The sequence below is a fragment of the Aphelocoma coerulescens genome, chromosome 1 (genome assembly GCF_041296385.1).
Source record: "Aphelocoma coerulescens isolate FSJ_1873_10779 chromosome 1, UR_Acoe_1.0, whole genome shotgun sequence".
NCBI classification, from domain to species: Eukaryota; Metazoa; Chordata; class Aves; order Passeriformes; family Corvidae; genus Aphelocoma; species Aphelocoma coerulescens.
The window spans coordinates 77,330,294-77,402,382 of NC_091013.1; the positions used below are offsets into that span (position 1 = coordinate 77,330,294).

The 72,089-nt window shown below is 41.9% G+C and overlaps 1 long non-coding RNA gene across 1 annotated transcript; it reads right to left on the reverse strand.

Annotated features, from left to right (window-relative positions):
• Positions 1-19,114: 19,114 nt before the first annotated feature.
• Positions 19,115-28,366, reverse strand: LOC138119103 (uncharacterized). Its single transcript, XR_011155389.1, has 3 exons — positions 28,248-28,366; positions 20,441-20,567; positions 19,115-19,192 (listed from the first exon to the last, which is right to left on the reverse strand). It is a non-coding gene; the product is annotated as an uncharacterized lncRNA (long non-coding RNA).
• Positions 28,367-72,089: the final 43,723 nt, after the last annotated feature.

Genomic DNA, 72,089 nt, shown 5'->3' on the forward strand with positions numbered 1-72,089 from the left:
AGATCACTGTGAAAGGTGAAGATTTCTCAGATTTTTCAGTTATTGTACTAAACATAAATAAAACTCTAGCTGCCTATACAACTGAGGCATTGATATTTGTTGGAGTATTAATTAATTCATACTGTATTAAATTTAGAACTTATTTATTTCTATTTTGTATGTAGGTGTTTAATCTGCAGGAAATTATGACAGGCACTGGATTGATCTGACCTTTACCAGTGGGAGTGTGTTCCTGCAGCTGTTCACACTGGGAGGAGCTCCAGCAATGTCACTGATTTTGCTCTCTTTGTAACAACACCCCACTTGCTCTCTTAGACCAAACACCTGCCCCACTAATGTGGAATCGCTTGTGTCTCAGCTGCTTCATTAATCACACGGATGTTTGGGTATTTTGCATTTCTAATCAAACTTCTACCTGCCATATCAATACCCAATTGATTGATTGTGTTTACAGACCTAGTGAATGCTTTGCAAGAATACTGATAAACTTTTAACTTAAAAAGTAAGACTACATCATCTGTATTTAACAAAAAGATAAAATCCAGAGTCTCAGTATTAGAAATAAACAGAACATCAACCACTTAATTTCACTGAGTTATCTCTGTGCTGAGTCTCATCATTTCTATTTGACTTAGGCAAACTTCAGAAAGGCGTTTGTACACATGGGGAGATGCAGAACAAACCATTTTCTTCCGTATTTTGCTTCAATAGTTTATAACCTCCCTCAAATATATTTGCGCCTAATTTCTCATGTAAATTTGTCTAGCCTTGCTTTGAACCATTTTTTCTTCTTATGCCATTGCCCATAATTATAAAGTGAATTAAAGAACACTTCTATTCCTAGTTAATAGTCCTCTTGAGGTCACCTTAAACTTTTCTTTCCTGAGCTAAAGTGATGGTGCTCTTTACATCTCCCATGGAATTGTATTTCCTCTACTCTCCACAATTTTTTAGAGTATTTTTGCGCTCTCAGCAGCATTTCATTGTTCTTTTAATATAAGTATGCCAGAACATAACATTATCCCAGACCTATTCTAGCCAATTTTGTACATAAAGGTAAAAGCCATCTTTCCACCCTTAATCATTATTTCCCTCTTTACAATGTCAAGAATGTTTTTAACCCTTTCTATCACAAAATGCTGCAGCAGCTTATGCATTCTGACTTCCCCAAACGCTTTCTAGAATTACTTCCCAGAACTTTCCACCCCCATCTGGGTGCTAAAACCAATTCTCTTTTGGCCAAAGCAAATACTACAGGCTTGTCTTGAGATACACAAGACACAAATGCCACCTGCACGCTTGTCAGGTCTTCCAGGTAAATATAAATTTAGTCATGTCAGTTCACAGCCAGCACAGGAATGGACAGATATGAGCATTGCAATGACTATCTTGTTCATATGGAGATAACTCTTCTTGGTTTCAAAAAAGCCTAAGAACTTGTATAGACTCTACCATCTAGAAACCTGAGTCCCTTGCAAGGTTTTCTGTATTTATTCAAAAATCACACCTGGGTACATTCAGGTGTTCATATTGGTGTCTAAAGAAGAAAAAGAAGTCACTGATGCATAAATAAAAGCTCTTATGTGAAAGACTTTGCAACTTTCCCCATCCTTGGCATGGAGAGCACCCAAGTCCCTGCCAACCTCCAGTCCTTCAGCTGAACTTACTCTGTGCTTTGCAAAGGAACGAGGCATTTGCTAATCCAATATCTAATGTTTTATCTGAGAATTATGCACTTGCTTGTACAGGGAGAGACCCTGCTTGGAGGGCAATACACACATTAGACTGGGAGGGATTTGTTAAAGTGCTAAACTGCTTCTTAGTTCAGGAACAGAAGCTCTAACAAGCAAAAAGTTTACTCCAAACTGATCCCTGGACTGTGCTTAGATTAATTTGTGACACCAAAGTTTCTGCTCTGGGCAGTATTCACTCAATTCAAATGAGTAACAATCAAAATGTTTTGAAATGTAGCTTTATCTAGGGTGGAATTATTTACCATAAACTTTGATTAAGTTTTCATAAGATCTTATTGATTTTGGCATATACATTTCATTGTCTGTCTACAGGACTATGTCAAGTAAGCTGTTATATGAGCTATAGAACTATTTTTCTGGGAATAATTTGGTTACACACCGTATCACTTTTCTCCACTGCAGTCCTACTCTTCCCAAATGTTTTATCTCCAGCAGCAGCCTCAAAGACTTTTTTGTCTGTGCACTGGGTGGTAGTTAATTATGACCTCTAACGAGCCTGCTGAATTACACCAATCAAGAAATACATTTACTGGGGCTTTCCACAGATGCAGCTATATTGGTGTACTGAATATACACCCCCAAAAAATGCCACAGGCTTCCTAACTGCTCTGTGCTAGTGATTAGACGAGATTAACATTTCATGGGAACTGTGTCAGCACGAATGTGAATGGGGTAAAATTGAGCACAGTGATAATACTTTGTGGTGAAGTTTTCCATCAATGATTCAAAATTATAGCATGTTATCTTCCCTCAGCTAAAATTGCAAAGGCTGCAGAGAAAATGTTGACTTTATTTTCCATATTTGACTGGAGATTATGTATTTTCCTGTACTGACAGCTCAGAATTATCATTAAAGATTAGTCTTATTCACATCACTTCCATAGCAAACACTGAGAAAAGTATAAAAAAAGTATATTCCAAGTCCATTTTTTTTTATCTCCAGCCATGGGCAAAGGACATAGCTTGCCACTTTGCCCATTGCTACTGTTTTGGGATGGTGATGGGATGAGCAGCACAGAGGAGTGGTCATGGTTATCAGCGGACAACATGCCTGCCTGTGCCTGGCTGTGAAATGGATGGTAGAATTCTGTCCCCAGCCTTTCCCTCCATAAACCAGTCATGTCCACACTTCTTCCCTCAAATCTTGGTCTCAATGCCACCATGCTCCTAAACATTCCCAACTTTTTGTGATCCTCTCTCCAAAAAATAATGCCCTTAGCACTGTGAAGCACAGGACACCAGATGGATGAGGTTGCCTCATTCACAGGGAAGATGACATGGGGGAAGTGATGAGGCCTCTGCAACCCTGCCCTTTGTCTAGGGGATCCCTGCCAGGCAACAGGGAGAAAACATGGGTCATGGAAAACAGGGGTCCTGACAGCAACAATGGCCAATGGCCAAATGAACAGGAACAGAGACAGAGATCAGGGGGAGTTTTCAGTTTCCTACTTGGCACTTATTAGACCATACCTAGACATTGCAGTTTTGTCCCCTCCCACTAGAAAAAGGACACTGATAAACTGGAGTGAACTCAGGGCAGATGATGGGGCTGGAGCATGTGTCCTGTGAGGAGATATTGGAGAACTCCCCCAAGGGAAGTGGACTTGTTTAACCCAGAACAAAGATGGCTTTAGGTGGCCTAGCAGCAGCTCAAAGTGCCTGTAGGAAAGTCACTGAGGATACCTTCAAAGTGGGGCTGGGCAGGAAGAAAGACACAAAAGGCATAAAAGTTGAGATGTAAGAGTTTCAACCTGAGCATAAGGAGACACCCTTTGTCCATGAGAACAATTGGTCAGAGGACAAAGAGGTTTTGCAGTCTCTGGCTTTTGAGGCTTTCAAGACTGAACTGTATGAAGCCTCAACAGCTCCTGAACTCAGAGCTGACCTACTGTGAGCAGAAGATTGGACCAGAGACATATGAGGTCCCTCCCAGCCTGAGTTATTCTGTGATTTTATTAGCAAACTATCCCCTCCCCATCACTGGATAACACTGCCCTACTCTTACTAGATATGGCCACCAGTGATGGCAATTTAACTAATCAATAAAAGTAGTCCCAAATAAATACAAAGGAATTAGAAGAGAGGTGAAGCAAATGAGACTCCTGTGTAAAGACAACCTTTCATCCCTACATTGAACCTGTAGATATGAAAGGAGAGGTGCAACAAAAAGCCTGATATATATACTTATGATTTATGGTAGTGTAACACCAATAACACTGCATATTAATGGTAAAAATTCTTCAGCAGGCTGGTCAAACACTGGAACACACTTCTCAGAGAAACTGCGGTCTTCACTCTTGAAGATACAACTTGGCTATATGCGCTCTGATCTAACTTTGAAAGTGCATCTCATTTCAAAGTTGGCCTTTTTTTGGATGGGGTGTTAGAGAAAATGGCCTCCTGAAACCCTGTACAACATAAAACACAAGACCAGAAACCTCTCAAGAGAGCTGAGATCTAGGCAGGGGAGGTGGTAGGAGAGCACTGAGGACATCCAGCTCATAAGCATGGTTCTTCTTAATGGAAAGAAGAACCTTCTCTATTGGCTCTTCTCCCGTCAAGAGAGCAGTGCTCACCTCGCCTAGAGAAGAGATGGAATGGGGGGCTGAGAACATTAGCAACCTTTTCACTTAAAAGTCCAGCATGTGAAGATCTTAGTATGAGAAAATTAGATCTTTGGTCATAACACATAGGGTGAAAACATGCAGTTTCTTCCTTAAGAACCACCCCTTCTGGAGACATTTGATATCATTTGATACGATTTGTTTTGTCTCTGGTGGCAAGGCATCAGCTGAAAACATGATTTCTATGACACAGACAGGAGAACCTCACCTAAATCAGATGTGGCTCAGCTTTTCCAGCTGATGTGGCTGAATACAACCCACAGGAATTCAGCAGTACATCCATCTTCCATCTGCCTGCAAAAAGGCCTGATAACCTGGGATCTCCCTCCTTGCTTTTGCTGGAAACACCTTGCTCAAATGATTTTAGATCACCGCCAGAGAGTGCAGCTGAAAAAAGCTTGATGCTCATTTTGTGTGAATAGAGATGACTGAAATACTATCAAGAGTAGCACAGGCTGCTGTTTCTGAAGTGAGCACTGAGGATCGTTCAGGTCACCTAAGCGAAGTGATGCTGCTGGAGGATATGAGGATGGAGGTGTCACATGTGCCCAGCTCCCCTTTTGCAAGCAGTGATTTCTGCCACTCACAGCTGCAGCATCTGCTACTGGAAAGGCTGGAAGCACCTACAAACTCTTAAGGCCCTTTCACGATGGAATTTTATGGGAAATACCCCCTGGCACTCATCTCAGCCAGCTCCAGCTGACACCAAGCAAAGCGAGGCACTGCTCTGCAGCTCTGTGTGCAGGTAAGGGAAACTGCTGTCCTCAGCGTCCCCACCACCCTCAGGTATGTTTTTAACCAGGCAGCTTCAGGAAGCAGGTCATGACCACAATCTGGAGCCCTGCTGTGCCTTCACTAATGTCACAAAGGTGTCTGATACAGCTATAAAGCATAAATAAAACCCATAAATAAACAATCTGTGACAGAAATGAAGCATTTTAACTGATGTGTGGGGATCTAAATTTTGTTTCTTAAGATTATCTGCCCTTGAATATTGGCTACAGTTCTGCTTTTCATCCCACTCGAGCAGGAATATTTATAAAAATTGAAAGATACCTCACTTTCATTTTTGGAATCTAGTCATAAGTTCAGATAAAACATCCCTGCTACAGGATGTGGTGCCCTGTGTCCTGGCAGACGATTGCTATGAAAGAGCAAAGTGAAACATAACTTCTGATAATGCAATGCATTGGACTCAGGAGTTGATAGAATTGCTACTAGAAATAAATTAAGCTTTTGGCACATGAGAAGGGCTGGGTTCTTGTCTCTGAGGCTCAGGATGTTTCCTCCCTGTTGGGACAGACTCCATTTCTCTGTGATGCTTGTTCTGCAATGTGCTGATTACAGTGACCTTCTTCAGGATTTATTACAGCTCTAGATGGCACAAGGAAAGCTAAATAATAATGACAGATTCATGCCCCCAGGGAGCATCCAGTGCAAGAAAGGCACACTAAAAGAGATGGTAAGACACAAAAGATGTAGGAAGAAGAACAAGATATCCAGAGAAGAAGATGCTTCCATCCAGCTTTATACTTGCTGTCTCTGTCCCTTGTTGCTGTCAGAACCAGGGACAGCATCTCTGACGATGAGTCAGTAGAAGCCAAAATGATGTAGCCCTAAGCCAGAGGTCTGAGCTCCTGCTCCCAGGGCACATGGCAACATGCAGACATGTCAGTGTTCCTGATGGAAAAGCAGGCAGAGTATTGTCACAGATGGACGAGTGTCTGTTGCTGGTGTGACAGATAAGCAATGGATCTAATTATATAACTGGAAGAGGAGAGCCATCTTGCACTCTCCTGTTATCTAGGGAAGTCATTGCAAAGCTGCTGTGTAGTACAAGGAGCAGTGTAACATTAGCTGCTCTACAGCACCGCAATACATCACACACGTACCCATTTCATGGCCACCCTAATAAATGTCACTGCCTTTGCTTGCCAGTCCATCACTTGAAAAGAGACAGGAGGCGTAAAAAGCCTCAGTCACATAACTGCACTGAGGGTGTAAGTTTCACACAACTCATGCAGAGAGCAATGAACTGTAGCAAGGACTTATATTCACTTTCTGTTGACTACTCAGCTGTTACTCATAAAGGAGAATGGAAAAACAATTCCAGCTGACTGCATGTCCTAATGCATTTATGTTCCTGTAGTAATTCTGTTTTATCTCGATTCTAACCAGAACACGTAGTGCAACGAGAGAGGGAGAAAGGCAGCAGAAAAGAAGATGTATAGCTATACAATAGTTACCTACATCATGGATACTGAGGCACACAGAAAATGACATGATTGGTGACAGTCAACATGATTTCGTTAAAGGCAGGTTGTGCATGACAGATTCGGTGACCTTCTACAATGGGATTACAGCATTGGTGGATGAGGGAAAAGCACCAGACATAATCTAGTGCAAGGTATTTGACAATGTTCTGCACAACATTCTTGTTTCTAATCTGCAGAGACATGGATTGGACAGATGGACCAGTTGGTGTATAGGAATTGACTGGAGATTGAAGTAGCTGCAGTCAGCAGCTCAATGTCCAAGTGTTGAGCAGCGCGAATGGCATTCCTCAGGGGCTGGTATTCTCACTGGTGCTATTTAACAACTTTGTCAGTGACGTGGACAGTGGCATTGAGTGCACCCTGAGCAAGTTTGCCAGTTACACCAAGCTGTGTAGTGAGACTGACGTGCTGGAGGGAGGGGATGTCATCCAGAGAGACCTTGACAGGCTTGAGAGGTGACAATTCACAAAACACAATACACAGTGGAGTGATGGGCATGCAGAAGTATGCACTCTCCTAGTTTTCACTGTGGATGAAAAAGCTGCTAATGAAAGTGAATTATCCAATACAGTCAGCTAACTGTGTTACCCTTGGGCTGCAGAGGCATTGGAGGTTTTGCAAACCTACAGTTTTTTCTTGTCATCTACAAAATTAATATATGGAACAGGCAGAAAAATTATATTTGTAATCCTCATAAAAAGTGTTTTAAAAAAATCTATCTAAAGAAATTAAAAGAGAGAATTTTTACTGATGCCTTCTCTAGCTTAGCTAACGGGTTCCCTGCAACTTCAGTAGTGGATCTACATACTCTAGGACCTATGGCACTGCATTGTTAGTTTATGTATAATTACCTTCTGACCCATATGACTTGTATATTTCCATCTGAATTCCCCAAGAGTAACCCTGCCATTTGGTGCTGGGTATAACCAGATCATACCAGAGGTACGTGAAGGAGCAGTTGTGTAAAGATACGGATGTGGCTGCACAGATCAAAAGCAGCCTCCAGCATGGAGGGGTGCCTAGGGTTCTGGGAATGTGTCTGGCATCTGGCATCCCTAGCTGTGGTAGGCATTGCAGGGGTACCCAGCATATACACCAAATCAGTGTAGTCACCCATTATCACATTGCAGAGTCCAAGAAAACAAACAACTCATCGCTGCAGACTTCTTGAGGCTCTTGCTGCTCTGTTGTTTGAACTGTCTGTACAGGTGTGTTTTCATATGCCAGATGTCTCAGCAGGGCAAAGCAGAGACATAAACACAGCCTGCTTGTGGAGTGTATAAGATATCTGTCATGGGTCACATTTTCTTTTTTTCCCAGATCTCACACTACTTTCTTCCTCTTCATCTGCTGATTACAGTTTTTAGAAGGTTGAAGCCCTTGGACTGCTGGTGGGAAGGAATAATATCTCACTAGTGATTTTTACTGGAGTTGTTGATAATTACCACCTGCAGTCTGCTGGCCTTTTGTGCCTTGCAGAATTTTTGAGAAAAAGGCTTGGTAAAAGTTTTGAAAACAGGACTCTAGGCAAAATTGAATGTATAAATAGGCTTCTAAAATCTTCATCTATATTTTATGCATTGTGACAACTCTCAAATTCTTAATCTTGGCCTAATACAGTTCCTTATGTGCTAGATACCTCACAAATGCCGAAACCCCCCCCAGATGTTCTTTCTTGATATATTTGCCACCCAAGCACATAAATTTTGCTTCTTCATTTTTTTATCACTTTAATAAATAATTTTAAGGAACAAGTAAAGGATACACCTTTGAAATTGGTGCACAGACTGGACTCATGCTCAAGTAACCAGTGCAAGTCTGGTGGTACCTACATACCTCAGTGGACAACTGCCTTGGTTTAAAGCTATTAATTTCTAATAGACTTTCTCTGACTTATACTTGCTGCAAATCTTGCCCTTGAAATGAAGCTAGTTTGTGCATGATGGCTGGGATTTAAAAGGAGCCCACGCATATAATTTTCCAAAATCCCATTACATTTTCATAACATTTCTATTTCTAACAGACTGGGGTCTCTTGAAAAGCTCAGCTTGAATTCCCAGTTTCCACACTTCTATCACTAAATCAACTCTATGGTGATTCCTTCCAGAAAGCTGAGTGATAATATTTATTTTTGTTAGCACCTCCTCTCCTGCACTTCAGTGTTTTAGGACTTTCTTCTTGCTTGACTTGTTTTTGCACTTCATGATTTTTTATCATCCTTGCTAAGGATATCTCTGAATATAGAGTGACACTCATACCTGACACCATGAACAGGAAAATTGATGAGTCACAGCAGCTCCAATTTCCCACCTGCATCAGCAATGGAGAAATATCCAGCTAGGAATAACCATGCACTTTATAGTCAGCTTTTCCCATTCCTATCACCCCAAGTTACAGATATTTTCTAAACTGCACATTTAAAAATGTGCAAAAAAAAATAAAGCTTCAAGTTTTAAATTATAAAGGGATAGTCAAGACACACTGTCCATCAACCATCACCAGAACTGTCCCTCTACCTGGCCTTTTTCAATCAGTCTGAATCCTATTTCCCTTTGATCACCATCCTTAGGATGGGATGGAGGAGGATGCTGCAAAGTCCAATAAGGTTTTTACATCTTATAACTGCTACGTGCAGTAATACTACCAGGGTAAAAAAATATTTTGCCTCCTTTATATTCCCTTTATATTCTTGACTGTCTTCCAGGAAAGCTGTTTACAAATGTTTTGAGCCAACAGACTATGTATGGTCAGCCTGTAGTGTATGTCTCACAGGCTGTTCAGCACTACATAGCCAGAGTTACAGTGAAAGCTCAGTGTGGGACTGGGGGAAGCTGGAGCAGCTACTGTGCTTGGGGAGCACCAAGGCTTCTGGTGGCCTCTTGCCATTAAACTCACTGGTACTTTTCAGGATTTAATGCCTGGGAGATAGAGGATGGGATTAAGTGGCTCCTACTGCAGAAGGGGAGTGAGGTTGGACTTCATAGCATATAGGACAGGAGATCTGTCCATCTCTTTAGAAGCAAATTGTACCTGTGAGAATTTACTGGTGTAAAAATCCTCCCTAATTATACAGGCATCATCAACCTCTTCCAGGCAGTCCCTTTTCTCTCTAGAATTTAGTTGTCTTTAGCAGTTATTCCTACCTAACTGTTAGAGAGCTTTTGCATGCATTCCTGCTTTTAAATAATATGATAAAATATATGGACAGCTGAGGTTCTGTTGTGCTTGCAGCATCTCTGATGAATACACATACAGATACATGCTTCCTGAATTCATTCTGAAATACTTCAGAGACCTTGTCACAGTGGGAGACACTGGTTTCCTCAGAAACACTCTGCTGAGCACTTCTTGCTGGAATGTTCAAGTTATGATCCTGGGCTCAGGGCGCTGCTCAGCATTGTGTGGCCTCTCATTGACAACAGCTCCATTAATATTTCACCAATATTTCTTTTGCACTAAATGCCTTGCAGGGTGAAGGGAACAATTCAGAGCCCTTGCCTTCTCATGGACTGAAAGGACAGCTTTGGAAGGATGTGCAACCTGGTCCCAGGGGCTACCCATGTGGCCATTAGCAGTCACAGGCTCTGCTAGGGCAGGACACTGTTACACCTGCACATGAGGGCACCTCTGTGAGGGTGACCCTCACTGCCAGAGGGACATGATTTGTGTAATTTCACAAGTAATGTATTGCCAATTTTGAACCCACAGTGTCACAGAGTGCTCCCTGTGTCCAGAACACTTTCTAGGCTCAAGAACCTAGATGCCTGATGCCTAGATGCCTGACCCTGATGCCTGCTAAAGCCTGAGGACTGGCATGGCAATGGTGTCCTTCTGTTTTTGCTGCTTGAGCCCACATGTCAGGGCATGAAGGCACTTGTCCAGGCTGGTGCTATCCCGTGGGACTGACTGGTGAGGTGGCCTTCTGCACATCCAGGCAAAGAGGGGGCTGGAGGCAGCCGTGCTCCAATGGGCAGTTGTCCAGAAACCCTCCTCCTTCTCCCACTCAATCTACCAAACTGCAGACACCGGTTCCATGCCACGCTCCATCCCACCATTGAACCAATTATCACAACAGGTCTACACTATCAAATTAAATTAGTATTTTTCCCATCTAGGACATCACATTTCTTGGAGCTGGGGAGGTTGGTCAGTGACTCACTCACAAGGACGCATCCATCGTGTCCCACCTTCTCCCTGTGGGACTGAGGGAAAGTCCATACTGCCAGACTGGGAGGCTGGGGCCAATCACCTCCAGGGGAGCCAGCAATCTCATACTGACACAAGAATGGAGCAGGCTCTCTATCTTCCAATTAAGGACATAGGTAGGGCCCTACACTTCCAGCCTACTACTTCCAAACCTTTTGCAGGCTATTGACTCTCACGGCTCAGAGGGCACTCAGGATGGCAAGTTCTGCTTGGAGCAATATTCAGTGTGTACTAAAGGGAGTCAAAATGGTGAAGGGTGACCAGACTCATGCTTATAGCAAGTAGAGCTAGAAATGTCACTTCAATGCAGAGTTGCTAGAAACCACAATAGTTTCTGCCTTGTGGTGAGCTGTGTGGTGTGCTCTCAGTGTACAATGAGCTGCACTGATTTGTCAGTGGTCTTCCTGCTCTGCTGTGATGTCTTCCTGCAGTCAGGAAGCAAGGGAAGACTCTCTAGGTGCATGTTTTAAAGGGTTCTTTGCATTTCTGCACGTGTTCCATCTTGCAGTGGGGATAATAAAAAGTGAATAGAAAATTAACATGATTGTATATATTTCATTAAAAACAAACAGCAAGATGTGAAAGCCAGCTCTCACACACAGATTTAACTTGGATCCTATGGAGTTGAAAGAAGTTGAAAGACTAACCCAGAACTAGAAAGTAAAATATACCACATTTTATTTGATTTTTCTTCCTAACTGGATAAGCTTCTGAAAATTAATTCTTTAAAAATCTCAAAAACCTAACATTCTTCTTTTTGGATAATGATCTCTGCATTTACTGGGCTAATCATGCCAGAATTATTTACAAATTATCCAAACATACCTGAGACTCTGCATAAAACTTGCTGGAAAATATGAATTATGTTTTTAATATGAAATTTAAGGAGGGAGAAGAGAAATAAATAAATAGGAAAAAAATACATGTTGTCTTGTAAAAAAATGCTAAAATATAATATTTAGGAGAAATTGTGGGTGTTTTTTCCCCTGAAGATAATATCTCTGAGGCAGAAGCTGTTGATCAGCTCCTGCAAGCTTTCATGGCTGTGGTGATGAGAGAATGATATAACAGGTTCTTTTGAGTCTGATCTGTAACACTGTGATCATCTCTAGTCCTCTGCTTTCCTCTTTGTGGTTTTCCTGCCACCTTGCTTTAAAACACAAGCTCTAGACTGGAATTGTTTGGTTACTGTCAGACACTGTGCCCAAAGAAGAATGTTTTACTTTTTTTAGCTTTTATTTTAAGCAGTTGTATTCTTTTAAAGTTCATCCTTTTTACCATCAGCCGTGGTTGCAGCCAGCCAGCTGATTGTCAACAGTTTCCTATGGCACTGATTCATCTCTCAGTGTTTTTTCATTTTTCTATCAAAAAGTATTTTTAAGTAAAAAAATGTTGACCAGTTCTATTGTGCTCTCTGAAACATTAAAAGAACAGTGGTTGTGAAGTCTTATAACAAGCTGTCACGTCTTCCTTTCTTCAGCTTTTGACCATAGCTGAGCTCACTGATTAGGATGCAGGATTTGTACTGTTAGATGAATACAGAAAAAAGTCAGAATGCCTGATGTCACAAGCAATTACAGTGAGAAAAAGAGTGAGAGAAAGAGGGAGGAAAATATTCAGGGTGTTAAATGTAGCTGTCTTTGGAAGAAGCCCCTCACAATCATAACAATACTTTCAGCTGCAAGAGAATTGTGATGCTATTTCACTGGCAGTGGCTTTTCAGAGCAAATCAACTATTTAATCCTGAGTCAGTAGTTCCCCTTCACTGTGTTTGGGTCGCCTTAGGGAAAGGCTTTTAAGTGTACAAACAAGCTTCCTTCTGGATGAAACAGAACCAGGAGATATTTCTCATGAATTCACCAATGTCTCTGTTGGGTGTTGATCCCTGGGGCCAGACTGGATCTAGTCTGAGGGAAACTGCCTTGAAATGGGAGAAACATAGGTTCCCATGGCTCAGCACCAATGCTTCTGCACAGACCCATTCCAAGGCACTGCAGACACAGCCTATGACTAAAGAAAGGTGGCAGAGTACTCCCTGAAATCAGCCAACACTGTTCAGAAATCAGATACCTACAGTGAGCTATTCTAGTCTAGTCTAGTCTATTCCATTCTGCAGTGGGCCATCACCATCCCTGCAAAATCTCACTGTCTTCCAGGAGCACATTAGTCAATATGAGTAAAGTTTGTCAACATTTACACAGAGGATAATCAAGAGCTCATTGTTCCCTGGCTCTCCAGAATTGAACAAGAAGCTGCAGTAATGAAATTCTGTTATTGATTCAGCTGATCAAAATGTATTTGCATCAGTAGCTCAGGATAATTGGAGCACACTGTAAAAAAACAACTGATTGGTAGTGTAGTTCTGTTTCGAATACAAATACATAATCCTTTCATGCATTTAATATTTCCATTAGTCACTAACTTGGTGCCATCTTCAATTTTGCTGAACAACCTTCAAGCTGGGAAGCTTGAAGCTCTTTAAATCTGTTCTTATATTTGCAGACCCTCTTAGACTGCCTGGCAATGTGAACTTTTAACTTTGAATCAGACTGAAAATCAGTGTGAGATAATGTTTACAATGGTACTCTTCTTTCCTGTCCTCTTTTATGACATTGCTTCTTACCTGTTTCCTTAGCAGAGAAACAGAAGGACTTGACAAAAGTAGAACTGTAGCCTTTTCCCTCTTCAATAGTACACCCTCATTTCCAGACTTAGTTCGGTCACATCATGAAGATTCCTTGTGCAGGGAGCCCCATATTTCTCCAGGAAGCAAACACAGAAGGCGAGGTGGAAAAAGCTGCTTCTCTGTCCCAAATTTCCCAGACCTCAGCTGCTATTAACTACTAAAAGGAAGCCATCTATTTTCTTTTTGCAGTACCTGATCTCCAAGAAGACATACTTTTAAGAAACAAGACAAAAATAAAATGTGGCAATAAGATACTCCTAGTTTGATATTTTGTGGTTAGGCACACTTGTACCATTGGAAGAACAGATGTGACATCATGTCAGATAGGCATATGCAGAATATAAAATATGGTGTGCAACCAACAGAAATCAGCAAGGTCAATAGGATTGAAAATGTAAATATGCAGCCCTTTAAGGACCAGCAGAGTTCTCCTGAGTATTACAAGTGCTTAAGTCTTGCTGAAGGTAATTAGAGTTGAAGGTCTTCTGAATTTTTCAGAAGATCTAAAACATTTATCTTTGGACCAGATTCTTTTTTGCTAAGGAAAACTGTTCTTCTTTTCTGTTCTTGGTAAGTTCTCTGGTTTTGTCACAGATTTCCTCCCTTCTCACCTTAATCTCTTGAAGACAGGTTTGCACATTTTGCCAAATCAGTGAGCAAGATCAGAAGAATGACAGATCAGACCATATGTCAAAAATCCCTCCAATAGTTGCTACTTTAAAAATACACCTATAGCTTTTTGGATAGTGCTTCATAATCTTTCCTTCAAGTTTGCAATTTAGTTTTTGACAGGAGCAATCACATATTATATCTTAAAATCCCACTCATGTATTCACAGATAAAGTGAAATTCCAAATTGTATCAGTCCATTGAATTAGTAACTAACATAAGTGTCTGCTGACATTGTTGGAATGCACTGTAAATTCCTTCAATATCAGAAACATCATTAATAAACACAGCTCTAACCCTAGAAAAGTGCTGAAAATTCTGTGAAAGCAAATTGATTTTGTCTCTGCTCTGGAATGGGTCCCCGGTGCACCCATCAGAGCAGAAGCAAGCCTTGCCAAATAAGCACTAAATGCCTCAAAGAGTCATCCATGATGTCCAGTCCAGCTTCCTCTGGTACTTGTTGGCACAGCAATTAGCCAACTTAACTCAGATTATACACAGCATGGAGTAAACCCCTATATTTATGCAGATTTACTTGTTTGTAGAAGTGTTTCTGAGGTGAATAAAGAAATTTCCATATGGAAGTTGGAGAGTACTGTGTTAAGAAATTCTGTTTCTCTGATTTGAGGAGTTTTATTTTTGCTTTCTTCCCAGATCACTGAGCTCTTGACAGTCTTCTTGCATCCATACTCAAAATTCTTACCTGTTCTTGCTACCCTCATGCAGACTTTGCCACCAATTGGAAAATCACAACAGGCACATGGATGTCAAAGGAACCCCCTACACTATCTCTTCTTTTTGTGGGAAGCACCACAGCTTTTACCCACAAGAAAGTTGACGTACGTCTATGTTCTCCTCAGTATGTGACAATAATGCAAATTGAGACATTGCTCATAAACAGAAAAGAAAACTCTTGCTGTTGTAGAGAGTTCATTTATGTCACCTACAAATGGGCAAAATGTGTCATCTATGCTCCCTTATGTTGTTCAGATGAGACATAGAGTCTCTTTTTTTCTTCTGTTGCTTGTTTTTACCTTAGTAATATGAAAAAATGTCAAGCTGAGGCTGGCCTTGATTGTTTGAAATCTTTTAAGTTCTCAGGGGTGAACCAGCACTGCTTGCCTGTCTTGCAATTCCCATGGTTTGCCTTTTTTCATGTTTAGTCAGACTGTGGTGCCAGTCCCACTGTGAGCTGCCTGTGGGCAGATGACTGCTCCTGTATGTAATTCAGGTGGGGAAAGAGCCTGAGCATTGTCTGCTTCCTATCACGTCCCAGAAGATTTGGTGTGTTCCTGTTCCCTTGTCTAGAAAAAAAGCAATGACATGGCAACTGCCAATGTGTTTGCTGTATCTTAGCTACAAATAATCACCAGTTCTGTAACAGAAAGCATTCAAACAAGCAGCTTTTCCAGAAATCAAACCCAGAGCAGCAAAACTGCTTCCAGGACTAGCTCTGGTAAGAGCTAGTAAAAGTTTCATGGCTAAATCCATAGTAAAGAAAAGGCCTCCAAAAGTGTAATAGCAGCATCTGATGATGTTAGCCCTTAAAATGTGTCATTTTGCATTTCCTGTTAGAAAAGGCATTGAAGGTGCAACTCTGATTGCATCTGAAAATGAAACAATCTATTGTATGATGCCAACATTTCAAACTCAAGTGAAAACAGAGGAAATGCAAGTTGTTAACAAAGACTTCTCCCTCAACAGAGTTAATGATTACAGTTAAATGGGTGCCAGCAAGGGTAAAACAAACGAGTGTCTTGAATTAAGTAATAAAGATTTAATTCTGTCTGAATCAGGTTTTATTTCATGGAGTATTATTTGTTATAAATTCTGTTTTGGTTTTGTTTTGTTTCCAGCCATCAGAGTCATTCACAAAGCATAGGGCAAATAAATTCCAATCTGAGCAGAAAACACAACAAAAAGTAAACAGAGACAAAATCTCTGTAGTTTTTCACACATCACAAATAAAACAGGGTGTAGTATCCACTTTGCCTTTTAACACCTCTTCAGCTATGTTAACACTTATGGACACAAGGTTCCATATCCTGAATTCCCTCAAGCTTCAGGTTAGCCAAATGCAGACCCACAGCATCAGTCAGGTGGGTGGGCAGCCAGACCAGCAGGGTCCCACTCTGAGCCAACTCTGCTTTGTTGCTTGTTCCAGATAAGCAGTTACAAAGCTGTGTTACACAACTGGTACTAATGACTTTTCACTCTGTGTCAGGTGTTTACCATCTGGCCTCTTGCCTTTGTGAGGTCTATAACTCAGAAGAGAAAAGCAAAAACAACAGCTTTGTGGAGGAGGGGACTGTGGCCAAATTTAGTGACACATTTCTGATCACACCTAAATTGAAGAGCACAACTTATCCCAGTTGGTTCAGGGAAGCATGAGCTTACTCCCTTCACTGAATTGCACTTTCATGTTCAGCAGAAAAAATTTAACTATGTTGTGCTCCAGAAGCTTATGGTATAGAAGGATGATGGTGTATCTTAAAGAAACACAATTCTGCTTACAGGGAAGAGAAAGGGCAAGACAATCTCTTGCTCCAATGTGTGTACTTCAATCTGTTAAAATTTTGGAAAAAAAGGACCACCTGTTTCCAGAGTGAAGTTTTAGTGAAATTCTCCTCCGATATTTTGACACCTTGTTATTTGCATTTCTCTTGTCTTTTAAAAAACCCCACAACTCTGTGTACTGAAAAAAACTAGCAGCAAACTTCTCACGGCTTTTGGCAGCTTGTCATCCAGATGGCCTGGACAAAACCATAAGATATTATATAAAATACCCAATTCTAGGAGTCAGTGCATGGAAGTTATTTCAGGTGATGGCATGAAGTTTTTTACCAGGGCATGTGTAGTGTCTCCCTGGGCTGATATCATCAGTTGCTAAACTCTTGGTGGGTTTAAGCCACATTCATCCCCTTTACTGTTATTCTTAGAGCAGCTGGCTTGCTCTCTTAATACATGCTGCTAACCAGATGGCCTCAGAAAACACAACCATATGAAGTCTGATCCCACTTAATTCTTACATTCTTCTTGGACGTTTTTGGGTTTGCATCAAAACAAGGCATCAAAACAAGGCATAATCAAGAAGCAGGAGAGTAGAAGTTGATTCAGTCCACAATTCTGTCCTTGATGTATGTGATTGAGAAAAGACAATGGTGCCTCTAATACATAGCTTTAAAAACCTGTTTGAATGGGAGTTCAGCTGTACCAAATAATATTTGCAAGTATTACAAGTTTTTATGTGTTATTATAGCATGAGAATCCATGATGGAGGCTTCTGAGGATCAGAGGACATAGAAGTATTGTTAAGCTTTTCTTATAAATGACTGTAATATGATCCTTTTAAAGGGACTTTAAAGGGACTGGTTAAAGACATCTAGTCATTGCCACTCCCTTTGTAGAAGAAAATTATCCTTTTCCTTGTCTTCCTTTTGTGAGGGATCTTCTATATCTGGCTAAGGAGGGGTATGAAAATAAGTGTATGGCTTTTCTCCCTTCAATTCCCATTCACTTCTTTATACTAAGACCCTATTAAAAAAGACATAATTCTGTTCAATACTTAGAGCACAAACCCAATGTCAGGCCATGGTACAGCTTGGTCTCAGGACTGAGAGCAACCCTTCATTGGGATGAATCATGGTATTTTCTATTCTGCAATTGATTGGACAGGCCACATGCTTGCCTGTAATTTGCCAAAAAGCCTTGACAGATAAATGTATAGTTGGAGGTGATGGCAATCAGTAATTAGAAATTCTGCCCTACCTCAGCCCATCATTGTACAGCCTCTAATTCCAGGGGGCAGCTTCTGGCAGTTTGCAGGTGAATGTCACCTACAGACGTGAAACTAATCAGGCTTAGGAAATACTTCTAGGATTTGCTTTTTTTTCCTCACCTTGGAGAACCTAAGAAATATTTAAAAACAAAAATTTGACTTGACACCTTGCAGAGGGAAATAGGCCCTGTTTGGGTTTTTTCTCCTGCTGATCTGTGATGTGTGCAGTGATTCATGCACAGGCTTAGAAGTGTCAAGAGCTCTTCCACAGACGTCTGCTCCTGCAGCAAACAAACTTGCAATGCAATTGGCACCCAGCACAGCATCTTCTTATCCTACTTTAAAAAAATGCAATCAGAGCAACGCTGGTCATGTCCCTACAAGATTTGTTGTGGAGTAACCTCATTTGCACCAATGACTCTTGATTTATGCCAGCAAATGTGATTCTAGAATGAGGTCCTTTTGCACTAATTTATCATTCTTCCTACTGTGATGTTTTGCCCATCCTGGGTTAGATGTGTAGTCATGAAGTGTCCCACCGGTGCTGTAGTAAGCAGTTTGGGTGGAAATTCTATCTCTCCCACACGAGCTATGCTGAAGACTGCTGAAATGAGCTTGAACTCTTGGAGTTCAATTCACCAGCTGTTTCTGAGGGGATGCTGTGGTGCAGGATCATATAATGCAGCCACTGGAAATAGTACCTGGAATTTATCTTCAGAGCATAGCATTTAGGAGGAGCAGCTCATGTATATTCCTTTCAGTCTCATGTGCATATTCAGTCATTCTTTAGGACTTCTTTGTGATAAGAGCTGCATCTCTCCTGTGAAACCAGGTTCACTTTTGGACGTGCTGTAATTGTGGAGCATCTGCACCTCACAGCCATTTTGTTGAACATCTTTCTGCTTTTATAGCACAAACATCAGAAAGCCTCAGCTGCCTACTTCCCCACTGGGGAAAGTGAGGACACGTATGAGCATTTGACATTTCAGTCTAATACAATCTACATAAGGATGCTTCATGCCCTGTCACAGGGCAGTGAATTCACTAGAGATCCTCCTGCAGGAGTACAGGGCCGTTCCTTGTGCACTGAGAAGAGTGTGGGGGCAGCCTCAGGGGAGAAACATCCACCACAAGTCTCAAGTGCAGAGCTGAGGTTTGGTCCTCTCTCAGACTTGCATGGGTTGCACTAGAGTAGATCTCTAAGAAATTATGGAAGATAATTAGAAAGTGGATCCATCCTTTTTACCTCATTGCTACCCACTAAAATCACTGAGCCATATGTACAGAAACCAGTGAAAGGACAGACACAGCCCTTCACATTTTACCCTGCACTCTCCCTTTCTTACCAGTGTCTGACCCTGCCCATGACATTACAAAACATGTCCAACCTTGGGCAGCTCTATCTATTCTAACAACCTAGATGTCCAGGGACCAAGCTGTGTCCCAGGGGCCAGCTGGTGCAGCATGGCTCATGTCCATGCAGCTGACCTCTAATACCACCACCTGTGATGGCCAAACTCTGTACCCAGAGCCCTCCCTGGTCCATGCTAACCCTAGGCTGTGCCTATGGTCAAACCAGCATGGGGAATATGGGACATGGGCTGGGGCTGAGGTCCATCTCCTGGCCCTGTTAGCCTGCAAGGAGCACTGGAGGAGGAAAGAAATGGAGCCTCAGAGATGGGGTTCTCCCACTCCTGCCTCACTATGTCCTGTTCCAGCTGCAAGTCTGGGGGGGACCACTGAGGATGTGGGAGAATGGGAACCAAAGGGAATCCCTTCGTCCTCCCCCAGGCAGCCAGTGGGGTGGTGGCAGAGCACTGGCTGAGGGTAGCCTGAGCCTGTACATGAATGGATGTGTGTTGTGCCTCTACCCTGAGCCAGGCTGGCTGGTGCCAGGGGTGCAGAAGCAGGGTGCACACAGCATGGCAGAAGAAAGGGAGCAGGAAATGGAGAGGGAGACCAGAGAGCATCATGCTTTCCCCACACTCAGGCAGAGAGGGCAGGTGAAGAAGGACTTGGTACATGTGCCTTCCTTACACCTGTGCTGTTAACCCTCTCAGTCCTGCCTTGTTCCTGGGGTGTCCTTATTAACGACATGAGGGAAGTAGAAAGGGGACCATCTCCGTGGCCTCATAGCACAGGACCACAAACCAGCCAGGCCATTACAAATGGCCTGTCCCATAGCCCAGTGTCAGCTCTTACCTAACAGCCAGCAAGGAACTGGATGTACACAGCCAAAATACACAGTGGTTCTCACTCATGTCATCACTTCTGATATGCTTTTTGTGACGGGACCATTTGATCCACCACTAGTCTGCTCTTTATTAATTGCCCATGGACATTGGAAGACTGCACAATTGCAGTTGTCTTTGGAAATAGTGGCTTCATTATCTGGTTGGTTTTCTCAATAGAGCAAGATAAATATAGGTCACAAAGGCACTGGTTACCTGAGAGGTGTCTGTCATTGACCACAGCTGGCAGAGAGCTGCAGGGTAACATCCACTGCCTAGATGGATCACATGCAAAAGCACAGCCTAGAGAGAAATGCTCTGGGTTCCAGTTGTTTTTCATTCCCTGTGGGTTTGTAAAGATAAATGATGTTCAGTACTGAATCGAAGTAGATTTTCAGGGGGTTTAGACAAAATGGAAATCCTCTGTTAGCGCTGCCAACCTACACTTATTCAGCTAACAAACACTGTTCCTGAAAAAACTGTCAGCTAGGGCTATCATTTGAATCAAAGTAAATAAAGAGGCTGCCAAATTTGCCTTAAAAATCCCAATAATTGCCTATGTATTCTTTATTAGTGTCAGGTGATGGGGAAAACAGGGAAAATGAGAAACAAGGTATTAAAAGACAGCAACAGGGAGACACTGAGATAGTTAAGAAAAACTATAATTAATGTCAGTGCTGAATAATAAGCAATTTGAAGGAAAATGCATATTTTAATTTACAGGATGATTTGATCTCAGTACCATTACAAAAAAGCTCTCACCTGTTATTAATATTCTTCTACATTTTAAAGATTATTAATGATATGAAAGAGAAAAATAAAACATATGAATCAGATGACTTAATATTTTGGTTTAACCCCTGCTGTCAACTAAGCACCACACAGCCCCTTGTTCACTGTCCACTCAGTGGGTTGGCAGGAAGAGAACTGGAAGGGTAAAAGTGAGAAAACTCATGGGTTGCGATAAGAACAGTTAATAATTGAAATAAAAGTAACAGCAGTAATAACAATAAAAGAGAAATAAACCCAAAAAAAGACAATTGATTTAAATGAAAACTGGTTTTCACTATCAACTGACCAATGCCCTGCCAGTCCCCATGATGCCTTGAAGTGGCTACCTGAAAACAGAGGCTAGACAAGAATAAGAGAATGAAAGCAGGTATTTATTTGAAGGGCCTTCAAAGGCACACCTTGAGAGTCAAAAGCCTTTGAGGGGCTCACCCAAGATGGACACTGGGTCATAGGCTCTTCACACTTTTATAGATTTGGTCCATTTGCATATCAGTGTTAATTCTCCAATTGTAATTTCAGTTAATGATGTAGTAACCCCAAGTTTGCTCCTCCTCTCAAGGCTTTAGTTTACATATCTAGGTGTCCTTGGAGAGCAAACCTAGAGAGGGTTGTTATGTCTAACCAGCATGAGAGAACAGCAGCTAACAGGTCACACGGAACTTCAGAGTTACACACTAGGCAGTACAGGGTCTGAAAAATACAAAAGTTAAAACCAAGGGCATCACTCATGAAGTGACTGCCCTCTGGCCAACCTTCCCCCTAACTTTATTGCTGAGCATGAGACCATATGGTTTGGGACATCCCTTTGGTCAGCTGGAGTCAATTGTCCTGGCTGTGTCCCCTCCCAACCCCTTGTGCACCCCCAGCCCACGCACTGGTAGGGTGGGGCTCTGTGTAAGCCCTGCTCTGCAATAACCAAAAAACATCCCCATTATCAACACTGTTTCCAGCATAAATCCAAATCACAGTCCCATACCAGCTACTGTGAAGAAATTTAACTCTACCCTAGCCATAAACAGCCACTTAAATACATGTTGCCCAGAAAATAGAGGATAGATAGAGATTTTAATGAGCAAATGAGCTTTGATCTGTGTGTGGTGATAATTTTTGGAACGCAGCAGCATGACTGCCAACAGCAGATGCAGGGCCACCAAAAGCAAATGCCAGACACCCTTGGTCTTCAGCTCTACTTCTAGGGAGCTTACTTTTCCCAGAATACGTATTCCTTACACATCCTTGCCCAGGTGCACATTCTCAAAGTCAAGCCCAGACTATTTCTCATAGGACGATACAAACAACACAGATCGATCACAGGATAGCAAGGACATAGGAATGGGACTTCTGAGGTATCTGCACCTTTCAGTGACAACTGCAATGCTCTCGTGGCCTGGGAGAGCATGGCTTGTAAGGCAACTTTTTGCTTCTACACCGAGACTGTCTTTGGGGTATTGGCTGCAGGGAGATGGAGGTCCTGAAGAGTGGAGATGAGCATGTGAGTCTGGTAACCTGCTCAGCTAACACTATCAATGCCAGAAAAAGAATACATAGAATAAATATGGGATAAATCAGAAAATCACTTCCATTGGTGGACTCCACAAAAAGAGTCTTTTTCGGCAGGTGCCACATAGTTATTCCTAGTACTAATGGCATCTGTTGTGATGTCTCAAGAGACATAGGGTAGCCCCAAGCACTGGCTTTCTGGCACAACTTACTTACTGCTTGCTCTGCTTACTCCAGACTGAGTACAGCAGAGCACAGATCGTTTCCACCTACCCGCATCTGTTTGATCCTTTTATTGTTAGTCAAATATCTGCCTGATAATCCTGCCCCAGTGCCTTGGCCTACAAAATGAAACATTTGGTCTCCAGTAGATGTGGAAAATGGGGACTGCTGGCAAACAGATCTGAGGAGGCTCTGGGAGCACTACTCCGGCTCTCTGCCCCTGCAGCACTCACTGCTGGGTGGGGTCTGCTCTCAGGGTCACTCAGGTGACTCAGACCTAGACTTCCTAAGGCTTCTCTAATAATGAGAAATACAATATTTTCCACTTATAAATTTTAATTCAAAAAATAGTTTTAAAAGCCCATTCTTCTAAAAGGAGTGAAATTCTAGTTCTTCAGTCACCATCAACAAGGGGACAAGTCACTGCATGGTTTACTCTGCTTTCCTTACAATGACTTACTTTCAGTTCCTCAAAATTTATATCTAGATGAATTTCTTAGCATTCTCCTTTCTTTCCAGATTCCAAGTTTCTCTTTGTGGAGAGAAATAATAACACTGAAGTGGAAATGCTTCTTGTGAAGCACTGAGATGCCTAAATCGACAGAAGATTGGAGAAAAGCACCTGAAGGACTACAGGTAGGAGTCACTGTAGCATATGATTGATTACCCAGAGGCTGAGGAGCCAACAGCTCTGAAGAATCAAGCAGTGTTTGGATCTGCACAAACTGAGCTCAGGAAGATTTTCTTCTCTGAAGTCCAAGCACCTTGTGCTATTCATGGATGTTCATCTTAGCTGCTTCCTGTCTGCTCTAACGTTTTGGAGATGCTGTTCCTTATAGGAATGCCCTCACTAGCAGAGGAGCAAGGTACTTGTTGCTCTTTTCACAGTAGGGCGTGTTCCTGTTGCTGTTTAGAGAAGTGTCTTCAATGCAAGGTCAATTCCTCACTGAGTCAGTGTGCCTGGCCACCAGCTGCCCACCAGAGCTGTCAGTGGGGACTATCTCAGCTAACAATTCTGTAGATACTTACTGGGAGGAAAAGCAATCATCCAAGCTGCTCCACTGGTAGCGTGAACCATTCACAACAGCAATCCATAGACCAAAACAGATCACTTATATTACACAGTGTCTTGAATTTAGTCTGTTCTAGTAAATTCCTTAGTATGCAGGACTTACTCTCTAGGAGTGCCCACCTTTCTCCACTGACTGCAGAAGAGTTCAGCAAGACTAGTTTTGACCTAACATTTAGATAGCTGAAGTTCAGCAAAATTAATTTTCACCCTCAATGATTGCTGGGTAATTCCAGTTAAAACTTTCCCATCATATTTCCCCAAAGTTTTTCCTTCAGAAGACATTTATCAAACAGAAATCTGGCATTACTCATCTGCATTGTGCTGGTGGACAATAAAGTCTATTGCTTTTCTGCAATAGTTCAGTCACTATCTTCCCACTTCAAGTTTTCCTGCATCATCACAAATTTCAAAGGTGGATCTCACAGGGGCTCTCCAGATGATGATAAGGCAAAAGTCTGTGATAGGATATCAATATGCCACTGCAAACAGTGTCATTTTCCATGAAGAATTTTTTCCCTATTATCCAATCCAAACATCTCCTGGTGCAACTTGATGCTATTTCTTCTTGCCCTTATTACTTGTTACCTGAGAGAAGAAGCTAACCCCCACCTGGCTACACCCTCCTTTCAGGCAGCTTTAGAGAGTGATAAGGTCCCCCCTGAGCCTCCTTTTCTCCAGGCTAAACACCCCCAGCTCCCTCAGCTGCTCCTCACAGCACTTGTGCTCCAGACCCTTCCCCAGCTCCGTTGCCCTTCTCTGGACACGCTCCAGCCCCTCAATGTCTTTCTGGCAGTGAGGGGCCCAGAACTGAGCACAGGATTGGAGGTGTGGCCTCAGCAGTGCCGAGTACAGGGGGACGGTCACTGCCCTGGTCCTGCTGGCCACACCACTGCTGATCCAGGCCAGGATGCCATTGGCTTTCTTGGGCACCTGGGCACAGCTGGATCATGTTCAGCTGCTGTTGACCAGCACTCCCAGGTTCTTTTCCACCAGGCAGCTTTCCAGCCACTGCCCCCAGCCTGTAGCACTGCCTGGGGTTGTGTGACCCCAGTGCAGGACCTGGCACTTGGCCTTGTTGAACCTCACAATTTGGCCCTGGCCCTCTGATCCAGCCTGCCCAGTAGAGCCTTCCTGCCCTCCACCAGATCAGCTTAGTGTTGCCTGCAAACTGACTGATGACGTGCTCTATGCCCTCATCCAGATTGTTGGTAAAGATATTAGTCAGGGCTGGCCCAAATACCTCAGAGCCCTGGGGGACACCACTAGTGACAGGCCCCCAGCTGGATGTAACTCCATTCCCCACCACTCTTTGGGCCCATCCATCCATCCATCCATCCATCCATCCATCCATCCATCCATCCATCCATCCATCCATCCATCCAGTTTTATACCCATTGAAGAGTACACACATCCAAGCCATGAGCAACCAGTTTCTCCAGGAAAATGCTACGGGAAATGGTGTCAAAGGCTTTACTAAAAGTCCAGATAGACGTAACCCACGTACATTCCTCATCCCAGGGCTAGTGATCCTAAGATTTCTCCCAGCTGCTTACAGAATACTTGGTCTGCTTCTTCATCCTGGTTGGGTGGTCCATAACAGACTCCCACTTGGATATCTGCCCTGTTGGCCTTCCCTCTGATTCTTACCCATAAACAATTGCTTGGTTTTTCAAGAACACTAGTGTCATTCTCTTCTAGAATGTATTTTAAAATGAAGATTGTAAAGTATTCAACCTATCAAATAATTTATAGATCAACAGATAAATGGTAAATACACACCACAGTAAACCCATGTTACTGTCAGAATTAGAACCCAAAACTTCAACCACCTTTGCCTACCTCAGTGACTGGAACATCATGGGACCATGGATTCATGGTGGGGGGTGCAGCAGTGGTTTAAGAAGATACTAACCTCCAGATGTCTACTATTGCCTCCCTCCTTGCCTTCTCTCACCCCCGCAGCTGGACACAACTGCCTTCACACATCAAGTGTGTGCCCTTCTAGTCTGTTTTAATAGAGCTAGTTCTTGAAGCTTAAATTACTGGAGCATTATCTCAAGACGTGCAAACTGGGTCACAGATGGGAGGAGGGAAGAGATGAGAGAAATTTTTATATGACTACACCTACAAAAGCCTGTCAGACTGCAGTCTTGCATGTTAGCATCACAGAGTATAGTACCATTGAATTTTTAGGCAGCAAGATGAATTTTTACCTCCAGTGACCATCAAGCAAGCTCATTTAAATACTTCTCACTATCCTTACCCAAAAGCATTTCTTTGTAATGGAAATAATTGACCAAAGGCACTTCATTCCATCTATTCAGATTATCCTTGTGCACAGAATATAAGTTTCCACTGATTGAGAGCTGACACTTTGACTAATATAAGACCCTTCCCTGATTCCCACAAATTAAGCGTGTGCTTTGAAACTATTGTAATTTTCTCACTCTCCTGAAAAGTGCCCCCCTTGGAAATGAGGTGTTTGAAAAATAATGTTGCTACAGTCCTGTGCTGGCTAGCATGATGTCCCGGGCACCGAGCAATCTTCTGCCTGCCTCGAGCGAGGACAGACGGACACCGACCATGGCACAGGAGGGCTGGCAAAGCACCTGCTTGGGTTCACCTTGCCCACCAGTGTTGAAGGCATGCAAGGAGGTAAGAAAAAAGCAGAGGGACTCCTTCGTGGAGGAAAGGGTTTATTGAAGGGAAAAATCTACAGCAAGAACCCAAAGCCACGTGGCTTGTGGGGAATTTTGTACTCCCACAATTGGGGCGTGGAAAACACACAGCAACCAATGGAACATCAGCCAGGGGGTATAACTGAGGCAGGGAGAAGGAATTACAGCAAATGGGAGAAGGGGTAGGTGGGGAGGAATAACAAGAACCAATTAACAACCAAAGAACATAGAACTCTGGAAATACAACCAAAAGTGAGAAATAAGGGGAGGGGACAGCTGCAGCCAATAGTAAGCCACTGATTTAAGTATTTTTCACAGCCTTTTGAATGCTCAGGGCTTTTGGGCTGTGGCAGCATCAAACCAATGGACCTTTGGGTCCACTTGATCCAGCTGATCCTGGCTTTGGCCATGGTTCACTGCAACAAAATGTGATACACATCAGAGCAAATTCTTCCACTTTTTGATGATTTCATTATCTCTGTAAATTTAGGATAATCAGGGTAGATGTAGTTAACACTTCTACCTAACAAATGTTTCTTTGGCTGGAGTCTGAGCTGAAACATTACACAGGTTTCATGACCCCCAGATTTGTCTGAATCTAAGCAGATTCCTAATGACACGCAGCTATCCACGTGAGTTTTTATGTCTCTCTCTCTACTTACATGTCTGCAGCTAAACACAAAGTTAGGGCCCAACCCTGGACCTGGAGGCCAAGTGACAGGGAGCATTCTGCACCCACCTGGTGGCCTGTCTATGGCAGATTTCTCTGAGGGAGAACAGGTGGGAGCATGGAGGGCACAATCAGGGAAAGTATTATCAACTAAGAAGTGCAGTTGTTGCCCAGGGCTCCACCTGACCTTCTGGAGCCCTTTTCCTTGTCAGTTCAGCATTGGTGAGACCAATCTGAAGTCGGGATGGGCTGTGGAGGGTTGGGTCCCCCAGTCCATCTGCACAAGACTGGTGGCCTCATGTGGAAGCTGGTCCTCACATTCTCCCCCTCAAGCACACAGTGCTTTTGTCCTCCGCCAGGAGTGTCAGTAATGCTTTTGAGAGCCCAGCATAGGAAGCAGAGCCATGACAGCCAACACAAGTGGCAGTCTGAGATGGGGCTGGCATAGGGCCATGAGAGGTAGGAGGCACCTCTCTGGAGAGAAAGACAGAAAACTGCTGTTATTATGATAATAGTCTGGGAATTAATTACTGTTGACTTATTTATTGGTCTAATTAATTCCTTGTCTTTAATAAAATTGTTACTTATTAGCCATGTAATTAATGTTTGTGAGTGGAAAGAGTAACTCCTTCGGTGCAATATAAGGCTTAGCATCACTTTGCCAGGTTTCTGGCCTGGCTTTTGAGAGCAGTTTTTGTAATAATCTGCTTATATTTAAATCTTATCTTTGCCTCTTGAAATCAGAGAGGAGTTAGGACTTCTCAGTGAGTAGTTACCCTTTCTCCATCCATCCTTACCCAATGAGCAAAATCTTCTAACAGCCAAGAGCCACAGGGCTCACCCTAGGGTAAGAAAAAGTCCCACCTGCTCCCATCTTACCTATCAGCCTCTTCCTCAGGGAACTAAGGAGCAGCAGGGAGCTGGCAGGTGGCAGCAGTCTGACAGCATCCCACTGCTCTGTGTCACAGCAAAGATGTGAGGGAGGATGTGAACTGCCAAAGAAGTGAACTGCCATCTTCTCTGCCTTGACAGAGAACTGCTCTGCTCAGAGAAATCTCTCATGGCTCAGTCACCCACGTCTCTTCTTACCTCTTTAGTTGCTTCACTTCTTCACAGGCAATGCATCAGCCCTGCATTTTCACTCCATCTCTCCAATTCTTCCCATGTGCCCTGCCATGCTGGTTCCTACCACAGTTGGGAAATTACTGGTTCAGCTTTGGCTCATCAAGAGGATATCAACTGGTCCTCTACTTGCAATCAGAGCAAGGAGGAAGTTTAGCCCATCAGCTCTTCAACAAGACCTTCAAACAGCTGTTGCCAGTGTCTGGCAATACAGTTTCCTGAGAAATCTGGAAGTGTGCCAGTGCTCCAAGTCCTATTAAAATCTCCCAGGTACATGACCAGAATGTCCTGCTCATACAATAAAAAACATACTGATGTCTGGGTATGGGATTGAAGAGAGAGATACCTCCACAGACCTGAAAGTTTAGTGGTGAATTCAGCCTCTTCCTCTCTGTTGGAACACACTGGGGCGGGTCCTGTGTCCAGAGCTCACAGATACTGGATGGCTACCCATGCACTGCAGCTCTGTGTCCTGACCCAGTGCATCACCAAGTCCTTGATGGGGCTTCCAGCCCTTCTCAGGTCTCCCAGAACTCCTGCATGTGCAGTCACTCTGTGCTTATGTTTTTTCCCCCAAATATTCAGATTAAGGAAAAGCTAGACTGGCATCTTCTATGGTTAGTAACATCTGAGAAGTTATTTTGTCAAAATCTCTCAGATTCCCACCGATTTTCTTCCAGTGGGGTTCATTTTGAATGTGGAAGAGAATAAAACATGGAATGCCTTCCTGCAAAAGTTACCAGCCCCTCTCTGCTCTGTGCTGCCTAGCTAAGGACTGCAAAGGGGTTCATCAGCCATTGAGAGTCTGCCCCTATTGCAATAAGTCTCTGCCCATGGTTCTGCATCACAGCACACCTCCACACTGCTTCACTCCAATGCTGTTCAGCAGTCCATATCTTGAATTTTTCTCACTCTACAGATGCTTTGCAGCACGGCATGCTGCCTTGCTAAGGATAAATTGTGTTTTCAGGTAATTGTTTTTTTCAGGGACCAAAAGGTTTTTGTGCACATAACACATAAATTAAACATTATTGATGCTATTACTATGATTGCATGATCCAGTTCCCAGGCTTATTTTAATGATGTACATTATGAAAAAGACATGTTGGCATAACAATGAAAAATATGCTGCTCTCCATGGCATTTCATTTTATAGATCGACAGAAGAAGTCTATGATGATAACTAATTTCATGATAAGATCATGTCGCTGTCACTTGTTGCCTGTCATAAATGAAATGTCATACACAGTCATCTATTCTACATTCTTGAGTTCATTCTAATTACTGTCCTTACACCACCGACTGTGACTGAGATACCCTGTAGCCAACAAGACTGTCTTTACCTTTGCCCTTTAATACATATCAAATCTATGGAGCAGAGGCCAAGACTTGACCTTAAGTGAATATAAATTCTGGTTTGGCTGTCAGTTACCACCATTCTTTTAATGTATGAAACTGTATGTATCGGGGAGCTTTGTGCATGCAGCCTATTCTCTCCTATCTGGTTCATTTCATAATGGCTCGTAGTGGCAGAGCTTTCAATTTAGTCCAGACATTTTTTTTCCGGTTGATTTACTATGGTTTCAGTTCTACACAGAGATGATTGAATAAAGTAACATAAATCTCCAAATGATTAGAAAATGTGATCGTCTATTACATGGACAATCAGTTTATTTAAAAACATAATTAGTTTGTACCTCAGGAAACCTTTCCCCAGTTGTGATAAAATATAAATAGTTACTGGCTCTCCTTCAGTGAAATTAAAAGCCACATAATTCTACTACTAGGAATGTGTGATTTGTTGGAGAAAAGGGTTTCTGTTTTCCCCTCTGTATTTTTAGCAGATTGATTTTTCTTTCTTCTCATCCCTTAAAAGGGAGAGAAATAGCACAGATAGATAAGATAGCATAATATAAGTAGAATTACCAGTAGTGGTGGAAATCTACTTCACAGTTGTCCTCCTAACCAAATAGAAGACAAAATCTTCAGTGATGATAGCAGGTGTTAATGCTCCACCAGCAGACTGACCACCCTTCCTGATCCTACAAGCTGTATCCTAAAAGCTTCCCTGGCTGAGAGCCACAAGACATATTGAACACTTCTAAGGTCTGGGATAGGAGGAACAGTTCACTTGTGAGAGCTGACAATGTGTACTTTAGAAGAAGAAAAGGTTTTTCTGTGTTGATGGATGTGTGCTGATGGGTTGCAAGGGACTCAGTGTCATTGGACTCAGGCTTCTCTGATAACTTACACCTCCTGGCATATTCCAAAAGCCAGGGATCTGCATAGAATCATATAATAGTTGCGTTGGAAGGCACCTTTAAAGGTCATCTAGTCCAACCCCCCTGCAATGAGCAGGAACATCTTCAGCTAGATCAAGTTGCTCAGAGCCCTGTCCTGCCTGACCATGAAAGTGTCAAGGGATGGGGCATCTACAACCTCTCTGGGCATCCTGTTGTTTTTAGAGATGCATGGCAGCATCTTATAGACAAACACCTCTGCTTATCAGCTCTGTCATGCAAGGGTTACACTTGAATGGCATAATGCCCAAATACAGCTCAAGAGCACACATGGGTAACTGAGTCCCTGTTCTCACAGGTCTGAGTGGCTAATAGAGATGTATGGATGAATTTGTGGAGTCTGACCTCAGATGGGATAAATCCAATACCAGTCAGCTGGAACAACAGTTCCACATGCTGGTTCTGTCATCTGCCTTGTCCGCATCCTTCCCTAAGTGAGAACTTGCTTCTCTGGAAGGCTGTTCTCAGCCCTGTCACAAAGATGCCACCTCCTAGGCTTTTTACTGTGGTTCACTCATTTGTGAAATGGGTGTAACAATTACTTACTTGACAAGGAAGTCAGAGGCATTCATGCATTCATGCCTCTAAAGCCTTTCAGGATCCTTACCAAAGAGTAATGTCAGACATCATTATTCACACAAACTAGTGTGAGCCATATATCCAATACTAGGGAATTTCATGCTTTGTCTTGCTGCAGTGGCAATGAGAATGAAATTCACTTTCCAGTCACATAATAATATGGAGGTTCTGAATTTGCCAACCAATTTATCTATGTGCAAATAATAAGCTTCTCTTGATGGCCACCCATTTGTTGGAAGATACTGTCAGAGCTAGAGTATATGGTGCAGATGAGCAGCACAGGTAATATATTTACACCGATGTAAACATGATTAATTTGTATTTTTTTCTGGCATCTCCATTCAGCTCTTAAATACTGTGGATTCTGTTACCAGCAGAGCCATTTCCTTATCAAAAATAATCAGTCATTCACTGCAATCTGCTCTCACCCTTAGCATTTATTTTATTCTTAATTACCATGCTGTCGGCTTCATCCCTGTAGGGTAAATTGCTTTGTCCCTCAATACACTTATAAAACACTGAAATATTAAACTCCTGATAAACAAAGTCATGTACAAGAAGAAGAAGAAACTGAGGAGTAAGAGAAGGAAGGCAAGGGCTCAGACTAGGAAGCTCTCCAGACTTTCAGCCATCTCTGGGAGCTAATGTTCATTGCTTGCCTGATAGGCAGTGAGGAGGAGGGCAGAAGAGCAAGATGAGGTACAGCAAACAACAGTTGTTCAGTTAATCTGAAATATTTAAGACCTGAGCCCAGGTCCACTGAATCAACTAAAAGGCTTCCCTGGAAACCTGTAAGTTTTGATTAAGCTCTTGGTTTCCTAGAAAATCAGCTTTTTATCAGCTCTTACAGCTGGTCTGATTCAGAAGGTCAGAACAAGGTCAAATGACTTTCCAGAGATGACATGGTGATGGAGTGTCTCATTTCAGGTTAAACCTAAAACTGTTCTCGTTGTCATATCTATCTACCTACCTAGGCATTTATAAAACATCCATCATTGTGGTATCTCAAAATTTACACAGTCACTTAAGCAGTCTGAAAAGCTGTTCTCTACCACAGACTCATACTTGCTGACTGGAGAGGGAGCTGTTCTTTTTCATTCCCCTCCTGTCTCCAAGGTACTGAAAGCAAAGCAAACTCTTTTTTTGCCATTACTATGGAGAAGAGAATCACACTATCCAGGCTTGTTAACTACTGGCTGGCAAGACAAACATTGCTAATAAAAATATGTCTTATTTAAAAATAAATTACTTTCCTAAATAGAAATGCTAAATAGCAGCAAAGCACCTCCCTCTTTTTGCTAATAGATTGGATCTCTTACGTCTTATTTGCTATTTGTCCCTGGCTGAAGTTAGTAAGGTAAAGGAACATGTTGTTCGCCTGTCCAAATATGTTCTTTATTTGCAGCCAGCTCAAATAACATTTTATATGTCTCCTACTCCCAGATGTTATGTCTCAAACCTGTATCATCAGCTTTGGCGAGGGAAAGGTATCTTGTCTAGTCTCTGGCAATATCTATCTTTATAACCTGACATAACCTTGCAGATGCTTATTCTGTGGAAGGGCAATACATATCTCAAAAAACTTGTTAGAAATCAGCATGCAAAAAGGTTAAGGAAAACACATAATAAATAAAATAAAGAAGGTTTCACGTGAAACTCAAATAGCTCAGTGCAGACCCAGCCTGAGAAGAAAATTTTATGGTGGAGGTGGAAATCAGGAGGAATTTTTCTTCTAAAATATGACAACCCACCTACAACCATTCACCACCTTATTATTAAAAAGATAATAGAGAAAAAGCACAGAATACACGCTCTGTAGTCATTTGACTGCAGTCAGATCAAGAACCAAAAATAGATTACTGCCCTTTAGGTCTGTTGTATGTTTTAGTAAGCTACATGATCTGAATGTGACTACGTAGGCGGTCTTTTAATTAATTCCAACTTTTTCTGTCTTTTTTCACATCTCTTCTTCTGCTTGAATATCCTGGCTTGGTCCTGGATATACCTAAGGGATCTAATTTATGTAAACTACCCAATTATTCTTCAACTGCTGTCTATCCCATTTGCAATTTTTAAATGAATATGAGTCCAGGGTGTGTAATTATATGAATAATCACAAAATGAAATTGAAGAAAACCCACAATATTTCTTTGATTATTATATCATAGAATCATATCCTAGAATGGTTTAGGTTTGAAGGGACCTCAAAGATCACCTGGTTCCAACTCCCCCACCATGGGCAGGGACACCTTTCACTAGACCAGGTTGCTCAAAGCCCCATCCAACCTGACCTTGAACATTACCAGGAATGGGACATCCACAGCTTCTCGGGGCAACCTGTTCCAGTGTCTCATCACCCTCGCAAGTTAACTTTGCTACAAGTAAAACCATACAAAACTAGAATGTATCCTTGCTCCTCCTGCCTCAGTCACACATTGATTTCAAAGGCGCCCTCCACGGATTTAAGGGCACCAGTAACCTTTTCAAGCTTATGCTTGATAGTGTGCATAAGTAGAGTCTTTCAGCAAGTGGAGCATCACACTATAGAGCTTTAGGGTGGAGAGAAGTGAAAAGGAAGGTTTCATAACTGGAATGTCAGGATATTTATATTGTTCATGTCAGAAAAAGGGATGTTCGAGACCAAGGAAATTTGTGGATTACCAGAGGCTTAAAACTTTACACTGGGCTGTCTTGGGACATTTTTAGATGACCCAGTCATCATCACAGCTGATGGGAAACAAAACTAGCTCCTCATGTACATTCAGGAAAAGACAAAATTCTGGCGATTCATGCTCCAGTGCTGCTAGACAGTCCTCATCCTCTCATGTTCTCAATATGCAGTACAAATAACACTTGACTAATCAGTATCTCAGAAGGTTGTGTCCAGGCAACTGCTGTGCAAAGCAGACATTGTGTTGTAAGGTTGAACCTGAGGTCTGTGGGTTGTACTCTATCTCTGACAGAAAAGAAGTTTTACAGTACGACATTAAGATACTGCAGCAAGTCGTGTATCAGGTCATCTGTTTCTCCTCCCTATCCTCTTCTCATTTGAGGTGTACAAGGGTTGATTATCAGATCTGAAACGTGTAGTTTAATGTACCCTCCAGAATGGGCAAAATTAATTATGGTAATTCTAACACCTACAAATATGTCCTGGTTAGCTCTTGGTCTCAAAAATATCCCTTGATGAGAAGTTCCACAGCTGACCTACTGGTTCCATGAAGTATTTCCTTTAAGTGATCTTGAGGCTTCCACTTTTTGATTTTATTGAAAGTTCCATTTTTTCAACCTTTTTTCAACCTTTCAACCTATCTTTCTATAGCAATAATTTTCCCATTACCTTTTTTTCTTTTTGACCTTTTCTTCACCTCCTTATAAGGACTTTAGTAATGTCCATATGAATTGTTCAAATTACTTATTTTCAGGCTAATCACTGTCCGTGAAATGTTCACCTCTACTCAGAGGTTCTTACCTTTCTTTGTCTTCAAGGTTTGCTGGAAAATGCCTAGTTTGCACTTGTTCTCAGGTGTTATTAATGTCACATCTGTCTAAAGAGTCCCCTATTCTACTAGCCTCCTATGATGGAGAAGCTGCATCAGTGAAAAAGAGAAGAGCTACAGGTGCCGTCAACCTGGTCTTCTATAAGGCCTTTGGTACAGGCCACCACAATATTCTTACCTTTAAAGTTGTGGGTTTGATGGAAGAACTGTTAGGTGGATAAGGAATTGGCTGGATGGCAGTACCCAAAGAATTACAGTCCATGAACCAATGTCCAAGAGGACAGCAGTAACAAGTGGTGTCCCTCAAGGATCCATTCTGGCATCAGTGCTATTAAATATCTTCATCTATGAGGTAGACACAGGGATTGATTGCACTCTAAGAAAATCTGCAGATGACACCAAGTTGAGTGGTGCAGTTGATATGCTAGAGGGAAGAGACGTCATGCAGAGAGATCTTGATAGGCTTGAGGAGTGGGCCCATGCAGATCTTATGAAATACCACAAAGCCAAGTGCAAGGTCCTGCCCAGGGGTCAGGGCAGTCCCCAGTATCAATACAGATTAGAGGATGAATGGAATGAGAGCAGCCCTCCTGAGAAGGACTTGGTGGTGCTGGTGGATGAGAGGCTGGACATGACCCAGCCATGTGCACTCACAGCCCAGAAAGCCAGAGGTGTCCTGGGCTGCATCCAAAGCAGCGTGGGCAGCAGGGCCAGGGAGGGGATTCTGCCCCTCTGCTCTGCTCTGGTGAGACCCCACCTGCAGTGCTGCATCCAGCTCTGGGGTCCCAGCACAGGGAGGACATGGAGCTGTTGGAGTCAGTCCAGAGGAGGGCCACAAAAATGATCAGAGAGATGGAACTCTTCTGTGAAGAAGGGCTGAGACAGTTGGGATTGTTCTCTTAAATCCCCGTACTGGTTCAGCACTGTCTCTCCCCTGTGCTCCCTCAAAGATTTCTGGGATGGGCAGCTAAAAAACTATAGGTTTTTTATTTCAGTTCAGCAGATGTTATTTCACTGTGTGATGGACAGCCTGGGTAAAACACCTCAGAAGGGCCTGGCTGCAGCACAAGCCAAATCCTGTCACCCGCAGGATCGATGTCCATGTCTTGGGGTGACTTTATGATGTGTATCCCCTATCACTGCTCCATGCCCAGAAATTAATTTTGTGTCTTTCTATGCCTTTAAACTGTGCCTGAGGGGGGGAGAGGAAAAAAATTGAGCAAACTTGTCAAAGCAGTTGTTTCAAGGACACAGGTACACACTCTTCTGTTTTCTGCAGCAGCGAGAGCGGAGGAAGCACCCTGCTTGCTTTTCAGCCAGCTTTCGGCCTCTTTCCTCCGGAGGGAGATGGAGAGTTGAACTTTATTTTCCTGGGACTTTGGTTTTTTCCCTTCTATTTTGGACTGTTTCAACATCAGAGCACCTTGGGAGAGTTCTCCACCGAGGCCTTGGAGGTGGGCCCACCCTAACCCAGCTCTGAGGAGGAGGAGAGAGACTCCATCTACAGAAGGACTCTGAAATTTTCCCAGGTTTCTCTCCACAGCAAGAGGTTTCATTATTTAGCACTATTATCCTTTTCCTGTGTGTTTGTTAAATAAATAGTTTTTATCTCTTTCACTTTCCCCCAAGGAAAATTTCTTTTTTCCTGAACCTGGTGGGGGAGGGCTGGTTGTAACCTGCCTTCTATCAGAGGATATTTTTCCTCCAAATTTGTCCAAACCGGCACAGTCCAAAAGGGTTCATAGAGGACCATGTTGTAAACCTGTTGTAGAGGCCTAAAAATCTTCAGCTAAACAGATCAAAGGAGCCCAGCAGCTTTGATCTGGTACTACACAAACTACCATTGATGCAGATTGGTAGCTAGGCAGAGATGACACAGATGGGCTGCTGAACACTGCATGGATTGTTTTGGTGCCCTTCAGTCATGTGATAAATGATTGGATGGTTGCAGCTTCTGATGGCTGAAAGCCACTGTAGCTGGTGGCTTCCCAAAACATTTTTAGGTTGTCAAAAAAGATGTGTCAAAATCCATGAAACTATGCAAACTCACAAAACCTTTTTCAAATACATGATGGAAAGACAGGGTGGGTTAAAAAAAAAAAAAAAAGAGGAATACATGCCAGACTAAACAGAACTTTTATCATGAGGATATCCAAGGACTGAGGAGAGGTGCATCCTATTTCTCAGAGATACCACGCTGGATCTGGGTACACCTGGCCATGGAGCTCCTTCAACTGAATTTTGTGAGGAGGCAGCAGAGGCAGCAGTTAGAGGCAGACAATTATGATTCTGGCAGCAGCAGATAGCACTGTTTGGATTTACAAAATGTTCTCATTCCTACCCTCAACTTGTCTGTTGTAGTTTTACTTTTTTTTCTAGGTTGCTGTGTATTTCATAAATGTATATATTAATGGATATGCTTAGGAGTCATATATCTAAATATTCAATGCTACACAACACTATATAGATGAATGATTGGAAGATATGACACCCAGCACAGCATTTATATGTTCTGCTGCTTGTTTTCCTGTTCACAGAGGTTCATTTATTTTCTCTCTCTCTCAAGTTCAAAGCATGCTACTTGGATAGCCTAGAAAAGAAGAGACATGTCACTGAATATGTGCTTTGTTCAGCTTTGTGAGTATCTGATTTCTCTCTGCCACAATTCATGTTAGTTAAGTCAAAAAAACACCTACTGTACAATGACAGCTGGACCATCTGGAGTTCATTCCTGTAATTATTTTCAAACACAGACAGTCCTCTGGCAAATAGGTATTTAAAAGCATCACAGGGCATGCTTATTAGTTCACTGGGGAAACAAATGTTGAGTTTCATATAATTCTGAAAAAGATATTTTCAACATCATAGCTAATAATCCTGATACAGAGAAATGGGAATGTGTGTGTGTGTGTGTGTGTAGAGTATGGATATATAATCACATAATGGCCCACCTGCAAACTGGGAATTGGAGATGACAGTCAGGGACAATTGATTTTCCCCCCTAATCACTTGGAGAGTGTGTTTTTCGTTGCAACTCTTTTGTCAATTCTTTGCAGGAATTGCATCTGGTATGGGAAATTAAAGACATTCAGACTTGAAAGGAATTGCAGTGCAAATGCATTAGCATCAAGACTTATTTGCATCGAGAAATGTATTCTGATGGCATCTTTTACAGGTGAGTAGAGAATACAGTGTTTGTGGGTTTTATGGGGATGCACCATGATCTGATATTGCCCAGGCAGAATTCGGAAATTGATGTACCAAGTATAATCACATGCTTTTCTGTCTGATGCTCAAGAAATGAATGCTTGTTGGGTCTGATTTCCAAAAGTAACCAAGCAACTTAGAAGTCCGTGATCAAAAGAGCATTAAAAAACAGACTTGCAAAGGAACTGAAATAGTTAGGGAGATTTATGAAGCCTGGAGACAAGTTAGGAACCCAGGTCACTACTGCTTTTCAGTACCTTGTCAATTGTCCTTTTAGCTGATCTGCAGTAGGTGACTACTTGTAAATTTAGATGCTTGGATATCTTTGAAAATCTGTCCCTACACACAGAAAACATCACCAAGACTTCAGCACGTTGGAATGACAAAATATTTATTTTCTCCCTAGGAGCTTTTGATAATTACCTGTCCTCTGTCATCCTTATTTACTAGTTAATGAAGCACTGCTCCTAGGGACTGAAGAGGAGGGATTCATTTTTCTCAGTGTTAGACATTTCTGCTGTATGTTTCATCAGCACAGTTATTCCCCATTTTGATGGAAAGTAAAAAGCATTACCAGCACATGATTTATTTGACCTGTGTTAGACAGATACATAAATGTGAGGTGAATCATGCTTAGAGATGCTTCTTTTCTCTTCAGTTTAATATCAACAAAATGAAGAGAAGCAGCTCAGGCGCATATGTCTAGATTAAAGATACAACATCAGGAGAAGTACAGTCAGCAGATCCAGGTAAAGTACTGTTATTATTTCCAACTACTTGGCAACGGAACACTGAGTCCTGTTCAAGAGGGATGGGGAGGTGAAAAGGGTCCAGAAAGGTGCTACCAAAATGGTCAGTGCTCAAGGACTTAAAGTGGATGAACTCCAAGGAGATGTTGTGGGAGATGACTATATTTAGTGTGGAGAAGACTAAGGAAAGATAGCATGACACCTGGCAACTACTCAAAATGCAGTTGTAAAGATGGGAGTACTAATCTCAACTCTCTAGTGGCTGATGAGGTAACAAGGGTGAACAGCCGCAAACTACAGTGGGGAAGGTTCAGACCGGATTTTAGCAAAACAATTTTCAGTGGAAGGATTGTGTAGTGGAGGAACAAGGTCTCCAGAGGTGTGATAAACTTCTCCATTTTGAGAGGTGCTCAAGACTTGGTTAGATAGAGCCCTGGCTGATCTGGCCTGGTGACAAGTTAATCCCACTTTGGTGGAAGGTTGGCTCAGAGACCTCTGTGACTTGTCACCAAACATGTCTTTGGCAGACTAAGGGAACAAAATCCCACCCTTTGTCAGTCTGAGAAACTGTCTGAATTTGGTAGTGTTTGCAATTTTTCTGAAGTGCTTACACCACCCATCTCCGGGTTTTTCCTCATTCTAGATAAGCACACATGATCATTTGCATTTTCAAATCCCCTGGCACCCAGGGGAATATTCTTCTTTCAACCTACCAATGATGTAAGACTGATGTGAAGAAATTAAACAGATAATCAATAATAAATTAATATTCAGGATTTTTTTATTGCAATGACCAGAAATTCAGGGGTGGTTCTTGCCGTAGGGACACTTTGACCCATCCCCACCAGAACTTTATAATCTTGACTGGCATTTTTGTTTATTCTCCTATTCTAGTATGCAGAGACAGCATAATGCATTGGGAATCCTTTTTTGGTCAGCTGGAGCAGCCCAATGGAAACTGGTTAAAACATGTAACTATTTTCCTTTTATTTATTTACTTTTTTTTTTTTTAATTTGTGGTTTTAGTTTTTTTTTTAAAGGTGAGAAGTAGTTCTTATTTATTCACTCACTTGTGTTGTAGATCTCTAGGGATTTTGCCGTCTGTCGCCAAGCTTACAGAGATAGGCATGTGTCATCTTGGGCTGAGAGTGATAAGCAATGTGTAGGAGAAAGCTTAAAAGCTCATTTGCAAGGTAATGGAAATTTCTCATCTTCCTGAAATATAATAACTAAATATTTTAATCTTGTTACTATTGACTTGGTAATGAATAACCTGCATCCTTTTTGTTATGTATAACCAGCTCCCTTCTAGTTATGTATTACTGTTTCCTTAAAACCCCCTTGTGTTATACACATGCACGCACACATAAAAGACTACCACAAAAATTTATGTGGAGATTCCCACTAGTCAAAATGCATTAGAGATACCACCAGAGAATTGTGAAAAACAGATTCCTTTTTCCACTGATCAAGATTCAGAAATAAAATGTCTTCAAACACTGGGAATATATTTGCAAGGATTGTAGGCTTTGTTGCAGATGCTTAGATAAATATAAGACTCTGAAACCTTTCACTTGGCTATTATGAGCAGTTATGCAAAGCCTGACTTCTTCTAAGTCAGTAATTGAAATGAGGTATGTGTGTGGAAGCTGGGTAGAAATGTCACACTGAAAAGAAGATGAAGAGCTAAAATGGAAGCTTCCTCAGATGCTAAATATTTCATTTCTACTCATGAGGATAGCTTTAGTGTACATCATTTAAAATTATTCTTTCTCTGAGGTCATGGCAATTTTGGAAGCACAGGAGCTCAGAAGATTTCTGCTCATGTTTTCATGAAAGAGAAAAATCAAGCCAAAACAAGCCAAAATAAGCCCAAACAAGCCAAAACAGCAAAGGCGGGGTCGAGAACAGAGAGTGGGGTGAAATCACACTAGAAGGGAAAGACTAAGCACAAAATTTTACACCACTGTTTTATGTTTCTTCCTCTCCTTGGCTCTATTTTCCACAATTTTACTAATTCACTCAGGCTAAACAAATAGGATGCTCAGAAATTGATTCTCTGGGTGTCTCTAGGGTCTATAGACCCATTGCAGGGAATGCCACTTTGTGCAGCAGCCTGGCAGACACACGTTGAAGCAGAAGGCAGGCAGCCTTCCCTTCCACAACTCCCACTGGTCCCCACGACCTTACTTGTGCCATGCTTTTAGGAAATATGAGTGGATACCTACAGGTCCCTGTACTTTGTGGACATATGAAAGGCTACAATGTCTCACTGAGCGGTAAAAAATAAAGGCCTTTGAATACAGGGCACAAACCACTGCAGAATGTTATAGCTCGAGAGTTAAATTCATAACCCAAATATCTTGAGACTCAACTACAAGTGGAAACAGAAACAAGTTTCCAAAAGGCCATTTGCAGCTTGTTTCTACTAAAATAAGGAGAGTAGAGTAATCTTTCTAATGCTGCCATTCTGTCCCTCTGGTGAAAAGATGTACTGAGTCTCAGGGCAGTTAATTTGTCATCCAACATCTCTGTCTACTTTAATTTTGTATGGGCTGAATTGTGGCCAGCAGAGCCACAGTTTTGGAACACCACACTCACAAGGAAAAGTGCTGTTTTCCATGCTCAAGAGTTCAATAACAGTTTATGTGGGAAACCAGAACCACACAACTTTATGGTGGAAATATTTTGTGGGGTTTTTTTGTTGGCGTGTTATGACAGCACAGCATCATGAACGAGATGGAGATTCCAATATGGCTGGGAAAACACCTTCTAAGACTCAGGACTCACAACGTGGTATATGGGTAAATATCCAGGTGTATGTGGCACAATGAAAAACTGGATGCAGGTTTTAGCTATGGTACCTAAAGTAGTCTTGCTTCTCTAGTGCTGGAGCAGACTGTCCCTGATGGGAGCAGAGGTCTGTTCTCTGGAGCAAAATGCCACAGACCCCAGTCGTGCTGCCTCCCAGCCTCAGCATGGTGCTGCAGAGTCAGTGTGAATGACTCACTCTCACCATGCAGCTGGGAAGCGAGGCAGGCATAAATTCTGGCTCCACTGAAATCACTGGCAGGCTGAAGGGGGCAATTTATAATTGACCAGGGTATGTCCAGAATTCCACACCATCTAATTTTCAAACACTTGTGATTTACAAAGGTAGAACTCAGCCCTGCTATAAACAGAAGCAAGACATAGGCAAAAGAGAAATCAGAGAAGCTGTGTTCATCTGCACCAATTCTGAATTTTGGTTTTGGATTTCCCTAGTTCCAAAAGCATATTTACAAGAGAGTTTATGCATTTTGACTTTTATGAAGCAGATACTAATATGTAGCATGGATGAATGCATTAAACAATTATGCCTTTACTTCTGTAAAACACCGTGTGCAAGTGTGTGTATATGTGAGAGGGTATATGAGCATGTGCCTCCACCAGCTAGATACTGATACTAAGCAGCCTGGCAGCTGTAAAAATCAATTTGTTTGCAATGATCACCTTATGTCTTCTAATTCCATGAAAATTCTGGGGCTGTGGATTCATATTGATTTCTTTATACTATTTTAGGCTTTATTCTTAGGAATTGGTTTCAGCAGTCATTTAGCAATATACATCAGTAAAACTGAGTAAAATCTACACAAGCAGATCTTCTTTAACACAAATTAGCCCTAATATTTCTCATTGACTAAGTATGAGAGATATGCAGTTTTACTGTTCATCATCATGCAAGGGAGAAACATATTAGGGCATATATGAATTATGAGAAATGAGAAAAATACCATAAATTCTTGGACTACTGGATGGATTAAGTTTTGCACAGAATCAAATGAAATGATGAAAAGTTTCATTTAATGTAACTCTGATAGTGGTGTTATGCTTGAAAAATGTACACTGCAGCATGCTGTGGTACATATGGCCAGCACGATGACCAGCCATGAACAAATTTTCCCAGTCTCAAGGACACCTCCTGAATCTGTACTCTGATGTTTACATGGGACACTAAAAATGAAGAAATGGCAGCCATTCAGAATGAACCAGAAGAGGAACTTAAGAAAATGCGAGCAATACCCTTTTTGATAAACAGTAATGCAACACAGTGGCAGTGTTTACTCAAGTTCATCAAGATGATTCCTCTGAATTTACAAAGGAATTTAAAATTCAGTGTTAGAATCTGAAGCCTAATGATTACAGCTTTGATATAAAACAAAAATTGAGAGGTTGGGTTTTTTTAATGCCTGTGAGGACACCAAAGAGTCTCCTTAGCAGACGCTTGTGAGTTTCTTAAAACGAGGTGGTTTTAGGGAGTTTCAAGCTATACTAGCCAAAAATAAACAACACTGGTTTAAGTCTGTAGGACAATATGAACACCTAGGCAGAGTCTAAATGCATTTCTTTATGTAAAATAATAAAAAGAAAAATTAAATCCCCTTAGTTGGTGTGGCATTCTGAGGGCAAAACCAATAGGATTAATCTGGTATTACACAGAGAATTGTAGTGTTGAAATCTACACTCCAGGCAGTCATACTGAACACTTTCTGTAGTCTCTGAAGGACCAATTCTTCATGGAGAAATCTAAGCATGAATTGCTCCAGACAGTCCTATGGACATCAGGCAGATAGTTTAGATAGAGACACCTGAAGTCCAGCAAGGTAGATCATTCCTGTTAAATCTGAAAGTGCCTTATTTAGTATCACTGAATTGCTCCAAACCCCTGAAAGTCTGTTAATGCCATACCTAGGAATGCTTCAGTTTTGTTAGTGTTAGGCATTGAGTACTCCTAATCCTGGACTGCATTCATATGAGGAATGCAATTCAACAGAGAAACTGTCAAATTAGACAACTGCATGTGCACAGCAGGTGTCTTAGTCAGTAGCAGAGTCCAGAGAATGATTCAGTCATGCCCTAGAAGGAAGAGGTATAAAGGTTGCCCTCACACAGGTATTGAAAAACTTCTTAAGTACTGGGGAGTACCCATCTGATGTCCAGCTGCTGCTGCTGAAAGGCAAAGCCTCCCTGATGTCCTGTGTCTTACCTGCCAGCCCTATGCTGACATCTTGGATATCCTAAGACATTACAGGAGGCATTAACCACTACTGTTTAAGTAAATGAATCCCACGCTCAGATGTTTAGAGTGAACTGAACTATGTGGGGTACAGGGTGATGAATGATCTGTAAGAATGATGTCAGACATTTAACTTTCTCTTGATCTTTTGAGGTCTTCAGTTTAAATACTGTCACAAAAGTGAGGCATTGTCCACTGTAAAGGCCTCATTCATCCATTCTGCCTCACATGTAGTTCTTCCCAGGAATAACATGGATGGACCAAATTGTGAGGCTGACCACCTCAGAGTAAATACAGTGGGAAGCTGCTGCTCCCTTTCTACTTAAAACTGGTACCTGTGTTTAGCAGATGTCACTAAACATCTGAATAGCTTCCTAAGAGATGCAGGGTCCCACTATCATTTCTGACACTTTTGTGTACAGGCTGAAGTGACCTTTTTTCTTAAAATTGTGTCTAGTTCAACAAGACATGAAGGACTCGATGCAGGAATGATTAAGTGGCATTCTGTGTGCCATGAAGGAGGCTAGACTAGATAATCATAATGGCTTCACCCAACCTTAATAATCTCCAAAGTCTATGAGCAGCTAGTGGGCAAGAAGCAGGTTAAGAAACACAGATGGCTGCGAGTGGAAGTTACTCTCTGACCTTCAGCTCTGTGTGAGCCATGCATCAGGGTTATGGCAAAAGTCATCATAGTACAAGACTAAAAGATTTGTGTGGTACAAGATTAAATCAGTAGAAAAGCCATAAATTGCCTACTTCCCTCTAGAACAGAAACTGGTTGTTTGGGGGGGTTTTGTTTATTTGTTTGTTTGTGCCATGTCTGTTAATAAATATATTGCAGCAGATGGAAGAACAGTTTCTTTCTTTCTTAGTCCCTGTTTCATTACTGGGAGCACTGGAATCCAATACCATCTGCCCAGAGGCAACACTTTACTCAGCTACTGAGTGAAATGTCACCTCACATCAGCTCACACATCAACCTCAGCTGAAAGAAAACTCCCTCACTGATAAGATGTTCCTACATTTCCCCAAGTGTTCATTTTTTATCTTCCCTGAGAAAGTTATTAGTGGTGCTAAAAGCATTGTATTTAAAAGAGTCAGTCTATGTAATGACATCAATATGCCAAACTAGTTTCCACATAATCCAATCCTCCTCCTCATCGTTATTCTTGTTAATCTTGTTGTATTCCATAAGAGCCTTGCAATGAATCAAGAGTTCCTGGTACCAGGTACTGTACAAACATAGAGTGTAAAGGTGCCTCCAAGGCACTCAGAACTGGCAACTACAGCCAACAGAGGATGCAAAAAAGTACTGATAATTAGGAAGAAGGATTGGTTGTATCTGTGTCCAGGTGGTTTGCGCACACCAGTAGTCCATGAGAAGTTATTGGGGGTCTAATGGAAAAGAAGAGGTTATGAAGGCCTAAGAGAGGGATGCTGGAGGCACACAAATTCACCACTACTGTCCCAAATGCAAAGGACGTTAGGTACAAATGTGTGAAAACACACACTTGAATGATATCCAGGTTAGGAAAGAATGCTTGCAACAGGTGAGGATGTGGGAGTAACTGAGATGGGACTCACCCTTTCAACACAAGGGTGAAAGCAGTCCATTAAAGAAGTCAGAAAATGTAAGTAGTTTGTGTTGCTGTAGTATCACAAAGGCACCTGTCAAGGATGTTAAAAAGAGAATTACATAGTCAGTAATAGGAATATCACCTCCTTTTTAACTCCATGGTGACTGGGTACTGACAGGGCAAGACAGTATTTAGCAGGGTACAGAAAAAGGAAGGTTGATTGTGGAGAAAAGATGGGAATTGAAAGGTATTTCATTTACCTGGAAACCTTCAAGCAACTAACAAAATATTGCTGCATCCAAAAATGGATTGTTTTCTATTGATCTCTTCATAAATCCCAGCATTTCTGTTTCTTCTATTTATAGCTGTGCTGGCAGAACAAAACAGGCACATAATTTATTCTGAACAGCCTTGTATCACAGACACAATCTGAACCTTCACCCATTACTCTAACTGGTAAATTTTTTGAGAGGGAGAAATTCTGGCTGCTTGTTCAGGATCCCTCTCCTGACCAGAAGTACACTGTGCCTGCTCAGAGAGGTGAATCACAGCAAACAGTATGTTTGTCAGCAAAAGTGCTGGGTTAATTCTTGCTATAGATGAGAGGTTTCCAAAGACAGGGATTGCCTCTGCCCCCTAAGGCTGGCCCAGAGCAGCTGAAAATCTGACTTGTTCTCTTTTGTGATTTCATACAATTCTCTTGGGATTAAATATTTTGCATTCAGCATCACTTCTTACTTTCTCCTCCATTGCTCCCTGGTTTGCTCCTCACTTTATTTTAGATTCAGTTTACCAATGGACTTTGACTTTTTGAAATTTATTTTGTCATAGCAAAATGTCTTCTTTCTTCTGGGCTGCCTTCCAAAGATTTCTTGTTGAAATTGGCTCCTAAATTTTAATTAAAGGAACCTCTTGTTTGGCCCATAAATTAAAATGTTCTGAATTTTTTTTTTCTGTCCATTTCAAGGCATCAAGCCAAACAAGAAACACTGAAAACTGTCCAGAAATATCCTTTTCTTTATTGTCTTTCTTCTCTGCTTGAGTCTGTCTCCAAGAGACAGAGCTATAGCTAGCCGTGTTCTTGCCACGGTCCTGTGCCATCCCGTTGGAAGTACTCTCTCCAGAACAAGAGACCTCATGGGAGGGCAGTGACATCAATGAGGGCACATCAGCACATTAACTGAGTGGCAGCCTGGACTTTGCTGTCCTGCTCCTGAACTCCTGGAGAAAGACGGGAGCGGGAGTGCAATGTCATACGCTTTGGTCATCTGAGTTGAAGTTGTGTCAACCATTTGCTCTCATTCTTAGGAGATTAGCCATTAGGATAAGTAATTTCCCTGATCTTCAAAATACTTGTAACAATCCAGATATGAAAGAAAAATGATGAATAGCAACAATACCACCTCTCATCCTCTTTCCATCCCTCTTTTTAGGGCATCTTTAGCTGCATGAAGAGATTCTGCAAGAAGTATATGAACAGCTAAAAGGTCAAAGCACATCCACACACAGGATGAGTGGGGCTAAAGCCATTATAGCTCCCAGCCCCCATACAGCACCCAGCCCCTTTGCTGCTGCACAGGTACCACTTCAGGGGAGAAGAGTTGGCCTCTGAAGCCTGAAGTCACATTCTTAGTGATGTTGAGTCTATTTCCCCTTCCTTTTTTCTTCTACCTTCCCACAAAATTGGGTTTTTTTGTTATGAACCCTTGAGCTGGTAGTGATGCCATCCCAACTGCTCTACCTCTGCTTGTGTCATCACCTTTGTGTCCTTTCTTGCCTTTGTTCTGTAGCTGTCCCATGGCTCCTCCTGATGACTGTGCAGCACCCACAGCAGCCTGAGCTGTGGCTACACCACCAGGAGCTGGGCTCTGAGGCCTTGGATGCAGGGGGTTGACCCTTGGATGCAGGGGGTTGACCCTGGGATGGTGTGAGAGGGTGGCAGCAGGGTTGTAGACAGAGGTTTCCATCTGCAGTTTGTGGGAGTAAACCTCCATCTGCAGTGTGGGGCTAAGTCAAAGCCTGAATCTTTCATACGGAAGAGCAATACTCTGTATTCATTTTAACAAATAACAGTTTACATCCTGAAGTAAGGAGGCCAATGGGATCTGCTAAGGAAATTAGTTTCAACCATCCTCCACCCAATTTTGCATCACACCCAAACCATTACTCCTTCTCCTTGCTCTCTTTCTTCTCTGTTTCCAAAGTTTTGTTATTTTATACAATGTCAGATTTTCTACTACTACTCTACTATTACAGTAGAATTCTCTACGTAAAATTCAGTGCTGCCGCAATGAAAATCAGTCTGGCCCAGTTGCAGAGCGTGAACATGGCTTAGCAGTCAGTCAGCAAATATTGATGTTTTTGGGATGAGCCACAACACAGACCAGGGACGAACCTGGAGAAGAATGGTTACATTGAACAGCTGTTGCCATAGTGACTGACTGTGTTGGGCCCCACCAGAGTTATCTGAGTGCTTCAGTGATGGGTATGGCTGAGACAAGATGGTCTCTGGACCTTGACCTCCAAGCCATGAAGTCTGGCGTGCCACCAGAGACACTGCCAGAATTGCAACTTCTGCCAACCCCACAAAAGCAGGCCTAGATTGGACAGGGTTTAAAACCTTTGGGAAACTTCAATGTGTTTGGTCCTACTAAACTTTTTGGAGAGACAACGATGAAGGTACTAACTGAGGTCAAGACAGTGTGGCACAATATGATTTTAATTTTTGAGGATCTTGAGAAAACAGAGCATAATAAATTACATACATAATTTGTATCTACTGAACGAGGCTGGGCCCCTGCAGCATCACAATGCCTGCACAGAACAGGAGTGAAATAAAGCTGCATACTTTAAGTTTGGGAATTTCCATGCTTTCCAACTACCTGCCTTTTCCATACCTTTGTAATATCCCTCCTGGAGTTGTGCAACACTGGGGAGCCCTCTGTCTGCCCTACCATTCATACTGTCTCCAGCCCAGCACAAATGCTTGTGTGACAGGGGAAGAGTCTTCAGATTCTTTTATTGTACAACTTGTCTCCCCACCCAGCTGCTGAAGATCTGAGGAGGAGGAAGCCCTTTCTCCCCTCTTGGAGAGGCAAGTGTGCCAGGATGTGCCAATGGGAGCGCTGTGACCATTCGAAAGCTGTCCAACAAGATTCATTGAGGTCCATGAGCAGGGATGAGTCACACCTAACCACCTAACCTCAACATCAGACCTTGCAATTAATTCACTCCTTACCAACCTTAGCGTGGCATTATAACTCAGCAAACTGGAAATGCTACCTTGAGGGAAAGTTTTGAGCCTATCAGTTACTGCTCTGCCTGAAGGTCAGCAGATGTTAAATGAATGGTGCTTGGCATTCCTCTTCTCCCTGCAGTATCCACCCTAGGCTACAACGCTCAATGCCTATAGTAAATAGTATATTTACTATAGTGTTCACAAGAATTGTATGGCTATTTCTACATCCCTTTATGAGGAACCCTTTTTTCCTCCAGGAAAACCCTCTTCCTTACTGGGTTCTGTCTAAGACCTGATGGAACCAAAGAAAGAACGGGCAGCAAAAGTACAGTGTTTATACCAACACAATAATGTGAATTGATGGGAATAACTTGAATTGCTGTAAAATAAAATGGGAGTAATAAAATGCTGTGAATGTGCACATACACATTTGGACACATATATAGACACATATATAAAATAACAGAATTGTTGAGGTTGGAAGGGACATTTGGAGTTCATCTGGTCCAACCCCACTGCTCACAATAAGGTTACCTACAGAAGGTTGCTCAGGACATTCTCCATCCAGGTTTTGAAAGATGGAGGCTCCACCATTTCTCTGGGAAACCTGTTCATGTGTTCAACTACCCTCACAAAAGAAAACCCCAAAGTTTAAATGAATTTTATTGTATTTCCATTTGTGCCCATTGCCTTTTCACCTGTCTCTGGGCACTGAGAAATCTGGCTCTGTCGTCTTTACTGCCTCCCATCAGATATTTTACACATAAAGATAAGATATTCTTGAGCTTTCTCTTCTCCAGGATGAACACCCCCAGCTCCCTCAGACCCTACTTGCATCAATCCCTTGCTCATCTTTGTGGTGCTTTCCTGAACTCAGCCCAGTATGTCCAGGTCTCTCTCGCAGTGGAAAGCCCAGCACAGAGCCCAGGTGATGCACTGCAGATGTGCCTCACCAGAGCTGAGTAGAGACTTGATTTGACCTGGTGGTGATATTCCTCCTGGTGCAGTCCAACCATATGGTTTATCAACAGGTTCTCCCAGTTTTGCATAATCTGCAAATTTGCTGAAGTTGTGCTCTGTCCCATTGTGCAGACCATTAATGAAGATACTTGACCATGTTGGCCACAGTGCCAGTCCATGAGGTACAGAGCTGGTCTCCAGCTGGACTTCATGCTGCTGATTGCAAATCTCTGAGCCGGCACTTCAGCCAGTTTTCAGTGCCCTTCACTGCTCATTTATCTAGTCCATGTTTCATCAGCTTGTCAATGAGGATGTTGTGGGAGAGAGTGTCAAAAGTCTCAGTAAAGCAAAAATAAACAACATTTAGTGTTCTCTCCTCATCCATCGAGCAAGTCATCTCCCTGTAGAAGGCTATCAGGTCAGTCATGCCTGATTTCCCTTTTGTAAATCCATGCTATCTACTCCTAATCACCTTATTGTCCTTTATATATACATAAATATACAAACACACACATGCACACACATATACATACTCACATCTATATTAAACATAGCAATTCCAATTATTCCACACATATATATGGTTCAAATACTCCAATAGTGCCTAGGCCTCAGGCATCATTGCAGAAAAATTTGCTTACCTAATATGTATAAAAAAACCTAAAACCCAACAAGAAATCAAACCAACTAACAAGGATTTAGCATGAGAAAAAAATGCACCAGCCAATGAATCTAGATAAATCTAAAGTATGCCAGCATCCAGAACAGCATATTCTAGCTGCTCCATCTAAAGGAGACACCATAAGTGAACTGTGAACTGCACTCAAAGGTCAGTGCCGGTAGAAGGATCCAGCCCAGGAGATGTGAGCTCTGAGGGATGGGCTTTACTCTGACACCACTGGCAACAGCTTTGCACAAGCAGTGGGCTTCCAGTCTAAGCTACTATTTGAAATGTTATTAATCTTTTCTCGAAATGTATTGGCCTTGGTTGCAAGACAAATTCCCTAGATGGTAGCAGAAGATGATGGCAGCACGCCTTTGCTCCTGTACAAATGTGTGCACTGATTAATATTTGTGCATCTCTTTCAAAATTGGAAGGGTTATACTCCTGCAAATTAGACTGTCATTCTTATTGTCGCAGATCCCCAAATGCCTGAAAGGTTCCCTGACTTTTTAGGTTTCACAGGCTTAGTGATTTCTCCAGGATTTTCCATTGGCATCAGTCTCCAAATGCTCAGATGAGCACAGATGTGAGCACCTGAGTTGGTCACTCTGCTCAGCTGCATGTCTGCTGACACCCTGGAACCTCTTTCCTCTCTTCCAAACCACATACAAAATGCCATCCAGTTTAGTTATACTCATGCCTTTCTTTACAGACCATACAAAGATATGTACACTCAAAAGTTTCATGCCTGTCATCTGTCATTAGTGCTATCAGAGCAGGGGCTGCAATCTAGGAGTGTTCTGCTCACTATTCTGATCTGACCCTAAACCAGAAAAATGCTCTAAATCAGGTTGCTGGTTTGTGATGATCAGAGGCAGCCAAGATTGAGCTGGGAAGTCAATCTGCAGGTCACCATCAGGTCCAGGGATCACTGTGCACCCACCTGGGGACAGCAATGGGCTGAGGCCAGACCAGACCATGAGCATGTGGATGGACAAGTCTCGGTGGAGCCCATGGCCATGCAGGGCAGGACTGTGGGATCTGCAGACTGGCCCTGCTGCAGGATCACTGGGGCAGGGATTTGGTCTTGGGGAGCTGCCATAGGGTCCTGAGCCCTGGGCAGGGTGGGGAGGAACCCTGGAGAGGGGATCAGGGCCACCAAAACCTACTAGTGCAGTCAGGACACTGACATACACCTCTCCAGACAATCTTACTGTGTTCTGATTTTTCTTCTGCTTTCCAAAACACTATGATAATCATTTTATGGTAATAATCTAAATTAAGTCAATTAGGCTAAAATTAAAGGAGTACCTTAAATGACAGGAGAAAATTATTTACCTTACTCTGCTTCCTGAGGACTCCTAAATGCTTAAGTAAGTAAATACATTTAAATGCAGCTGACAGTATTTGCAACAAGTGTAGACATGAAGAATGCTGATGAATGCATAAATAATTTCATTTCCATTCAGTCTTTCAAGCGAAGGAAATGCTGCAAGTGAACAATTTCTGCTTTGCAGACTTAGACTTTACCCTCAAAAAAGCCAAGAGAGAAATAAATTGCTTTTTACCAGCCCCTTATTCTGCCTGTGAGGGTGCAGGAGTGGAGCAGAGCTCTGCTCAGCACTGGCACCATGGGGCTCTACAAATCCATTTGCACACAGGAAAACTACTCAGGGGACAGGCTTTGCATCCATTAGCCTGGCTGGTTTGCTGGGGCATTGCTTCTGAATATAATCTCAGTGCCAAGGTGAAGTTTTGACAGTAACAACTCAATTGCCTACGTCCTTTGGAAAGTTTTTTTAATGGCAAAAATGTGGAAATGGGAGCTAGAACTCCCACCTAGCTTCAGAGAACTCAGCATGAAAAAGGTATGTTGCCAAACTAGCCCATCTTGACAAATGCCAAAACTGTTCTTTCTGCCAGTAAACACTTCAGGACTGGGCCCAGGATGTCTGCAGCATCATAATTAAGAAATTTGGAAATAATTCAGGTGTTCAAGAGGAAAAGGTACTTTCTGCTTCTGTCCTGTCACTCTGTACATGAATTAGCAGGGGTGGTGATGGATCCTCCTTTCCAGAGCATCTTTGACAGAACTGTGTGTTAAATGGAAGGAAGAGTTTCTTCCTTTCATCTTCCCACCTACACCTATATCTCACCTGTTAAATTAAGTGTCAGTGGGAAATAGAATCGTGGAATCATAGCATAATTTTAAGCTGGAAAGTACCTCTAAGATCATTGAGTCCCCCCATTACCCTGGCATCATCATATTCATCATTAAACCATGTCCCTAAATGCAACATCTACACACCCTTTAAATATCTCCAGGGACAGCAACTCAATCACTTCTCTGGCAGCCTGTTTCAGTGCTTCATAATCTCTTCAGGTATGAAATTTTCCCTGATATCCAATCTAAACCTCCCCTGGCACAACCTGAGGCCATTTCCTCTTATCCTAGTGCTTGTTACCTGGAGAAGAGGCTGACACCCACCTGGCTACAACCTCTTTTCAGGCAGCTGTAGAGAGCAGTAACGTCCCCCCTGAGCCCCCTTTTCTCCTGGCTAGACAACCCCAATTCCCTCACCCACTCATCATTCCCTAGATCCTTTACCATTTTTGTTTCTGTGTTTTGGACATGCTCCAGCAGTACTCAGAAACAGTCTGAAAAGTAATGTTTTCTCCTAGTGGAAGCAGGTCATCCTGGTAACAATTGAGTTTGAAAGGAGTGCCATGTCCAGAAGTATTTGTTTAAAACTGATGAGGCTATACTTGTGTCCAGTTCCAGGCTCCCCACTTTAAGATGATTAGGGAGAAGCAGGACATTCCTAGATTTCTGTGCCTGCTCTGATACTGATAATGACAAACAACAAGCATGAAGCTTTTGAGCCTGCATATCCTTGTATAAAGAAAGGCATAAATATAACCAAAATGGATGACATTTTGCAACCCTCATCACCCTGGAGACAACTGGCAATGGAGGAAAAATGTGTCTGTAAACATAAAAATGTAGACATTTGTGTGCCATATAATGCTAGCAAAGCAAGTAAATAAAATTTGCTATTGCAGTATATAAAAAGTGAAGGTTTGAATCACAGTTATTAGAGTTGATGCACATTCCTTTTAGTCATTTTTGTTTTAAGAATATACCTATCATGACTGTGTGCTCTAGTTACTGAATGTTAAGGAGAAAAATGAAGAAGTTCCCTGCAATCTCTGAAACACATAGTGACAAAATACACAAAATGTGTATTTAGCTAGGGCAATGCTTTTCAAGGTGGGGATAGATGGATCTCATCCAATCTGTAACACAGCATTAAGGTCCTGGATATCCCAATCTAGTTTTACAGGACTCAAGGAGCCCCAAAAACCTTGGTGATAATCCAAGAGTAGTTTGGGATATACATATGTGAGACAAGAGCTGAAGGGACACTGTTTAGAACAGGACACAGTCAGCACTTCATAGCCCATATCCTCAAAGATCTTTTTATGTGCTCAGAGTCTCCTTTGCACATCATCACTCCTCTAAACCCATAGGCAGCAAAGATTTGTAGAAGGCTCACACAAAAAGGCCTGAACCCTGACAGTGCTCCAGAGCTCTCTGTCCTTGGAATTTTTCAAGACCCAGCTGTGCGAATTCCTGGGCAGCTTAATCTGACCTCAAACTGATCCTGCTGTGTAGATACAAAAATGCTGCTAGCAAGGATTTTCTTGCTATTTTCTAAGTCCGTGAGAGACTTTTCTCTCACGCAGAAGAGGTAGCAGAGAATGTAAAAACCAAGCCACCTGCAACCTTGAAAAGTCTTCTTTATGGTATAGTATAAAAATATTTTGCCAATGGATGTTTTAGGATTTTAGCCAATCACCCCAAGGGGTGGCTGGTCCTTTGTCCAATTAGACTATGAAGAAAAAAGTCTATAAGAGAGTTTGTAAAATAATTAAATAAATCAATCTTGCTGCACAACTCCTGCCTGCTGGATCTTCTCCTCCTCCTCCCTATGGCTGCAGGACACGGTGCTATACCCTAGGGCCCAGGCCTGCGGTAATACTGCTGTGAGCAAGAGGTTGGACCAGAGACGTCCTGAGATACCTTGCAACCTGAATTACTTTGTGATTCTGTGACTTCATGGGGTATGAGAGGCCTGAGTGTCAAATTTGGCATCTGACTGCACGGCAGCATGTTCAGTAAATACAGACTAAATACCACAACCTCTCCTTGGGGCTGTCACACTCTAGGTTCTTCACTATCTTGATAGCTCTTTTATGGACCCTCTCAAATTTCTCCCCAGCCATCTTGAAGTGGAATCACTCAAGTCTGGACACTGAGGATGAGGTTTGTTTTTGTCACATGTACATGACAACCAACAAAGAAATCCAAAACAAAAGACAGGAGTAAACTCTAAGGGATCAGAGCATCCAGAGTGCCCCAGGGGCAGTGGGTGTTCTGTTTAGTGGATTTTAACATCTTTGACTACCTGGCAGTATAGGAAGGAAATACCTTAATCACATATGTAAAGGAGTCCGAACTGGGAGGTTAGATGGGCAAAATAATAAATATATAAGAGCAGCATTATTAAGTATTCTAGCAGGATTTCAGGAGGTTAGGAATATAAAGAGGAATTAAGGTGAGATTCGGTCTGGAAAAATAAAAGCTAAACACTGAAAACCTGAGCTAAATAAAAGCACAGCAGTTGTTGGGGGGGCTCACTGTGTAATGAAAGTAACAGATAAACTATGAGTATTCACATGAGACCAGGAAAATAGGACCACCTGAAGTCTCTCTAACCTGTATATTGCTGTGATCCTTTCTTCCCCTTCACATTATTTCTTCTTCCGGCCTTCTCTCTCTGGCTGCTCTGTGTTGGAATACAAAGGAAGAATGATGCCTTAGCCACCTAACATTGCACCTTCTGCAAAACTGTTGAGAGCCTAGGACCAGAGAGGAAGGGAAAAGCAGTGGCTAGGCAGTTCAGTGCTTGAACTGAGCATGAGGTGCAAGTAAAAGAGGGTGCAAACCCTGTATTTCTCCAACAGCAAAATTATAGAAACAGCATGAGGGCAGAAAGTTGCCTCATGTTGTGACTCTCTTTCCTGCCTTTTTCTGTGCATTTGCCCTCTTTGTCTTGAAGGAATAATTACAGCAAAATCAGCACATTTCAGTTATCCTTTGGACTTTTCTCTGAAAAATCTAGTAATTTCTAGCCTTAGTGATGTAAAGAAAGACTGCCAAATAAGAACATTTTCTCTTTAAAAATTTCCTTGAGCTGAAGGTAAAAAATGAAAACTGTAAAATAGGTCCATAAAGCATCAAAGAATTAATCTTTTTATTCTTCCCTGCATCTGTAACAAAAGATTTACAGTACTTCAGAGGCATTCAAGGACTGAGCTTCCTGTTCTCAAACCCAAAGCTTTGTTTCACTGTTTAATGCAGTACAATGACAGTGCTGAGTTTGTAACTCATCTCTTTATTCCATTAAATACAAAACTAACCCAGTCCCCACAGGTAGTCTCTTGCACATTCAGAAACATCTGCTACCAGGCAAGGAGGGCAAAGAAAAGGGAGAATAAATTTTCAAACTTTTGATAAAGGTAAAAAAGCATCCAGGAAGTTTTAAGTGCAATACATTCAGCTGTGAAAGAAGAGCCAGTTTCATGTGTGTGAGGAGACACTGTGAAGGAAAGGTGCTAGGATACTGTAGAAGATGTCAGGCCTGAAACAAGCACCAATACAGTTATACCAGGAAGCTTGATCTGTTTGTCCATGTTTGTCTGTCCACTCACCAGCCAGGGAAAGTACTCACCTGCTCCCAGTCCAGTTGTAGCCCAACAGCATGGTCAGGACAGCAGGTTTGGGTGTCGGTATTGCTCCAGCTGCCATCAGCAAACATGGGGCTGCCTGTCACATCCCCCAGACACCACCCATCACGGGATTTGCACATCTCATCATCCCTTTCATAGAATTATGGAATTATGAAATCATTTGGTTTGCAATGAACCTTTAATGGTCATAGAATCATGGAATGCTTTCAGTAGCAATAGATCTTAGAGGTCATCTAGCTCCAACTTCCCTGCTATGGGTAGGGACACCTTCCACTGGATCAGGTTGCTCAGAGCTCCATGCAACCTGATCCTTCCTGGTTCTTGGCCCTCCTTTTGCTGCTTGTAGCTCTCTTCCCAGACTCCAGCCTTCCCCCAGTTACACAACCTGCCTCTGAAGCCCATTCCCCCCTTGGCGACAGTTCTGGCACATCAATACCCAAACCTGGTATTTTTGACTCATTTACGTGGTTATTCTTGGCCTTGCATGGCACTGCTGACGTGGTCACTTATTGCCACTGCTGTTGGTGTCACCCAGCTCTACGCCACAAAGGCCCCAATGACCTGCAGAGTTTAAGTGTTTCTCATGTGCCCAGCCTTTGTCACCTGTGTAACCTGGACATCCATCTTGGCATGGACATTGCTGTCACCTTCTTGCTCTGGTTTTGGCTGAGTCTAGCAGTTTGTCCTGTCACATCCAGGAGCTACAATTAACCCTGAAGCATGACTTCTGCATACCACTGTGTGTGCTTAATCAATTCTCTTTCCATCTATGAATGTCAGAGGCAGCTGCTGGAAAAAAATCTTCTGTGGAATTGTACTTAAGGAGCAACCTGGGAAGTCTGGACAAAGAAGTGAAGGTACTAGGGACAAATACAGAGAAGAAACGGGTTAGATACAAAGACTTCTCTCTGAAAATGTACTGAATGAAAGGTTTTCCCCTGGGTGCATACTGCTTTGAAAAGCTGGGGTATTTTTAACCTGACCTTCACAAATAGGCAAATAGGGTCATGAGGGTTCAGTGAAAAATTATTTTGCTTTCTTTTCCATCTCTTTAAGGCTTGGACTAAATATCTTGTAGATATTTAATCCAAGCATGAAAAACTAATAATAGGATAGAGGATAGGTGATACCTTATGACTAAAGAGGTTTAAGAGGTTTTAGTGATACTAATAAATTGAAATTTTTTAAACTGGCTTTATATCCAGAATATGTGAGATTTACAAAGTTAAGTATGTTTTAAGCATTTCACATTGAAAAAGACCCAAGCAGAGAGGTTGCAAATGGCACGTCAGAGGTGTCTGAAAAAAGCTGTGTTCCTGTGACCACCGGAGGACCACGGTGTCCAGCTCTTGAAAAATGTTTAGACTATCAACTTGGACATGCAGGATGTCACTGAAATCAGCATGTGTGGCTAGAGGATTCTTCTTCAGCTCATTTCTGCAACCACTCACATTTTATGTGTCTTTGTTTTTTGATATGACAGATACCAAAGGCCTCACTGGAAATCCTGACTCTTTAGTCTTTAGAAGTTGGAATAGACAATGAGCTTGAGACTAGTTCTGGACAAATGCAATCCGAATGGCAATGACTAAGAAAATCAAAACAAATGAATTTGTAAAATTATTTTTCCTCAGGCATTCCAAATGTAACAGCCTCATGATTAAGCCTAAAAGTTCCCCAGGCAGAATAGTAAAAAAAAAAAGTAACAAAGGAAATCTAAAATAAAATTAAACATTTCACTGAGAGGAAGACAAGTAATTTGGTTAAACTCAATATGTTATTTACCTACATTCGTTTTTAATTTCAGTGAGGAAAGAAAGTAAGAAAAAAAATCACTTGGATCTGACCCAAAACATTGGTAAAGAGATAGTCTGAATAACACACTGTGTGGGAAAATACATTAGAGAGGACCAACTCTGCAGTACAAGTCTGGCCAGAAAGTGATGTTCAGACCACAAACTAGGCTAGACACCAGATATGAACCCTACCTTTATAGTTCAATCAACTATTTAACCCAAATTTATCCAGGAAAACCAAATCTTGATACAGACCATAGGAAGAACTAATTTTAGGGATTAAGTAACACACCCAGAGTAGGTGCCCATAATATATCCCTCAGTGTCCAGAAACAGTGAGATTTTTCTATTTTTAAAGAAAGCATTGCAAAGAATGGAGAATAAAAAGGGCGAATAACATAGCACTTTTCAGTGTACAAGAAAGAGTGGTTTTTTTGAGCTAAAAGTATATTAGTTTCCTTAAATACTTTTGCAATTATCAGATTGCTATAATGCATAATACTCAGCTGAAATCCCAGTTTAATTACCACTTTTGTGTTTAAACTTCATTCTTTATCCATAAAATACTGTGAGGCCTCCTGATTGTATTTAATATCCTCGCTCAGATGCTGTGCAGGTACCCTGAGCTATGCTCACATGAAGCAATGCTGGGTTACGTTTTCCAAGTGCCACCACATCTCATGCAAAGGAAATTAGATTCCTTTTTTAATTTAATCTCAGTTCTATTTAATTAAAGCCTTAAGAATTTTTTTTTGTTTTTGAAAAAATTGTATAATAGAGGTTTTCTGATAAATCATTCAATGTGAGTTTGAATTTTGGACAAGATATTCTAGGCTATGAATAAATTTCTAAGTGCTGGCAGGACCAAAATGTTAAAGAGCTGGGTGACAGGGATGACAAAGAGCTTCCTTATTTCTGCCTTAGAAGAGCTGTGAAAGGAAAGAATTTGTGGTTCTTCTCTGGGTATCTTTGCTATTCATCTTGTGTGCATGGGTTTGGGGAGGAAGACTAATGGAAGAACTGTTTATGCTTCTTATTCCTCTTCCATATTTTTTTCATTTGCATTATTTCTGAATAATTTGCCTTCCTTCAGATTAGTTAAATAAGAGTATTTGATGTAAGAACATAGCGGAGGACACTGTGACGCTGAGAAGCTTTATGGAAATGATTCCTGGCTGCTGACATCTCCGACTCAGGAGCATTCAACTTGAGAGACTGAGAGCAGAAAAATCTGCAGGGCACTCTGGCTCTGAGAATCTGCTTTGTTACCACCCATTTTAAAAGCATCCCAATGGAGCAGCCAGCCACTCTGGGGATGGTAGCTGTGTTTCAAATACCTCAGAAGACGGTTTCAAACTGTGATAACTGATCACTCAATAATCCCACTTTGAAGAATTCCGGATTTGCAGGTTGAAGCATCTGGAAAAAAAATGCAGAGGCTCAGTGAGCAAACTCACAGGGAAGGAGGGGTGGAAAAGAAAGACAAGATATTTCTCATCAAAAAACATTTCACAAAATTAAACCCAAAGGCATTATGTGTTTCTCCTTTAACATAGGAGCAGTGAAACACAGAAAGGTAGGAAAGTATGAAGTGGGTTACAATATTGGATTGACTAGGCTAAAAAAGAGACACAAACTTAAGTCACTGAGAAGTACAGTTAGGTCTGGAAGAAGTAAAGGCAGACAGTCCCCTGCTTTGGAGGCAGAATTTGGCTTCCAGAGCAATGCTTACATCCATTGTGAATGGAAAAAGCATCCTAATCATTCTGTATATGAGGAATTGGAAGGAGTATCAATTCAGAGCTTGAACTCCAGGACACACTCTGCATATCATATCTGCAGCTCATGCATATTCTACTCAGTCTCTGGGTGCTTCCAGTGGAGGTTTTGTTGCTAACAACCCTTCTCAAACTGTTCTCTGCTTTTGCAGTCTTTGTTTTCAGTATTATTTGCTTTTCATCTCACTACCTTACTTGGCAATATATGAGTGCTCTTGAAGTCCACTCAGGAATATTGTATACTTTGTCTCCTTGACCCATCAACCTGGCTTCCCATTTTCTGAATGCCTCCTCTAGGTCCTGCCTGCCTTGAGAGACAGCCCATGCTCGTGGGTGTTGGGCACGGGCCAGACATGCTGTTTTGGCTGCAGGTATGTGGAAGGAGCACTGCTCTCAGCCCGTCCTGAACTGCTCATCAGCCCTCTCCTCACCTTACAGCAGAGTAACTGCATCTACAGCTACTCCCTCAGCTCATCCTGTTGGGAAGATGCGTTTCATAAACATGCATAGTGGTGTTTAAGGTAAATCGGGTTATTTTGGCAGAAAACTCTTCAGGAGCACAAGAAACCCCCTGTTGGGAGGTAGGGGAAGACAATCGGGGCAGCAGAGAATAGGCTAAGAAAGGTCATGTCTTCTACCCTGTGTAACTTGCAACTGCTCCTTATATTTGACCTTACACACATGAAATAAATACACATAGGTCGCTGGATGTCCAGTATTTTTAAATATATCTTGTTTCTTTGCTTGCCTCAGATTCCCATAAATAAAAAAGAAAAAGCTTGGGTTTTTTTCCTCTTTCTAGTACATATTTTAGACTGTAATATTTTTGAGAAAACAAACTTTCTAGTTTGGCTTTGAAGAAGCCTTCGTGCAGGGCCACTCCAAACTGTGTCAGGACCTGTAGGCAATGCTGTACTACAAATAATAAACACTATTACCATCTTGAAATTTCTTAGCTGCACTGAAGCATTCTTCAACACTCTAATCACTTGTTTCAATTTTAAGAGATTTTGTATATAGCATGTTCCAAGTAGCAGAATTAGTAATGGAAACATCTGTCAAAGGGACCTGCTAAGCCTGAACTCTGCTTAAATTTGAACAATCACAGAAGTGAGATTCACATTATAGTGCTCCTTAACTTTGACAAATTGTGTGTTCCCTGGAAGAGCTTCCACAGCATGAAAAACTTGCATTGCAGATTAGCAATTAGGTTTACCCCCATGCAAGCCATCCAAGTCTTGTTATATTCAGTAGCCAGGGTCAGAATTGGAAAACAAACAGAATAAAAGAGGTTTATTAAATTATGAACCCCTTTGGAAGAACAAAAGAGAAAGCTTATTCTAAACATAATGTCATTCAGTTAGAAAACCTTATAAATAAATAAAGCAGCAGCATTAGCTTCCTAGGAAGTTCACTTACTTACAAATACAATCCTTTCAAAATCCAATTTTGCTTTTTTGCTTTTAAGGTTATCATTACCTAAGCTTGACATTAATACATTTTATATTCTTCTAACATCACCCTTAGAGTTATTCCTTAGAGAATCTTCTACAGTTAAAGGAGCATGCCTTGAAAAAGCATTGCCAACCACAATGATAAATATAAAATCCTTTCATTTCTAGAATGCATTCTATTTTTCTTAAAACTAATTTTTATTACAAGCTATGTACATGCAGCTGTTTTAGTGACTTTCTTGCCATCATTTGCTTGTTTATGATATTCTGTTTCACCACCTTGCTGTATATTTTAGCTGTAATTTTGTGCTAGGCCTGTGATTTTATTCAGCTAATGGTCTATGGAGCACCATGCACTACTGACAACATAAAAATATTTGCAAACACTTATACAAAAACTTATAAAAACATACTTAATGGCTAGGCATGACCTTAAAATACGTTTTGCATTAATTCACCAATACTGAATACCTTTGACATTTCTAACCCTTGGTCAATATAATTTATTGGCCAATACACTCAAAATCTTTAGAAAAAAATCTTTCCACACACACTGTCAATGCATACACAATGCACAGAGGGGGCAAAATAAACCTGTTTCCTTATGAAAATAAACCCAAACCCAGTATTTTTATCAACATTCAAGCACTTGGAAAGCAGATTTGGTTGTATGGATTTTTTTCAATTAAAAAACCTATTATTTTTCTCATTTTTTAATTCCAAATTTTTTGCAGAAAACAAAATTGTGAGCTCCCAGTAGTTGTTATGTGCCATGGCAGTTTGAGCTTGGTTGTCTGAAATGGTTTCTAGACCATGTTTCCAGAGGGTTTGCTTAATGATCACAATCAGAATTTATTCCCTTCAGTTACAGCATATAATAAATTGTATGCAAGACAAATTAAATGCTCCTGTACTACCACAGTTGGAATGTTTTCTAATCTCTCAGCATGCAAGCCCTTGTGATCACAGTCACCACGACTGGGTAAACAGGATTTCCCACAGCTGGAGGGTCTACTGGCAGGGAGAGCCTTGCACCATTCTCCCCAGCACAAGAACCAATATGTTCCCAGTACAGGAAAAGATCCTGTATCCCTCTATGCCTGGCAGAGGCTCTGCACAGCCCCCAGAGTGCTCTTTCATTTGCACGCCCATGCTGCGGGCCAAGGCTTCTGGTCCATCCTTCTGACCACAGGAAGGCTAGAAGTGGAGTCTGTGCAACAACACGAATGGACCCAGTATTAGTGCCACTGGGGATTAACAGCAGCCAAAGGAGTAATGAAGCTACTAATTGCTTCTCTTTCCAGACCATAATCTTAAGCACAACACTAACCTAAGCCATGGACCAGGCAAGTGGGTGATAAATGCATGGAATATATATAATATATATGTTACAGCGGGGATTCTGTAACACAATGCACCAAACCAGGAGTCCCGTGGAAAGGAAATATCTATGGACGGATTCTTGGTAGATGTTTCAGAGATGTTTATTTCTCCAGCCACATGGCCGGGATCTGCCGAGGAACTGCTGCAATCACAGGACCCGAGGGTCCTTGCCTGTGCAGGGGAACACAAACCAACCAATGGGGAACGAGGCTGAGCAGGGGCAGGGAAACCCCGTGTCTCCCCCCCAGGGGCCCTCTCCCAGGGCTACATGGCAGGGGGAGGAGACCCCAACATATATACACAGACTAGAAACCCACAGCAATATTTTTGTGCTCAATTTTTCAATTATGTGTTTACATTGCTTTTAGGCCTATTTGTGATCTTTGCTCATATTCTGACCAGTCCAATTTGTTTCCATTTCAGCTCATGAACAGGTTCTTTAGCCTGTGGTGAAATAAATTGCAGACAGAATCAGTCTACTGAATCTGGAAAAATAAATTCCTTCCCAACAAACTGGCACATACTGAGTCAAAAACCTACCCAGCTTTTTAAAACCAGTCAAGGGCAACAAGACATGTTTTGAGAGGGTCAGATGACTGTCACATTTCCAGCCATATGTTACCATTCCCTATCAATATGCAAATCTGTGGAACAGAGTAAGTCTTCTGTTGAACTTTTTTATGTACTTACAGGGTAGGAGGGAAGGTCAAGGGTCTTTGAATGAAGATTTGTTGACAAATTTTAACATAGCTTCATTGCAAGATTTCCAGGGGGTAAAAATATGCCAGATGGATGCCAAGTGAGTATTTCTTCTAGGCACAATGCAAGACTCAGCACCAGAAAATAATCTGTGGAAGAGCTTTGCATCCTTTTCTGAGGCTTCCAGAAAAGTGGCTAAAAATGTATTCTGTAGTGTTGTAAGCCACACTTGATTTCCTGTGTGGTCTTCCCATACATCCATCTCAAACCCTATTCCTCTTATGTTTCCATGGAACTGTAGGGACTGCTGTCAAATATTCCCATTACAAATGCAAGATTTGGATAATTCAATGTGCATTTCTAAGAAAGTGTGTACTTTCAGGTTGCAGAATGGAAACAGGGCTTAGTCATCATTTCCCTGCTACCCAGTCTGCTCTGAGAACATGTCCCTTGTGGCATCTCTTGCATTCTGAGTCTTCACAGGGATTTCATGGCCTGTGGGGCATAGTTCTTTGCCATGACTCCCACAACTTTCCCATTTTGTCTCCTGTTAAAGTTTCTTAGCTATTTTCTTAGCTTTTTTCCTCACTCACTGAGCACTACTTCTGATACTAAAAGTGCTCACAGCTGCTCTTTTCATGTTTGTGTTCCTATTCTTCACTGGTCTGCTGCAGTCTCCTCTGTGATGCCAGTATGTAGGTCAGCATCACTTTTGCTCACGCCGCTGTTAGCAAGTGATCTGGGCCTGAGTGTAAGTTCTGCTGATGAACTGGTTGTCTCTTTTGCCAAAAATTATTCTGCCTCTTATTAATTCTTCTTTTAACATTCAGTATATGCAATGTTCAGCAAAACTGTGATCTGCAGTAATAAAAGCTTCATCTGCTTGCCCTTGTTCTTGGCACCTCCTTGCAAATTTGGCCTTTTCATGTATTATATTTTGCTTGTCTGAGACAACAACTTCAAAAGTCTCTTTTTTTGCCTTTTTTTTTCTCATCTTTTTTATTTCTTCAGTGTGAAACACCGACAAGCAACAGCATCAGGAGTAGCCAGGGCAAATACCAAGGAATCTACATTATATTCTTATACCTTTCTGAATGAACTCCTGAACTTTTCAGCTTCAGCAGTAGCTAAGTTGCCAAAATCAATATTCTGCTTGTTCCTTTGTCTGCCCAGGAACCTGAAGGAAACCCCTGTGAAGGAGTGGCACTACAGCAGAAAGATAAAGCAGTAATGAGCTGAGAGGTGATGGCATGGTAATGGGTGGTTGCTTCTAATGATCTCTCTTCGTAGCAGAGTTTTAATACACACCCACAACAGATGTAGTAGATGACAAAGAGAATTAGACAGCTCTGTGAAATTAAGCCCTGTGTCAGCCCCTCCCTGCTGACACATTCTCTTCTCACCAACCCCTTTTGCCTTTTCTCCATCTTCTTCCCTTGCAAGAAAACTCTTAATGGCAGCTACAAAAGACAGTCACCTAGATGTGCATGTCATCTTGTAAGTTTTCCATGGCTTTAAACTACAGGTTTTTTTACTACTGTAAGCACTATTTTTAGCTGCATATTAACTACTAAGCAATGTTGAAACTTTTTCTTTTTGTGGGGAGAAAATGCATCCCATTTCATTAGAAGCACAGGAAAAGAAAGCAAAGTGTGACTGTCAACTGTTCCTAATAATCAGCTGTGTGGCATCTTTCAGTCACGTGTCAGAGACACTAAGAAATTAAGACTTACAACACAGCTACAAGAAAGGACTTTTTGGTAAGAATGCTTGCTACTTGTACTGCCAGTGATAACATCATAATTTTTATAGTAAATAATAATACCAGCAATCAGCAATATCAGAAAGACAATAAATCAAAACTGACTTATCTAAAAATGGGATTTCCCACAGGATATGTAATTTCAAGACTGGAGCCTTGACTGAAGAGGATTGTTTTGGTTTTTCTGCCAAAATCCTCCAGTTTACAGTATTTTGCACAACCTTGTCCTTGACAAGAATATGTATAGCCCTCCATCCACCATTCTGTCTTTCCTTTCTATTCATTTTTCATATTGTCTATACGAAGTTGATAGCAATTTCTGCATTTCTTGCAGTGATCAGAAGAAATGATCAAAAGTCTAAGACAGTGCACCACATTCTGTGTTTCACTGTCTGGAGGAAGGAGACAGCTCAAGCAGCACGAACACATGAAAAACACCTATGTGGTGGATTTGTTTCTGTCTTTTCCTCTCTCTTGGGTACAATATAGCTCTCGGGGTGATTTCCATGTATATTTAGCATAAAAAGTGTGGTAGGCTGTTCCCCCAAATATCACGAAATTTGAAGAGATAACGCTGGAACACTGCACTTGAGAGCCTGACATTAAATAAACATGGCCCCTGGATAAATAGTTAGTACTTCAGAAAATGAGGCCACCTACTTAAGTGCTAAGTGTGGGTTTATGTGTCTCTTTCTATAAACAGCCAGGCTTGAACATTTTAACCCAATGCATAAATCCTCAGATAATTAAACTGGACGGTGTATCTGTGCTTCACTGGTATGAGAACAAGGGCAACTGAAAACCACAGGAGTGGTTTGCCAAGGGGAAAATATGAGATATGTCTTCAGATAACCAGTTTGTCTTCAAAAATGCTAGGGGGGAAGTCAAGATTTTCTGAGATTTCTGAAGTCTATCTTAGGTTTCAGTTGGAAGGATGTATGAAGATCTAAAATTTCAAGCCAGATGTTTTCTAAAAATGTAGCTTTGGATGAAGCAAAGCTATTTGTTTTGATCAAATTAAAAATTAATAATTTCAATTTTTATCGCAGTATGTGCATAAAATAGAATACATTAACAGCATTTTAGGCCATTTGGAAATCAGGAAATTAATTTGAAAACTACCTGTTTCTGCAGAGAATTTTCACATGATTGAATCAGGATTTTCAATGGAAAATATCCCTCAAAAAAGTGACCATTAGATCCAACACCAAGCAGGGAACTGAAGCCCTCATGTCCAAGATCATGTGAAGATTGTTGTATCTTCCACTGTGCTACTGACTGGACACACACAAAACTATAGTTATGATTCAGCAATGAGCTAGCAAGGACTGTAACCCCACTATTGTGGTTGAAAGCAATATAAGGAACACCCCAGACAGAGAAAGATGTTTTTACTTCTGCTACTTAAAACCAATCACAAAGGTAACCTGAAGAGTTTAGTTGTAAATTAAAAATGATAGTAGTTGTATAGGTCTGAAATTAATTATTGCAAAATTCTGTAACGTAATGCAAAATATTTTTTAATTGGATTATAATGTTTTCTTTTTTAAGGAGACAGCTGGAGTTCCATCTGGTCTCATTTCTCACAACACAATCCATTTTGTACTATAATACTTCCAGTATGGTAATTACTATTGTTGGTTGCAAAAAACCGTAAAGTTTCAGTCTGGACAATTTCATCTGGCCTTGCAATTAAGCTGACTCAACTTTCAGTATGCTGTTGCTCAGCATATTAAAAATTATGCACCACCAAAACCAACAATAAATAGTCAGAGAAAAATATATAATTGTCTGGTATTTGAGCATATCCCTTAAAAACAGCCGATTCAGATGCAAAAAGCATTCGTTAAAAACAGAAAGAAATTACATTGACATCCACCATTGGCTTTCTTAGTGGCAAAATCCACATTCACTTCCTATGATATTTTCCAAAAAGAACAACTTCATTTAGATCATTAGAAAGACAAAGTTTTGAACAAAAAAATACTGAGTATGTTACCTATTCTAGTAGTATACTTCCAGCCTTGCAGACCAGCTCCAAAGCAATGCCCTCCACCACAGCCAGGCTACTCAAGGTATTTAGGACCACTGTTCATCTGACATGCAGAAGCTGTCCAACCTCAGGAAATCATCAGTCCAAAGGACAGAAGGAAGTTTAATGTCCTGGAAGCTATTTCCTTTCTCTGTTTAGTCTACAAAGACTGCATGGCTGTTTCTACAGCACACTGAAGTGCTTGGAGACAAAGTCATGTCCATTAGGCCTAGCTGGACAGGTAAATTGGATATAACAGGAGTGTTTGAGACCTCTTGGGCTGAGACAGATAATGCTGATGATGGACTAAAGGCACAAAGGGGCTGAAGTGATCTGTACCAGCCAGGACATGCAGGGAGCGACAAAACCAAAACATATTTTAAGCATCACTTGCAAGCTGGAGTAGCTCCCAATGCGAAACATGTACATGTGCCATGTGACCACAGTGAAACTGGGCTTTTTGCTGTTTTAATAATCCAGCAAAGAGAATCACTTTTTCAAAGTGCAGCTGTGCCATGTATTCATGTTCTGTACCTAGAGGATGAAGGCTACCGAAAATGCTAGACTGTTTTCTCCATGCACCTCTCAAACCATCTCCAACATTAAGCATATGGGGCAAATCAGAGAGTAAAGCTACAGGGAGCAGAACTCTCACTATCGAATTTCCACTTGTGCTTCACTGGGGCTGTATCTTTCAAGTGGTACTGCAGCTACTCTACAGGGAAGAGAGGGCAGTATCAACCCCTCTGGGATGTAACAGGAGGTCAGGATCTCTCCAGCTCCCTGTGATCCAGCTTGGCTAGCTATTTATTGCCCATTTCAACAGCAAATGGGTCAGTAGATAAATGCTCACATAACCTTTGTTTCACATTCATATTTACAAGGCGATGTCTGGAGAGTTGAGCCCTGGAGCTTAACCTGTGTACTGTGCTTTAAGAGGCCTGCAGATGCATGAGCATGAAGTGAATTGTTTTCTTCATCCCTTTGGTGGCTTCATTTGTGAGAATAGAAATGGGACTGTCTATATCATACTAATGCCCACAAAATTACATTCCCTGATATTACTGTCTCTACAGCATCAACAAACTTAATGTTTTTTTAAAAAATTACAGCTTGGTATTTAGATTTATTAATTTTCTTGCCTAAGGTGATTCAGTTTGGGGCTAAGTATATATTTTCACGCTTTATGTGTTCAAGGTTTTGTGAGTGCTTTCTGAGTTTTTTTATTACTATTTTTAGAAATAAGTCTGTTTCCACGTCGGAAAAAAACCAGACCTTTGGTGAATAGGCCAACCAGTCAAATCAGGGAGAAAGAAGGAAGGAGGGAGGGAAGGAGGGAAGAAAGGCAGGAAGGAGGGAAGGAAGGAAGGAGGGAGGGAAGGAAGGAAGGAGGGAGGGAAGGCAGGAGGGAAGGAAGGCAGGAAGGCAGGAAGGCAGGAAGGCAAGGAAGGCAGGAAGGAAGGAGGGAAGGCAGGAGGGAAGGAAGGCAGGAAGGCAAGGAAGGCAGGAAGGAAGGCAGGAAGGCAGGAAGGAAGGCAGGAAGGCAGGAGGGAAGGCAGGAGGGAGGGAAGGCAGGAGGGAAGGAAGGCAGGAAGGCAGGAAGGCAGGAAGGCAAGGAAGGCAGGAAGGCAAGGAAGGCAGGAAGGAAGGCAGGAAGGCAGGAAGGAAGGCAGGAAGGCAGGAGGGAAGGCAGGAGGGAAGGAAGGCAGGAAGGCAAGGAAGGCAGGAAGGCAGGCAGGAAGGCAGGAAGGCAGAAAGGCAGGAAAGAAGGAAAGAAGGAAAGAAGGAAAGAAGGAAAGAAGGAAAGAAGGAAAGAAGGAAAGAAGGAAAGAAGGAAAGAAGGAAGGGAGACTTTGCAACTCATGGGATTATCCTCTCATTTATAGGAGTTTCACATTCATGTTAAAGTTTTGATTTCAATGATTGAACACTGCTATGAAAGGAGAAGTGTTCAAAACCCAGGAGACCAGTTTTTCCAATCAGAGCAACTGGAACTGGAGCCCAGAGTGCAAACATTCATGATGATGTGTTTGCAGAGCAGCTACAGACCCAGATAGATTCTCAATGAAAAGTGAATCAGAATCAGTATATTTGACAAATTTATGCTCTTTAATAATGCCCTTTGGACTAAGTTCTTGTACTGAGTTAAGAGATTAAGGGACAGATTCAGGCTGGTGCAAAATGCTGTAGTAGAGTGCTTTCAGCAAACAGTTGAGTTTCTGAGCAAATAATCCACTGTGAAGCACTGCCTTACTGCAGTCCTCACCTCCGGGGCGAATACGCTCTAGCCTGTAATTACTGAGAGCTGTCTATCCAGTTTGGAAGTACTCTGCTGAAGAGGAAAACATTTAATCCTGTTTAGTATCCTGTTGGTCAGGTCATCATGAGTGGGCACAGGTGCAATCTGGCAGGCAGCATTTTGCCTTTCTGGGAAACTGTTTGCACTTCATATGGAAGGTCCAGTAATGGAATACATGTGGGTTTAGCTTCAGCAGGGACTGTTTTCCTATGTGAAGGGTGTTGGTGTTTCCAGAATCCAGAACATAATGTCCCTCTCTTCCTGGGCATTAATAACTAGATCATTTGAAGCAAACAGGGTTATTTTCCATTGTGCCAGATGAAGAGGAAATTGATTTCAAGAACATAATGGTTTTAAACTGACAGTAGGCTCAGACAGATAATAGGAAGAAATTCTTCACTGTGAGGGTGGCGAAATACTGGCACAGGTTGCCCAGAGAAGTTGTGGAGGCCCCATGCCTAGAAGTGTCCAAGGCCAGGTTGCATGAGGCTCTGAGCAGCTTGGTCTAGTGGAAAGTGTCCCTGCCCATGGCAGGGGGGTTGGAACAAGATCACCTTTAAGGTCCCTCCCAACCCAAGGTATTCTATGATTTTATGATGACATAGGAGCCCTTCTGTGTTAGACTCAAAGGTCCACACAGCCCACTACCCTGTCCACTACAGTGACCAGCGGCAAAGAAAGGATGTAAGAAGTAAGGCTGGTACAGAGTGACATGACTTTGGTCTGACCCTCTTGAGCCAAGACTTCCTGAGAACAAATGAAGTTTTATTTCTATTATTCAGAATAAAAATTGAATCCAGATCTTAAACCTGTACATTTGTAGATGTCTGATTTCTTTCCGGTTGGTAAAACACCTGAGGGGGAAAGGGAAAACAGGCTAGCTATACTTTTTGTTGTCATCTAATTAAGCTCTGCAAAAATTTTTCCCCCCTCTTTTAATTATTGTTCTGTGTCACTATTAACAACCAGCTTTGGACATGGGACTTCTAGACCACAGATTCCTTACAGCACTTAGAGATTTAGCTGCTCACACAGCTTGAATTCAAATTAGGGATACACATTTCTTCTGGTTTTGGGATCTGATCAGAATTGCAATCAGCATCAGAAAATAAACAGGTCCCTAGATACTTCCCCAGGCAGCATACAACCCATGGATGTCCCAAGGGAGCTTACTACCTGGGTGATTATCCAGACAGCCCCCTGGAAATCTCTGTGGGAGAACTTTTAGGGTCAAATGGCAGAAGATCAGCCTACTAGCAAACCTGGGAGCAGCAGCAGCAGCTTCCTGAGAGAAGCTCCTTGAATCTAACCCAGTGAATCTTCTCCCACAGCAATCAAAACCCCAGGATGAGGCAGGAGGGATTGCTCCTTTACCATGTTACTCATCAGAGGTTTTTTCTTTTGTTGCCAACTGAGCTGGCAGCTCTCTGTGTTAATAGAACCAGGAGCATAACAAACTCAGAGACTCCCTATGTAAAAAGCAGCATTTTGCCTTTTTCTTTTTGTTAGAATGGTTTGTTCCTTTCTGCTTGTACCCTCTTTTCAGTGTCTTCCTCCTACTTGCTTTAGCAGTGTTTATTTACAGACTGCACAACAATAACCACTCACCTGCAACCAGATATTGGGCCCCTTTCTACCAAGCTTTTTGTTATAACCCCCAAAAATCTTCACCTCAAAACTCACATGTTGGTTTTACAGTCTTTGTTCTACAACTCCTTTGGAGGTCTAGAGACTATTTCTAAGGGGTCTAGGAAAAGATCTAAGAAAAGGCAGCCTGTCACCAGCTGACTCAGTGTCCTTGAACTCTCACATTTCCCAGGATATTGTATATTTATCCACCAATCAAAAAGGTTGAAATTACTGGTTTACTCTACAACTATGAGATATGGAATGTTAAGAAGAAAGGAAAATTATAGAATCAGTCCTTGATGACAGAGAAACAGTAACAGACACTGCAGCATAAAGGAATAACCAGTGTCACACAGGTGTGATCAATGCCCAGGCTCACAGAGAAGAGCTTCCTCCCGCTAGTCATTCAGGACTCTGAGGAAGCCAGGGTTTTCTTCAGACCTGTCCCCTTGGGAGAAGATAACCACACCATGAGGTTCTGCCAGCAATGTTTTCACTCTGCCTCTGCCATGCCAGAGAGCAGAGGTCTATTCTCAGCCCTAACACACCATGGAGCTTAACAGCTCCTAGTACAGTAAGCTGTTCTCCAGCCCCTGCTCCCTTCCTCAGTTCCTCCTCCCTTGCTTCCTCTGTTTCTTTCTTCCTGCTAGTTCATTTTATTCCCCCTCACTCTTGCTGGCAGATAATTTATCTCCTGCCCTTTCCTAGACATTTCAAAAGTGTCTTAGTATTAAAGGTGTGATTTGTAAGAGCAAGCCATCAATTCTTTATCAAAAAAGCAAATTAGTCAGGATTTTAAAGCTGCTCAATAAACTAACAGTTCAACACAATTTGGCAGGTTTCAGGGGAAACTTGACCTTGCTGAGATGAATTATTGCATTCACATTCAGGATATATCTCTACGGTATGAAGAGTGTGCAGACCTTCAGAAAAGAGAAAAGATATAGTAATGGGGTAAATGAAAGGGAAGTTTTTTCTCTTTTTTTCATATGGCATGCTATAGTCCAGCTTTAACTAACTTGCCACATATCTTTAACTGAATATTGTAGAGCTCTTGATCATTTCACTAAGGTGTAATGATTTTCCTAGCCATCACAGCTGTATATTGCATGCAAAATTCACAATGTACTGAGATTATAAACCAGACAGATCTCAGCTTTGAGTCTGTGAGCTATATTCAAAAAGTCATGGCAAATAATCCATGTTTACTTGATGTGTTGTTTTTTCTTTAAATTCTTTGTCATCCCCTCCTTCAAAAGTCAAAGAAACAAGGATTAGACAGAATTAAAACTTAGAGGCAAATAGGATTCCAATTTATTACAGGCTATAC